The following is a 72,089-nucleotide window of genomic DNA, read 5'->3' as shown; positions in this document are numbered from 1 at the left end:
CCGACCAATTGGAGAACTACACCACCTCCCATATAAGACCTTATACGAATCCATCTGGATACTAGACTAGTAGTTGTTATTGTAGGCAAACTCCGCTAATGGTAGAAATTGGTCCCACTGACCTCCAAAATCAATAGAGCATGCCCTTAACATATCCTCCAAGATCTGAATGGTCCTCTCGGACTGTCCATCCGCCTGAGGATGAAATGCAGTACTCAACTCAACATGCGTGCCCAACTCACATTGAACCGCCCTCCAAAAGTGCAAAGTAAAATGAGTGTCGCGGTCTGAGATGATAGAAATAGGTACAACATGCAGGCGAACAATCTTCCTGATATAGATCCTAGCTAACTACTCCGAAGTGTAGGAAGTTATGACCGGAATGATATGCACCGACTTGGTCAATTGATCCACAATTACCCAAATGGCATGAAACTTCCTCAAGGTCCATGGTAACCCTACTACAAAGTCCATAGTAATGTGCTCCCACTTTTACTTTGGTATATCAATCTTCTGAAGTAAACCACCTGATTTCTAGTGCTCATACTTAACATGTTAGCAATTCAAACACCTAGAAACATGTCCAACAATGTCCTTCTTAATCTTCCTACACCAATAATGTCGTTTCAAGTCACGATACATCTTTGTGGCACCTGGATGAATATAGTATCATGAACTATGAGCATCTTCAAGAATCAACTCTCTCAAACCATAGACATTTGGAACACACACTCAACCGTGAAGCCGCAACATACCATTATCACCAATAGTCACCTCCTTAGCATCATTGTGCATCATCGTGTCCTTAAGGACAAGCTAGTGGGGATCATCATACTGACGAGTCTTAATGCAATCAAACAAGGACGACCTAGATACACATAAGCAAGGACTCTACTTGGCTCCAAAACATCCAATCTTACCATCCTATTGGCTAATTCTTGAACATCCATAGCTAAAGGCCTCTCCCCAGTTGGAATAAATTCTAAACTCCCAATGCTCTCTGCCTTCCTACTCAAGGCGTTTGTCATTACATTGGCCTTCCCCAGATGATAAAGAATAGTGATATCATAATCCTTCAACAACTCCAACCACCTACACTACCTCAAATCTATATCTTTCTATTTAAACAAATGTTGGAGACTCCGATGATTTGTATATACCTCACAACACATGCCATATAAGTAATGCCTCCAAATCTTAAGTGCGTGTACAATAGTTGCTAACTCCAAATCATGCATCAAATAGTTCTTCTCATGGGGATTCAACTGAAGTGAAGCATAAGTAATCACCCTAACATCCTTCATCAACACACACCTGAGACCAATACGTGAATCATCACAATAAACTATATATGATCCCGATCCCGAAGGCAAAACCAAATTCGGAGCTATGGACAAAGCAGCCTTGAGCTTCTGAAAGCTCTCCTCACACTCGTCAAATCACCTGAATGGAGCACCCTTCTGAGTCAACTTAGTCAATGGATCTACAATAGAGGAGAAACCCTCAACGAAGCGACGGTAGTAACAAGCCAATCCCAGAAAACTCCTAATCTCTTTGGTTGTAGAAGGTTTGGGCTAACTCTGAACTGCCTCAATCTTGTTCAGATCCATCTTAATTTCCTCACTGGACACCACGTGGCCAAAAACTTCCACCGAAGCCAACTAGAACTCACACTTAGAGAACATGGCATACAACTAATTCTCCCTCAGAATCTAAGCACAACCCTCAAATGTTGCTCATGCTCCTCCCTACTACATGAATACACTAGGATATCATCAATGAATACAATGACAAAAGAGTCCAAATAAGGCTAGAACACACTGTTCATCAAATGCATGAAAGTTGTTGGGGAATTTGTCAAATGAAAAGACATCACCAAGAACTTATAATACCCATAACGGGTCCTGAAATCCGTCTTAGGAATGTATGAAGCCTTGATCTTCAGCTGATGGTACCTCGATCTCAAGTCAATCTTGGAGAACACCTTAGTACCCTGATGCTGATAAAAAAAATACCATTACGCAAAAATGGATACTTATTCTTGATGGTGACCTTGTTCAATTGCCTATAGTCAATGCACATCCTCATGGAACCGTCGTTCTTCTTCACAAATAGAACTGGCGCACCCCAAGGTGACACACTCGGCTTGATTAAATCTTTATTTAACAATTCTTGCAACTCTTCTTTTAATACCTTCAACTCTGTTAGAGCCATACGATACGGTGGAAACAATATGATCTGAGTGCCCGGTGCCATGCCTAATAAGTCTACAAGGAACATATCTAGAAACTCCTGTACTACGTGGACTAGATTAACTGTAGGACGATCAACACTAACATCTCTAACAAAGGCTAGTATGCCAAATACCTCTTCCCAACATTCGTTGAGCCTTCAAAAAAGAAACCACTCTACTAGGAATATGACCCAAAGAACCTCTGTATTCCAACCTTGGCAACCTCAGCATAGCACAACGTCACGGTCTTAGCGTGATGATCAAGAATATCATGGTACGGAGATAATCAATTCATACTTAAAATCACATCTAATCCACCATATTAAGCAATAGAAGATCAACCCTAGTCTCATAGCCCCCAATAAAAATCACACAAGAACGATAGACACGATCTGCCATGATAGAATCCTCAATGGGTGTAGACACATAAACAAGGGTATCAAGATAATCACGAGACATATCCAAATAGGAACCAAAGTAGGATGACATCAATGGATAAGTCAAACCCCGATCAAATAAAACTTAAGCATCTCTATGACAGATCAGAACAATACGTGTAATGACTGTGTCTGATGAGACTGCCTCAGTCCTACTAGGGAAAGCATAACAACGAGCCTGGCCTCCCCTTCTAGGACAACCTCTACAGGCCTTTCCCCTACCTCTAGATAGACGTGCAAGTGTTGTAGCATCTAGAGAGGAAATCATATCCTGAGTACCCTACTGAGGTACACTAGTCCAAAGGCCGGGACAATCTCTCACCATGTTCCTAGTATCACAATACTCAAAATAACCTTTGTGCTGGAGTGGCTGCTGGAACTAAGTCTGTCCCGAACAACTGGAATAACCGATGTAGGAACTCCATGCAGGAGGTGTACAGAAGGATGACTGCTCGGTGCAAGTAATCTGTAATCCATGGCTAGTTGGAGCACTACGTGAAAACTGAAGTGCAAAATGAACTGGTCGACAGACAAAGCCTCTACCATGTCGAGCGTTGGCCGCAGAGTAGAAGCTACTAAATCCTCCTAAACCACAAGGCTTCTTAGCCTCCCTATCCTGTCAGTGGATACGCTCTAATCTCCTAGCAATCTCCACAACTTGATGAAATGTAGTAGCGGTCTCCCTCTCTGGTGCCATCCTAAACCTAAGGCTGTAGGTGAGTCCCTCAACAAATCTACAAACCCTCTCCCTTTTAGTAAAAACCAAAGAGCTGCCTGGTGGGATAACTCTATAAACCTTATAGCATACTAGGACACAGTCATACCCCCTGGCGCAAATTTTCAAACTCACTACCTAACTAATCCATGTAAGTGGTGATGCGCCAGCTGGCCTACTCACCTCATAAGTCTATCACCACCTGTATGCCGACCCCATTAACTGAAAAGTAGGAAAGTCGAGCTCGCTTGACTCCACCAAACCCTAAGTACGCAAAATGCGACGACATTAATCCAAGAAACCCTATTTATCCTCTAAAGCCCCTCCTCTAAACTGGGGAGGATGAAGTCTCTACACCTCTCTAACCTCTTCTACTCCTCAGCAGACACGACTGGCCCTACCTCAGGCTAAACTATAAGCTGGCTACACCAGCATAACACCCAGTGTCTAATAAATATGAGCCAGTTGCTCTAGTGTACGGTCGGCCGGAGTCAATACTCTACCCCCAGCTTGTGAAGTAGCTTGTGTGACTGGAATAAACCCTACCTGGGCCAAGCTCTCGGACATACTCATAAAATGGGCCATGGTATCCTGAAGTCCAGGGGTAGCAATAAGCCCCTCAGGTGTCCGAGCACTTGCTTATCATGATTAGGTTCCTACTCCTTAATTGGAGCTACTAGTAGCTCTACCACTGCTTCTCTAGTAGGGTCTCTAGCTGCGACGGATGCCCCACCTCAGCCTCTACCTTGGGCCCAGCCTCTCGTGGCTCTAACAGGGGTATTGGTGCCTACTCAGGTTATCCAGCTGAACGTGTTTGCGCCATTTGTGAGAGAATAGAAGAGTAATGATTTAGACTTTAGAATAAGAAAATACACATAATAAAGAATGAAATAAAGTGAAGTTTTCTAATAGCCCGGTAGCCTCTCGAAGATAAGTATATACATCTACAAGATCCTACTAGACTTGCTCATCACTCGTAGAGCCTATGAACCTAGGGCTTTAATGCCAACTTATCATGACCCAAATCCCACCATAGGGGTCGTGATGGCACTTAGCATCTTAGACTAGGTAAGCCAATCACACAATGATACAAAGAATTGAAATAAAATATAATAACCTCTGAAATTCTAGTATGAATTGCGGAATAAAGCTTCAATAAAGCCAAAATATGGGTACATAAGTCTAACTTCCCAAAATTCAGTACTACTTAGTCATGAGCTATAAATATAATACATGATGATTCTCAATAAGTACAATACTCTCTAAAAGCAATACAACAATATAAAAATAAGGGAAGCGGACTCCAAGAGTCTGCGGTGTCCGTGTAGCACTACCTTGAATCCTCTTGAAGATATCACGAGCTCACTCACGAGGTCCGCTACCTCCAGCAACCGCATCTGTACAAAAATATACAAAAATATAGTATGCGTACACCATGATCGATATATAGTAAGTATCAAGACTAACCTCTGTGAAGTAATGACGAGGTTCAAGTCATGTGATACTTACTAGTCAAGAACCTGTGCACTATAACAATAACGAGCAACAAGGATATATAACAGAGTACAACACCAAAAATCTCCCTAAGGTATGTGATAACAACTCAACATAAAAAAAATCCATTTTTGACAACAAATCATCAATAGAAACAGAAGCATATGATAGCATGTTAAGTACGATTTTAAAACTTGCTGAAATACACGACGAGTTTTTAAAAATACATGAGCATGATCATAAGTTCCACCCTTATGTTCCACATTTAATCACAAATAAAATATCAACCCTTATGCTCATATCCCGACACAATAATGGTATCCACCCTTATGCTCCATACCCCCAACACAATAACAATATCCATATTTATGCTTTATACCTCAACAAAATAATCATATAAATCACAATCGGACAGAAAAACCTCGTGCCAACACCTGATCAATCCGTTCTACGTGTCTACATGTTCCATAATTATCACAATGCAATATGTCAAATTACTATCAAGGACACAAGCTCATAATTTTCCAACAAGGTTGATAGCATCCTAGGAAGCTCAACTCTATTCAAGTACAATGATGAAGCTTTGGAATCTCAAAGAGGGCCTTTAACAAGATCTCAAGCTAAAGAGTTGCAAAACAAGGTCATTGGACTTCAAGACTGAATAAAGAATTTGTTAGTTGGGAGGAAGAGCTCACGGATAAAGGATATGATTTGTCTAGGTGTTATAGTTATTTTATACCCCAAATTCATATCCAAGAAGAGGTGGATTAGATCCCAAGAGATATCCTCTGAAGAAGGTGCAAATCAGTCCACTTTTGGACCCATTTGGCACCTAAAATTTATCCAAACTTTTAGCCCAATAAGTACTACATGAAGCCACATTTTTATAACATAAAAAAGACTTACTTGCTTCCCTAGAAGGTTTCAATAGGAGTGCTAGAAGTTGAGTAAAAGTTGGTGCCAAGTTGCCTTCAAGATTTCCAAGATTCTACCCAAGATTGTTTGGGACTTTCAAGATTCTATCCTAGATTAGTTTTAACTTTTATATTTTGGTACTAGATTTATTACTTTGCTAGGTAGTTAAGGTTATGTTTTCCTTTTACTAAGATTGTTGGAATTACTTTCCTAGAATGACTCGGTTTTTGTTTTAACGTTATGTTTTTTTTTTCTAAGATTGTTGGAATTACTTTCCAAGAATGACTTGATTTTTGTTTCCTAATATTTTTTCTTTTCTTAAGGTAGTTAGACTTATTGTCCAAAGTAGTTTAGGACTTTATTTTCTTATTTTTTAGCCTTAATTTTGTGACCCCCTCTTACCTATATAAAGGGGTGTCTTCATTGTTTTTAGACTTAGATTATTGCAGACTATTATCAATAAAAATCATGAGAATTTGCTTGCACTCTTGTGTGTGGCTACTCTTGAATTTATTCTTCAACCTTCAAGACTCAACTTAAAGTGGTAATATTAAACCCTATTCGAAATCTTAGATCACTTCTAGATATTAAAGAAAGGTGATAAGTTTAGGCTTATTGTTGTTCTTGTTGTTCTAAAGGATCAATCTATCTCTTATTTTTAATTCTCTATTAAAGAAAATTAGTTCTTTGTTATCTAATTGTTGTTGTTAGGATTAAACTTCAAGAATAGGCTTCTTGAATTTAAGAAACTCTTTCTTGACTTCAATCTATCTTTAATTTCTTTCGTTTTCTTATTTTCTTTTAGCTTCCGCACTTGAGTTTTTTTTCTTTAGTAATTCTTGAAACCCCTATAGTGTTGTTATCAAAGGTGAACTAGGACAAGATAATAATAAAAATGCGAATGTGTGTTCAACATATAAAGCATTACTACAGCTAAATCATTTGAAGCAATCCAAGTTCATGTAGTCACAAAGTGATTAAGCATATTTCATATAGAGCATATCATAAAAATAAGGCATATTAGAAGCCTAAGGTCTAATCCAGTCATATGCCACACATAGCTCTCGTCTACACGCTCGTCACCTTGCGTACGTGTTTCTTTTCACATAATACAATCATGCGTATAAGGACAAATCCTAAGGGGGTATTCCCCTCCTCCCCCCCCCCCACAAACTAGGCAAGATATTTATCTCAATAAGTCCAAATTAATCCTCTAAAATAGCCTTTCCTTTAACAATCACCTTCGTCTGACTCAAATTTAACGTAAAATAACTTAATAAAATCAAATAATGTTATAAGAATCCATTCCAAACCATAAAGTCCTGATCTTTATCCAATTCCCCCAAAAGTCAAACAAAAGCCAACCCTAGGACTCTACGGTCAAAACCCAAGTCAAGGGGTCGATCCCGACTACCCATGATGCCATGAATCCAAATATGTAATTAGATTCCAAAACCAAGTCCAAATCGACTCTCAAATACCCAATTTTTATTTTTCAAAATATAGTCAAATACCCCCAAAAATTCCCTTTCAAACTCTATGATTTAGGTGTAAAAATCCATGGGAACTCAAGATAAAATGTCAAAATCAAGTGAAAATTACTTACCCACTTGCCATGCATGAAAATCCTATTCAAAAATCACCCATCTCCAAGCCTAGGGTTGAAAATATAAGAAAATGGGTCTAAGTCCCGAATGGCTTTAATAATATCATTTACGGATGTCGCACTTGCAACTAGAGATTCGCAAATGCGAAGAAGGGCTCATAAATGCGAACATGCCCCCCTGAGTTGCAATCTTCGCAAAGGTGATTAGGGATCTCGCAAATGCGACCAAGCGTCAAAAATGTGATGTCCCCTTGGCAAATATGGATATCGCAGTTGTGACACCTGCTTTAAAATGCGAAGCTGGCCTTCTGAGAAATTCATCGCAAATGCAGACCTACACAAATGCGGGAAGACCATTGCAAATGCAAGATCTGCAGCACCATAAAAATTGAAACTCTCCAAAATCATTCCAAACTCATCCGAGCCCCTCGGGCCCCACACCAAACATCCACACAAGTATATAAACTCCTTATGAACTTGCTCGCAATCTCAAAACACCAAAATAACTTTCATATCCATAAAGCGAACACCAAATCACATCATGCAAACCTTAAAAATCAAGAACTTTAATATTCACAACAAAGTGTCTAATTCCTACCAAACCAACTCGGAATGAGACCAAACTTTGCACACAAGTTTCAAATGACAAAAGAAGACCTATTCCAAGTCTTGGAACAACAATACGAACTTGATATCCTCAAAGTCAACCCATGGTCAAACTTATAAAATTTCTAAAACCTTCATATAGCCAACATTCGAAAAATAACTCCGAAACACCCTAGGAACCTGTAAGTCACAATTTGAACATACACCTAAGTCCAAAATCACCATACTAACCTATTAAAATCATCGAATCACAAATCCAAGATTGTTTATACAAAAGTCAAACCTTGTTCAACTCTTATAACTTAAGCTTCCAATAATAGAACTAAATGTTTCAATTTACTCCAAACCTTTTCGGAGTCAAACCAACCATCCCCGCAAATTATAAAATAACAGCCACATATATAAGAAGCATCAAATGGGAAAATATGGATCAAATACGCGAAATGACTGACCTAATCGTTACAAATTCATAGGTTAAAAAACTAGGTGCTTTAACACACAAAAATCAAGAGTGATACAATTCACTCCCTTGTTGTGTCTTGGTGTGTCCAAAAATAACAATTGATATCAGAGTAGGTTATTTCAAGTAAGGCTAACACCTTGAAAAGATTCGAGATAGTTGCACCTCTAGACGCTCAAGAAAGACAATCAACCATAAGGCCACTATTGTTCAATGAAAAATACTATGGATGGGGGAAGGAAAGAATGCATAATTTCATAAAGGAAAGGATCTTGAATTCTAGGACATCGTTCAGAAAGATCCTAAGGTTCCAATGGCAAAAGAAATCAAGGGTGAATTAATTGGCCCCAAAACCCGAGAGTAGTACATGAATGAAAACTTCAAGGCTATCCAGAAGATTGCCAAAACCAAAATTTTTTAATCTGCAACATTAGACCGACGAGTATAGTTAAATCTCAAGATGCACTAACTCTAAGTACATATAGGATGTGTTGCAGACTGCACATAGATACAAAGCATCTTAAACAGTATAAGATTGATATGCTCAAAGGCAGTATGAACTCCTTAAGATGAAGGAGGAGGGAACCATCAAAGACATGAATACCAGGTTCACAAAGATTACTAATGAATTAATATTTCTTTGAGAAGTCATCCTTATAAACAAAATCGAAAGGAACATTCTAAATATATTGGTGCCTCCTGGAAAAGTAAGGTTAATTCAATCACTGAAGTTGAGAATCTTGAGACAAGGACCATTAATGATCTCATTGGAAATTCAAAAACCTATAAACTAACAAAGTATCAAAATTTTAAGATAGTAGAGTTCTACAAGGATAAGAAACTAGTTTTCGAAGCCATTGAAAATCTAGAAACTGATGATGATGATATGGAACTACTGACTCGTAGGTTCCAAAGGATGATAAAAAAAAGGTGGATTCAAGAAGAAGAGTAGCAGCTCAAAATTTAAGGATCCAGAAAAGAGTAACAATGATGAGTGCTACAAGTGTGACAGTCATGATCACTTCGTCAAGAATTATCTAATGTGTGAGATTGAGTGAAAGAAAAATAATTCAACTAAAGTAAAAGAGCTAAAAACGAATTGGGTTCCTGAAAAAAAAAAGCTTACAAAGAAGAAAGCAGATAAGATCGTGAAAAGAGCTCTAGCTGCTATGGGAAACACCTCTGATGATGATTCTAATAAGGACAATGATAACGAAGTTTGTCATACGCTGAACTTGGGGAGCGGGACTGGCGCTCAACCGAGCTACCCCAGTCAAGCAAGCCTACTTAGTGACTACTAACCATCCTTGACCATGTATAAATTGCAAATAAATAACAAAAGGTAAACAATGAGCGGATAAAATGTAAAACATCATATTTCATTACTTAAAGGAGCTCCACTGATAATTACCAAAAGATTACAAGTTCATAATTTTGAAGTGAAAACATCCAACAACTATAACAATATTTTTAATTTGTTTTTCCTCATCCCAAAACACATCGCACAGCATGTCGGAGCCTATAAATGAAACAGAAGAGTAGTATGAAAATGCCGGTAATAAAGCCCCAACTATACCTCAAAAGTAATGTACAGGAAAGCAATACAACATATGGGACCCTGTTGTGGTACCCCCTGAAACAGAAGAGTAGGGCTCACCAAAATCCGTTGAGTGGAGTGTATGATAAATTCAAGGATCAATGCCTGCCTACTGAGGTACCACCTGCATCCATTAAAGATACAACGTCCCCGACAAAAGGGACGTTAGTACATATGGAATATTACTAGTATGTAAAGCCAAATACCTTCACATGGAATGGAATACCAACTCAAGAAGAGAGAAACATTGAAGCAGTAAGAAGGATCAATAATATTTAAATTCCAAGTTAAAACATAATCAATTTACAAACAAGCATTAGCGGTTTTGGTTATGAGATTATTAGTTACCGACACACCCTCATGTATATGGGTTGACATAAAAGTACAAAGCCACTGCCATGTACACGGCATAGCGTCCGATCTCTGCCTGATCGGCTAGGCCGTCTCACCATAATATCATGTGGGTCGACATGGTCTTTTCTAGCTATCAAATCACCCTAATCAAGGGGAATAATCTTAACATAATATAATAGAGATTCATCCTTCAATCAACTCCTACATTGGCACATGTAGTTTTAGGCTTGGGAATTTATAACCTAGCCTTCCTCGGTGACTTAACAATACTACCAAAAACACTTTTTATATAAACGAAATATATTCATCAATAGCCTTCCATTAAATCTTTCATTTCATTGGCATTCTTGGCCATACATTATATTCTTCATTCTTGACACGATGGCCGCATTTTAAATTTCATACTTTCATTCCTTTACTTGCTATGGATCACCATTAACATTTAGACATTTAAAACATTGAAAAAATACAGCTCCAACTCATAAGTACATTAGAGCTCAAAACGCATTGAAAATATTTACAAAGGGATAGCATAGTGATTTCAGTGGAATCATGGATTGAGTTTATAAGTGGTTGATAAATCAATCATACTTGAAGTATTTCTAAACGGAGAATATGGTATAATGAGAGCAATTAAAATACGACTTAGGTAAATAAACATTTGATACATCAATATTTGAGGCAGTTTGATACAATATGAACAGAAACTTGGACAAACCATACTTGGAATTTATACGAAGATCATGGAATCCAATTCTACAGTGGGGGTTTAGCCAACATACCTTAATTATGCTTCCTTAGGATTACTACAACATTTCACTACTCCTAGCAACTTCAATCTATAAAAACATAATAAAATTGAACCATTATTAGAAAGTTGTTCATAGTCTAGGTCACATAAGAATTTCATCAAACATATTATGTGCATATTCGACTACATATCCCTACAATGAGATTTCTTCACCCCACAATCAAACTCCAAGTCAACATTTCACCAACAATACTTCAACAACCTCGATACCACCTTCATGGGCCCATGCATGCCCAATGACTAACTCCTAATTCAAGAATCTCATCTCAAGGATTCTTCATATACACCCCAAATTCGAAAGTAAGGGCTCATGGCTTCCAATCACTATCACATAAGCCCACGAGTCTATATATGTGTTATGTTTCAAAATTCGAGTTCAAATCTACTCTCAAAACTCAAATTCTTATTTTTCAAAATATAGACAAAATTTCTCAAAATTTCCCTCTGATTCTCACAAATTTGATGTTAAATCTCATATATAATCATGTAAAATAGTTACAAATTGATCAAAATCACTTACCCAATGATTGTACATGAAAATCCCTCTTCACAATCGCCTCCTATCGAGTCTAGGATTTCAAGATATGAAAAATGAGGCTAAAAACCCGTCTTCAAGCTTTTATGTACAGGGGCAGGTGTCGCAAATGCGATCTGGCGTTCGAAAATGCTAACCCGTAAATGTGAAGAATGATCGCAAAAGCGACACTTATTACACCCCTGCTAATGTCGCAATTGCATCATAAAGTTCGCAAATGCGAACAAAGGACTCATTGCAAAAGCGACTTTGTGATCGCAAATGTTGAACTCCCCCAGCCCAGGCTCCATCGCAAATGCAAACACTGAGTTCACAAATGCGAACCTGACATTTTCCAGATACCTTCGCAAATGCGGCTCCCTCCTCGCAAATGCGGAGGTCGCAAATGCAAACAAAATCTCACAGTTGTGTGATTCACAGCACCTGCTCAAAACCAACAAAAATTAAAACTCTTCAAACACTTCGAAATGCGTCTGAAACTTGCTCGAGCCCTTGGGGCTCCAAACCAAACATCAACACAAGTCCAAAAACATAACTCAAACTCACTCATGCAATCAAATCATTAAAATAACATCCGAAACCATGAATCAGACCTCCAAAACACATGAATTTTATATGAAACTCAAGAATTTCTAAAAAACACAATCGCGCGTCCGATTCCTGTCAAATAAACTCAGAATGACGCCAAACTTTGCAAACAAGTTTCAAATAACAAAACGGACTTATTCAAAGTACCAAAACCAAAATCCAAACATGATAGCCATAATGTCAACCAACGGTTAAACTTATCAAAATTTTAAACCTTTAAATTGCCAACTTTAGGCAAATCAAGTCTAATCCGAATATGATTTCGAGTATATGCCCAAGTCCAAAATCACGATACAAACCTACCGGAGTCATCAAAACACCGTTCCGGGGTCGTTCTCACAAAAGTTAAAGTTTGGTCAACACTTCTAACTTAGGCTTCTAAGCCAAGAATCAAGGCATCCAATTCAACTCAAAACCTTCTCGAAATGAAACTAATCAACCCCAAAAGTCATAAAACCATAAACATACATGTGTGAAGCATCAAAAGGAAAAATGAAGCGCAAATACACAAAATGACCGGCTGGGTCGTTACATTCTACCCCTCTTATAACAAATGTTCATCCTCTAATGTACCCACGTAAGTCCGATAACATCATCTTAACCAAAGATTATTCCTTCCACTCTTGCCGATAAGCCTTAGAACCAAATTTCAACACCTATCAAGGACTTGATTCTCACATAAACACATTGTATAATCCTAGTTGTAACAGCTCATGCATACATCCATAAGATACAACCACACGACATAACACATCACCCATATTCCCGTAGCAACAATTCTAACCATAATAGCTGCCCATTACCAAGTCCAGTACCGGCAAATAGCCTCATATCGGCTAGAACCTTGTTCCATACCTTCACAACATTGACAATGATGCAAGAAACATGTGAGACTCATAACTACTCACCCGATCAACAAGCCACATCAAACTCCATTCGGGAACATACATCACAATCCAAACCTAACAAGCATAACTCTAATACAACTGAATATGAAAAGAGGAACACATGTGAGAACTATCAAACAAGTCCAACAGGTACAACTTCCCATCGATACCGTACTACGGACCCATTCCACAAGGAAGAAGCAACGCACACGCAAAGACCACACGAATATTATCCTAACATAACCTCACTGCGGCACATAGCCCAATATAAACACACCTATCCACAGAGAACACTAGGTTCCCATCCTCCACTCGGGACCACAAATAAGATAAACATCTCAACCACTAAAACACTCTACTAACCCAATCTCGTAGAACCAAAATCATAACACATAACGGACTTCCCACACCTATAGAGCACCCAAATCACAAGTCGGGCCAAATCATCTAGAAATCATATCAAAATCTACCGTGTTAACTGATAGACAGTCCACCTAAGCCTCATGGCCCTCAATAGCAACTAAACCAGAATGATAGACACTGACTATCACAATAGAATTCCCCAAGTGGCATGAACACATGAACAAAGTACAAGAATAACAAAACACAACAATATCTGAAGCAAGGTAGGATGAATCTTACTAATAAATGAGACCATACCAAAATCATACTAATGTATCTCGATAACCAACTGAAATCATACGTATAATGACATCATTTGGTACATCAGCATCAGTCCAACCAGGAAAAACATAATAATGGGCCTGGCATCCCCCTCCAGAACGACCTCTACCCGCCTGACCTCTACCCCTAGTTGGCGATGCAGGCATAGCAACAACTGGAGTAAAACTCATAGCCTGAATACCTTGATGCGACAAATCTGTCCGGCGTCTCGGACAATCTCTCACCATGTGGCTGGTATCCCCACACTTAAAGCAGCCTCTCCACTAACATGGTTGTTGAAGTTGTCCGGTACTAGTATTCTGGGACCCATGGATATCTGAAACACTACGTGAAGCCTAAAGTGTAAACTGAACTGGCTGACCCATAAAGCCTCAACAATGACGTGCCCTGCCTCCAAAATAGAGATCAGTAGATCCTCCTGCTCCACGAGGCCTAAAACTCCTGTGCAAAACCAGTAAAAACTAAAACTCTTCAAATACACTGCAACGCATCTGAAACTCACCCGAGCCCTCGGGGCTCCAAACCAAATATCAATACAAGTCTAAAAATATTAACACAAACTTACTCACACAATCAAATCATCAAAATAACATCTGAAACCATGAATTGGACCTCCAAAACATATGAAATTTATATGAAACTCAAGAATTGCTAAAAAATACAACTGCGCATTCGATTCCTATCTAATCAACTCAAAATGATGCCAAACTTTATATATATGTTCCAAATAAAAAAGGGGGCCTATTCAAAGTCCCAAATCAAAATCCAAATCCGATATCCATAAATTCAACCAACGGTCGAACTTATCAAAATTCTAAACCTTTAAATTGCTAAATTTCAAAAAAAATAACTCAAATCAACCTAGGGACCTCCGATTTCAATTTCGGGCATATGCCCAAGTCCAAAATTATGACACAAACCTAACGAAGTCATCAAAATACCATTCTTGGATCGTTTTGACAAAATTCAAAGCTTGGTTAACATTTTTAACTTAGGTTTCTAAGCCAAGAATCAAGGGGTCTAATTCAACTCAAAACCTTCCTGGAACAAAACTAATCAACCACGTAAGTAATAAAACCATGAACACACATCTGTGAAGCATCAAAAAGGAAAGCGGGGCGTAAATACACAAAACGGCTGATCTGGTCGTTACAGGAATAATCAACGATTTGCAAAGCAACCTTGAAAAGGAACTGGAAGAGCTTAAGAATAGTCTATATGATGCTGATAACATGAATAAACACTACAAGAGAATCTTGAAAAGGCAAAGTATGAACTATCGATATTAAGAAAGTGTCATAGATCATATGATGCCTTGAAATGCTGAATGAAAATTGCAGCACAAATAAGTCAGGAATTGGTTACAGGAAAACTGTACCAAGATTTGATCCTAAGTATGTAGGAATATCTACTAATAAAATGTGCACTCACTATGGAAAATTTGGACATTTCAGAGATAGTTGTCCTACTTTAATTCATGTTCAGTTTAAGAACACTTTAGGCTTACCTAAGCATGTGGCAGTAAAAGAAAGAACAAATGTCACTTCCTTTGTTCAAATTAAATGGACTAAGGTTAATATGAAAGTGACATCCAATGTCCTTCCTTTCTGAGCAAAAAGAGACTTAATTCATCCTTTTTCCAATAAAAAGGGATCCAAGCTTATTGGGTTCTTAAAGCTAACTTGTGATTTTTGTTGCATGCTAAGAGGAAGCAATCGAGATTGGTATTTGGACAGTGGTTGCTCAAGATATGTGACCAGTGAAAAGAAGAATTTTCTCTCACTAACAGCCTTCCATGGAGGGAGTGTGTCCTTTGGAAATGGAAAGAAGGGACAAATAACTGGAATTGATAAAGTGGGTAAATCACTCTCTTATGCTATAGAAGATGTGTACTATGTGGTTGGACTCATGCATAATACCCTTAGCATCTTCCAAATGTGTGATAAAGGTAATGAGGTAAAGTTCAATTCAACAACATGCACTATCACAAAATTAGATACAAATGATAATGTTCTGAAAGGTAAGAGACATAACAATGTCTACACGATATCTATTATGTCTCTCGCTCAAAGTGAGAAGACATGTTTAAGTGTAGTGGAAGATAATCCACTATTGTGGCATAGAAAATAGGGACATGCCAGTTTGTCCAAACTCAATAAGTTGGTGGCAAAGGACCGGGTCCTTGGGTTAATAAAAGTTGAGTTTACCTCTGATAAAGTTTGTGATACATGTGTCAGAGGTAAGCATGTAAGATCCTCTTTTAAATCTAATCAAGTCGTCAGCACCTCAAGATCTCTTGAACATATTCACATGGACCTATGTGGACCCATGAGAGTAAAGAGCAGGGAAGGCAATAAGTATGTGTTTGTAATTGTTGATGACTTCTCTAGGTGCACATGGACCTTATTTCTGAATTCTAAGGATGAAACCGTTAATATATTTTATATATTTGTCGGAATGATTCATATAGAAACTAGGAAATCTTGTGTCAAGTTTTAGAACAGATCATGGAACTGAGTTCCTTGAATTTCGCAGCACTCATGGAATGAACATAACTTCTCTATACCTGGAACTCCATAAAAACGTGGTATTGTGGAAAGAAAGAATAGGTCTCTAGAAGATATGGGAAGGACTATGTTGATCACCAGTGGACTGCCTAAAAGCTTCTGGACTGAGGCAGTCAATACTGCTTGTTACCTGTCAAATAGATGCATGGTCAGACCATTCTTGAGAAAACTTCCTATGAGTTACTTCGAGGAAAAAATCCCAAAATCACCCACCTAAGAGCGTTTGGTTGTAAATATTTTATGCACAATAATGGTAAAGAAGCTCTAGGCAAATTTGATGATAGAAGTGATGAGGGAGTATTCTTGGGCTATTTACCACAAATAAAGCATATAAAGTGTTTAATAAAAGAACTATGTGTTTTGAAGAAAATATTCATGTGATCTTTGATGAATCTAACAATATGGATGAGAAAGGTTTGCAGGATGATTTCTATGATCTCGGGCTCACAAAGGAAAGGACTCTGGAGACTGAAGGAGAATCTGAGCAACCGTCTGAAGGATCATCAGGAAATCCAGAAGGAGATAAAAGTGATTAGGAAGTACATGAGGAAGGGGGAATAATTCTGACAGATACTTAGCAAGGTGAAGTTGTACCTACTGTCCCTGGTCTTTTGGGCAACTCCTCTGTTGAATCCTCTAAAGGTCTACAAGTTAGGCCATGGAAACACCAAAGCTCTCATCCTCTTGAAAATATCATCACTGATCGAACTACAAGACAAACTAGAACATCTTTGAGAAACTTGTGTGTACTCACTACCTTTTTGTCTCAAAATAGATCCAAAGAACATAAAGGAAGCCTTAAAGGATCAATACTAGATAATTTCCATGCATGATGAGCTAAAACAATTTGAGAGAAGTAAGGTTTGGCACCTAGTAAAATGACCTAAAAAAAGAACTGTTATAGGAACCAAATGGGTGTTCAGGTATAAACTACATGAGCAAGGAAACATCACAAGGAACAAGGTCAGACTGGTGGTTCAAGGATACAATAAAGAATAGGGTATTGACTATGATAAAATATTTGCTCCAGTAGCCCGAATGGAAGTCATCAGCATGTTTATAGCCTTTGTTACATATATGGAGTTTACACTATATCAGATGGATGCAAAGAGTACATTTTTGAATGGCTATTTGAAAGAGGAAGTATTTGTCAAATAACCTCCTCGATTTGAAAGTGAAGAAATTCCTGATCATATCTTCAAATTAGACAAGGCTCTGTATGGACTAAAGCATGCCCCGAAGATCTTGGTATGAGAGGTTGTCGAAATTCCTCCTAACTAATAATTTTCTAAGGGGAAAGGTAGACAACGCATTGTTTCTGAAAAACAAAGGAAAAATCTTCTAATTGTATAGGTGTGTGTGGATGATATCAGTTTTTGAGCCACTAAGGAGATACTATGTAAAGAATTTGCTGAAATAATGGGGAATGAATTTAAAATGAGCATGATGGGTTCTTTATTGGTTTACAGACCAAGAAGACACCTACTAGAACCATGATTCATCAGCAAAAGTACATCAAAGAACTCTTAAAGAAATTTAACAAGGGATCCTCAAAGTCAAATGATATTCCTATTGCCATTTCCACAAAGCTCGATCAAGATGAATAAGGGAAAATGTGGAGAAAAAACTATACATAGGAATTATTGGATCACTTATGTATCTCACTACAAGCAGACCTAACATTGTGTTCAGTGTAGGTCTGTGTGTAAGATTTCAGAAAAATCCCAAGGAATCCCATTTAAAGGCAGTCAAAATAATACTTAGATACTTGAAAGAAACTCTTGACTTGTGCTTGTGGTATCTAAGAGGATACAATTTTATTTTAGTTAGTTATGCTGATGTTGACTATGCAGGTTTTCATGTTGACGGAAAAAGTACTTCTGGAACAGCTCACTTTTTAGGTTCTTGCCTTATTTCCTGGGGAACAAAGAATCAGAACTCAGTGACCCCTCTCTACAGCTTAAGCAGAATATGTGGTAGCAGCATCATGTTGTGCATAACTGCTATGGATATAAAGCATATCAGGGACTATGGTATTTTTATTGATTGTGTTCCCATTTTCTGTGACAATACTAGTGCTATAAATATTGCTAAGAATCCATGTCAGTATAAGAGAACTAAATATATTGACATCAGACACCACTTTTTCAGAGATAATGTGGAAAAGGAAAACATCTCAATAATTTTTTGTAAAACTAAATATCAAATTGCTGACATTTTCACTAAGGCACTGAGTAGGGATAATTTTGAAAGAAACATGCTGGAATTAGGATTAATTAAGTCCTCTTACTAAGTTGAACCCCTATGATTGGCTATAAAAGGTAATAATTGTAGATGTGTGAGTAACTAATACTTGATTCAATCTCATACTTTGTTTTAAGTATACACTCTTACCTTGAAAATCTAACTGATGTTGATGTCTTATGATATTAACCTTATTGTGTTTGAAGCTTTACTATGGAAAGGACTAAGGAATTGCAAAGGAGTTGGTCCTTCAACTCAGGTACGTGCCATCTTGTAAAATACGTATTAAAACTTAATAACGTAAATATTGATGTAATCAGAATTCTTAAGCCAAGCAGGTCTCAATTTTATCAATTATAACAGTCAAAAATCAAAGGGAAATCTGTTCAGTTAAGAGTCTTGTTAATTCTAAATTCTAGTTGTCAAATATATCCGTTCTAGGAGTCCCGTTAGAACTCAAATCAATACCCTCTATCTCTCTCTCTTTCTCTCTTCTAATCAAATCAGGAATACTCCCCTTATAAATCATCTCTTCGCACCTTTTTCCAAATTCATTGATCTTCTTCAAACCCTAAGCAAAAAACGGATTCTCTCGTCTCGACTTCACCATGACAAAGACTAGCAAGACTCCTTCAAAACCAAATCATCCTCATAGCCTGTTTCTAAATCCAAAGGTGAGAAAGCTAAGCCAAGGAAGAATGTGAAATCCTCTATTTGTTCCACACCACCACCTGCTAGTTCTCAACCTTCATCCACTGGTATTTTAACACCACTACCCACAGTTACACTTTCACATCCATCCATTAATATCTCTGCACCACCACCCACTATTACTCTTCCACCTCCATCTTCTGTTACTTCTGCACCTCTATCCAATGTTTATTCACTACCTCCATCGCCAAAAATGACCACTCAATCTACTTTCTCTACACCAGATAGCCTTCAAACCTACAAAGGTCAAGGCCACATCAAGGAAGTCAGTGAAAAGTAAAAAACTAGTTGATAGTGCTACTACTAAGGGGGAACCTACAAAGAAGGATCTTATTACTCAGGAGGGAACTATGATTGACAAGGATTCTCAAGTAAAGCTTTCTCCATCAAAACTTGATATTCTGGCTTTTGCTATAGATGTATCACTCCTAGATATAGTTGAACCCTTGAGGGAAACAACATATCCAAGAATATATGTAGTTGAAAAATTAATTGTAGCACAACCTGTCAGTGAAGAAGTAGTTGCCGAACATTCTATGGTTCAGGGGGGAGGAGAGAAATAAAAAGGGGACAATGAGGGCTCTGATGAGAGTACGTATAACTGGACTGGTGATGAGGAGTATGAGGAAACCAACAAAGAGGGAGAAGTTGAAAGAGAGAAAGCACACAATTCAGAAGAGAAGAAAAGTGAGGATGAGGTTGCATCAGAAAGAGAAAAGGGAGAGCAAGAGGGAGATTTAAAAGAAGGAAAAGGAACCGAGGGAGGAGAGGACTTTGAGAGTGATGAAAATGATCATGAGGGAGTGGGAAATGATGAGAAAGACAATGAGATTGAGGACTCTGAATTTGAGAGTGAGGAAGAACATGAGAGTGAAGACTCTGAAGGTTCTATGACTATTGGAAATACAGTCATGCCCCATTTGGAAGATGTTAATATAGAGGAATCTTCGGAGGAACCAAGGCCTTCCATAGTACCTTTCCTAGGATATGAGAATATTGAAAATGATGAGGATGGCCTGCCACTATCTGAGGTGGGAAAGAAGAAGAAAGCCACAGCAAAACCTACTAAATTAGCTTCACATGGAATAAAAGATGTGACTCCTCCTACTAGAGTAAAATAAAGGTTGTGGATGCGCAACTAATTAAGGAAGCTAGAAGTAACAAAAGAACAAGGATATCAGTTGTAGTTGCTGAAACTGTTGTTGAACTGGATGAGGATGAAGAACATGTTTCTTCCCTTAAAGGTACGAAATCATCAGTTAAAAGGGTTGCTGTCAAACCTATCAAAGTAGCTGCCTCTACTTCTCAGAAGAAGATCAGAGGGAAAAATAAAATTGTTGAGTCAGAGGTAGTTAACAGGGCGACAGAGTTTAAAAGTCCAACACTGATGAAAAGGGAATGACGCAGTTGGTAGATAAGCTTTTGTATGCATGGGTGGACACGCATGTTTGTGAAACCTTTTCCCCTTGTGTGTATACCTGCAATGGTTGAGTTCTATGCTAACTTTTAGTTTGATGGAGAAGTGGTGAAGAGCTTTGTAAAAGACTTTGAGTTAGAGTTTGACGCTGAAGAACTTGGGTTATTGCTGAACATCCCTTCCCTAGGATTTGATAATTATTTGAAGAAAAAGTGGCCAATAATTGACAATGATGTGGATAAAGGGATTATAATCACCAAAAGATTTCCCCAAATATCTGAAATGGATGCCCCTCAAAAGGTGTATAAGACTGATATGATACCTTTTCATAAGTTGTTCCATTTTGTGAATTCCTGTGAAGGTCTGAGAGGAGGCACAAGGCCACTCTGCTTGACATGGCTATGATGGAATTGTTGGATACTAGCAAGGCCATCAATCTTCCTAGCATGATGATTTAACACATGGCAAGGGTTGCTGACACTTACAAACCTAAGCATGATTTGCCCTATGGTTTCATGCTGACTGAGCTATTTGACAATATCAACATCTCTTTGCCTGAGCTTAAGTTTGGCAATCACAATGATGTCGTGGATGTAGTTATACTCAAATAGTGTAACTTTAATTCTACTTGGAAGCAGTAGGGCTACAAGCTTTCTAAGAGGTTGGAGTTGGCCTAGGAGGAGAATGATAAAATCATGGAAGATAATGATGAACCGAGGAAGGAAACCAAGTAGCTCAAGAAAGAGCTAAGGAAGGACAGAGAACGTAACACCCCGAAAAATTCGAAGTACTTAAGCGCTATTAAGAAAGTTGATGTGCGCTAATTATATTATTTTTTGTGTAGACAAGGACTACTATATGAATGATATCAATTAATCATGATAATATATGTATTATGTGTATTAAGAATGGTTTATGGTCTAAGAAGAGCTCCAAGGCTAAGTCAAGTTAAAAATTTTATGATGGGATAAGTTTCAAGTGAGTTTTCATAAGATCTTATTTCAAATGCATTCTGCTACCAAACTATAGAAATAAAGCCCTTTGAGTCTAGTTTCCAACGCTTCAAACCGTTCGTTATTTGGACACTCCTACAAGAAGTTATGACAAATTACCAAAGGCTAGAAAAATGAGATTCTGCGACCAATTCTGCGATCGCAGAATAATTATGCGATCGCGAAAGTGCTTCTGCGATCGCAAACTGGTCGCAGAATGGACCAGTATAGCCCAGTTTATGGCACCAATTTTACGGTGCATTTTGCGACCCGCATAGCCATTCTACGGTCCATTATGCGACCGCAGACCTGCTTTCGGAGGGTTAATGTTTCTATTTTCATAACCCGACCTCATTTTGATAAATAGGCTTTGGGTTTTATTTTGGAAAAATTACCAGAGATTTTTTAGAGAGAAGTGAGAGTGTACTAGAGAGAGGAAGTAGATGAAGTGTGTTGTTCATCAAGATCTTGTCCAAGCTTTGAAGTCCAACAAGAAAATCCCACAAGTTCTTCATTTAAGAGGTAAGGTTCCATACAATAATTTTTAATTTCGAATTTGGGTAGAAGATGGTTGATTAGGAGTATGATTCTTGGGTATGAGAGTATTATTTATATATGTATGTACCAATAAGGTTTGTGGAAAGATTGTTGAGCTCAAATAAGTAAAGATTGGGTTGTAGAATGAAGGAAATCTTGTAGAAGAACCTTGTAGCCAAATTTGCACACCTAGTGTTTGATAAAATGATCAAATGAGCTGAAACCATGAATACCTTCCTAATTTGTGTTCAATTTTGTTATGCTTGAAAATAGATTGGAATTGCTAGAATTTACGGAAAGTTGTAGTAATTTAAGGAGAGCTCAAAGCAAGGTATGTTGGCTAAACTCTCTCTCTTAGAATTGAATTCCATGATATTCCCGTAAGTTCAAAGTATGGTTGTCTCAAGTTCCTTATTCTATGTTTCGAGTTGTTCCCAATAAATTCGATTGTTCCGAATAAGCAAAGTGATGAGAATTGTGCAATCAAAACTTGTTCCGAATGTTCCTATCACATTATGTTATCCTTTGGAAATGTGTTCAAGAATAAAATATATATTAAAATGCTATGTCTTTGAGTCGTGTTCCAAATGAAGGTTATGATGCCAAATTGTGTGAGAAAATCTCAATATTCTTAAGACTCTTAATTGCTCATATGTGTACCTAAAGTCTTGATTGGAAATGTCTTATTGTTGATAATCTATAAAGATGGTTGGAAGTGAAATAAGTGAATTGGGGATATAGAGTGTGGCCAACGTGCCAAGAATATAAGTTATAGTTGTGGCTAGTGGGTCCAATGAAATGAGAATCTGTGATAAAGATTATGAAATGAGCCTCGACTCAATTGTTTTAAAATGACTTCGAAAATAGAATTGCCTAAAAGTTTTTGTACTCAAGTCATGCCATATGTGGCTGTTTTAACAAATACTATGCTTTGTGAGTATTTTCAATGTATTTTGCGTTCTTACGTATTCGTGAGTGAAAATTGTGTGTTGCCCTTTTAGGGAAAAAGTATTTGAAGAATAAATGTTGTGTTACTTGTTGATAATTTTAACTTGCGCATCAATTGCCAATTATTTTACTCCATTTCTCGGAAAGAAATCTATTGTGCTTAAATTTTTCATTTCTAATGAACTTAAAGTTGTGATTTTCGGAATATTCTATATGTTGATATTTGATGGTGATCTTTGAAAAGAAAAGATATGAAAGTGTGAAATATGAAATACGACCATTGTGCCATGAAAGAAGAATCATATGTATGGCCAAGAGATCCACTGAAATATTAATATTGTAAGTGGTTGAAAGTACAGATAAAGTGATATAGGGTGTGAAATGTTATGAGATATACATATTTGTACTTTTGTTTCCAATGTGTTATACGTCCCTACGTTCTTGCGAGTAAAGACTATGATGTTCCTAAATGTTCTAAATGCTCTTAATGTTCTATGATCACCCATGGCAAGTACAAGTAAGTGATAGTATGAACATGAAATGTGATCGTTGCCTAAAATGAGAATTTTGAAGTGTTGTATATCCCAATGGTTTCAACTATAGTTGTATACTTCTGAAATAATATAGGTAAATGACGTCGATTGTTAAGTCCCCAAGAGTCATGAACCTAGATAATGACCTCAATAGGTTAAGGGAGTAAATAATGAGATGTCCTTTGTTAAATGATGATGAACCTTAAGAAAAGGAATTGGGCCCATATGCCATTGAAATCGACTTATTGATTTACCATGCATGCGCTAATGTAATAAGTCGTGTTTCTCCATGATGAGCATGGACATGAAGTATTCCAATGATAAAAGTAATTACGATGTTAAATGTAATGACAAACTATGTTGCTTTGAGTTTATATATGGTATTGTGATTGGGAATACACATCCACCCGCATATATTGGGGTGAGGCGGTAGGACCGCTTTGTGTATGGATTGTGGTATTGTGATACACCTCCACCTGCATATATTGGGGCGAGGCGGTAGGACCACTTTGTGTAGGGATTGTGATATTGTGGAATACATCTCCACCCGCATATATTAGGGTGAGGCGGTATGACCGCTTTGTGTAGGGATTGTGGTATTGTGGAATACACCTCCACCCGCATATATTGGGGTGAGGCGGCATGACCGCTTTGTGTTGGGATTATGGTATTGTGATACACCTCCACATGCATATATTGGGGTGAGGCGGCATGACTGCTTTGTGTTGGGATTGCGGTATTGTGATACACCTCCATCCGCATATACTGGGGTGAGGCGGCATGGCCGCTTTGTGTTGGAATTGTGGTATTATGATACACCTCCATCTGCATATATTGGGGTTAGGAGGCAGGGCTACTTTATGTTGGGATTATGGTATTATGATACACCTCCATATGCATATATTGGGGTGAGACAGCGGGGCCGCTTTGTGTAGGAATTTTGGTATTGTGGAATACATCTCCACTCGCATATATTGGGGTGAGGCGGTAGGACCTCTTTGTGTAGGGATTCTAATATTGTGGAAAACACCTCCACCCGCATATATTGGAGTGAGGCATGACCACTTTGTGTAGGGATTGTAGTATTGTGTAATACACCTCCACCCACATATATTGGGGGTGAGGCGGCATGACCGCTTTGTGTTGGGACTGTGGTGTGGTGATACACCTCCACCCGCATATATTGGGGTGAGGCGGCAGAGTCGCTTTGTGTAGAGGTTGTGGTATCGTGATACACCTCCACCTGCGTATATTGGGGTGAGGCGGCAGGGCCGCTTTGTATGAGGGTGGTTATAAAGGATCCCCGACTTAATATCGATAAATTTGAATGGAAGCTCTTAATAAATTTGCTTGACGTTAACGGCTATCTAAGCCCATGTATTGTTACCATGATTCATCATATTCATGTTGTATTTCCAAGCCCTTGAATAGGTATATTTGTATTGTGTAAGTGAACGTTGTGAACGGTCTATGAGACGCATAGGCGTATAATATGATATGTGAATACTAAGAACGATCTACGAAATGTGTATGTGTATAATAAGGAAGGAAGGTGCCACTTTCGTTGGTATTATTTGTACATGTTGATACAATTATATTATATTATGTATTCCACATATAGTTCATATGGCGAAGTTGATCCTAAAAGAAGGTTAGAAGGATGCAAGTATAATAAGACTTGAAATGTGATTTTATTGGATATTTCGTAGTTTCTTGATGTACTTTATTTGCCTCTTATTTGAGTTACCGTATTTTCATATATTGTTTTGACTGCCTTACATACAGGTACTATTCCACATGTACTCACGTCCCTTTTGCCGAGGGCGCTGCATCTTTTAATGGATGCAGATATACTTCTACAGGATGATATGGATCTTTGATAGGGATCTTCTTCACTACTTAGCTTATGGTGAGCCCGCTACAATTCTAGTGGGTGTTTGGGTCTAGTTCGTTTTATGTATATAGGTATCCATTGTCATAGAAGCTTCATGTATACTGTGGGTCATGTAATTAAAGATTTAAGTTTTGCCATGTATTGATATTCACAGTATTTAGAACTATTTATAGAGCTGTGTAACCACCACGAGAAAGAAAATATGGGTCATTGAGCCAAGTGTATTTAATATGAAAGTCAAGATCTTATTATGTTATGGTAAGTCATGCATGATTAATGATGAGAGGTTAATATAAATTAGGCTTGCTAGACTGGGACTACTTGGTTGAGCGCTGGTCACGCTTCTTGATTTCGGGGCATGACAGAGAAGCTCATGCTCAACAAATTGTAACTCTTGTGAAGGCCTTGACCCTTTCTACCTCTCACCCTAAGCTTCGTCTTTATCCCCCAGTCAAGTGTTTGAGTCTAATAATCCCAGTAGTGCCTTATACTTTCTTTTGTGTCTAGTTCTAATTAGTATGCAGGAATATCTAGATTATTTTGTTTTAATGCCTTTCTAATCAAGGCCTTTGGCTTAAATTGGCATTATCTAATGAATTCTCTTATATTATTTTACCGTTTCTCATATGGCTAATATCAACATCATCATTCATTTTATTTTGATTTATCTTATGCTTGTTGTGTATCCCCAGTGGCCATGAATCTTGTCTTTGTTTTTGGTTTGATAGTTCTTAGTTCTCACGTGGTTCTTAAGCACAAGGTTTGTCATTATCAAAAAGGGAAAATTTATTGAGTTATGTATTTTGATAATTGACAAGTGTGCGATGAACATGTGCTAAGAACCAGGTTCTCACAGTAATTGCTGAAGGTCCTTACAGGGCATTAACTTTTTCTACAAAAGTTACTACAGTCCGATATTGGTGGAAAGGACTCTTAATGTGATAAGGGATGCTGCCTAAGAATATTTACAGATAGGATTCACGAAGCTTGAAGAGTCCTCATGATCTCGGGATTTGTAAGTGAACGAGTGTTCAGCTGTGCTTAGGACTCCCAACGATCTTGAAGTTGTGAGGAGTTAAATACCTTGCCTATGGACTGTTGAAGAATATCTTTTTCACATACTTACTGAGGAAAAGAGCACAACATTTCCAGTTCAAAACGCATGTGAAGTTGCTGCCCAAGATTATTCGGAGAGATAATTTCTTTTCTACTTGAGTCAGTCTAGTTCATGTGTATTAGGAAATTGAGTTCTATTCATATTTACATTCAAACAATGTTAGTTGGATTATTATCTATGTTTGCAAGTTATAGTAACTTGTAATCTTCATACAATAAGTAAAAGTAGTTAAAGTGTGGAGGTATATTAGGTTACAAGAGCTTTAATCGGTAAATTTAGCTCATTTGTTCAAGTGAAGTTAAAGTTAAAATCCTACAGGGTAGGTCGTGGTTTTTGCACCTTTGAGCCAGGTGATTTTTCATGTAAAATTATTGTCTTTTACTTTTCTGTTAATTTTATTTAAAGCGTAAGGAGTAAGGTAAAAAACCAAATTCTTTATTAAATTAGGAGGGCATTCAAATTAACAATGTGCATGTATACTGATAAACGAACCAGTTCTCTATGTAATGAGATATTTTAAACATTGATCAGAAGTTGTATGATTGCAGAAAAAATACTGAACCACTATAGTTCTTATGACTCGCCATCTATAGATTTACAATTAATGGAAGGTGAATTCCTACAATAGACTTATGAGAGAACAAACATCTTGCAAAAAGCAATGTTGTTGATCAAGTTGGTTCTTATACTAATCAATCTGGTTCTGAAGCTGAAGACTACACATGGTTTGTTTGAAGTTTAAGTTGAATTGCACATGGGCTTGTCATCATTAAAAAGAGGACTTAAATTGATTTTGATAATTATCAAATGGTTGTCAAAGAACCAGGTCTCTTGAAGAAATTTACTATGTTGATATACTGAGTTGCAAATGTGTCATGCAGATATCGAAGAAATCCGGCCAGATATTAAAAGAACCAGATTACCTAAAAACGTTGATCATAAGTCGGGTGTTGATTCCTAATGCAAGTCGAATTTCTTGAAGGATTTATTTAGTAGGCTAGAAGTATGAAAATAATTGGAGAAAATTCATGGTCAATAAGGATTCATTAATTGTAGCAATACTTACATGGAAAGTGAAAGTGTATGAATGAGTCATTTAAGGCAAGAAAATAGAATCCTTTTAGGATTTATTTTCTTTAAGAGGTAATCGAATTATTTTAGGTCTTGGAACTAAATTGAAAAAGGATTCCACCACCTCACTCCTATATAAAGAGCCACATTGCTGCTACTGGATACTGCTGTTATTTTGCACAAATACTGAAATTTTACGAATAGAAACCATAGAGAAAAGGTGCTTGAAGAGATTCAAACTACTTAATGGAAGAACTAGGTCATGAAAATGAAGTTACTAAAGTTCTTTAGTTTTTAAGGTTTGAACCAATTATTTTTTAATTGTAACCTATTTTTTTTATTGAGAAGTGTAATTGTAGGTGATAAATTTCAAAGAGTTTGCTTAGCTTTCTGGGCTAGAGTTTATAGTCTAAAAAGGGATAGCTATAATTGGATTAGTTGCAGATGTTAAGGTACTAGTGTTAGTCCCTTTGGTGTGAGTTGTAACCTAAAATCGCTCTTTAAAAATAGTGAATTTTTGAGTAGGTCATGATTTTTACTCCATTGAGTAAGGAAGTTTTTCACGTAAAATTGTTGTGTTGTTTAGTTTTCGCACTTCATTTTCTGTTTTGTGTCTATAATTCTTAGGTTAAAAAATCGGATTTTTTAACACGTGATTAGGATGCAACAAGACATAAGAGCAGGGTGAATTGTGTCACTCTCGATTTTCGCGTGTTAAAAAATCAGGTTTTTTAACACATGAAAATCGAGAGTGACACAATTCACCCTGCTCTTATGTCTTGTTGCATCCTAAAATAACATCCATGTCTAGTCGAACTAAGATATATAAATTGAAACCAATTTCCCTATTAATGTCTTGACTTTTGAGTGTAAAGTTGATGGATGGAAGGAAGGGACAATGTAATTCAGAGTACTAGTTGTATAACTCATAAGCAAATTCTTATAATTGGTTCAGGACAATCTTACTCTGTTCAGAATTAAAATTGACCGTGTTGAATTAGTTGACTTTAGCCAAAGAATGTTTTGCCCCATTAACTCTAAGCTCATCAAAGTAACTTCCTCGTTTGTATTTTTCTTAAGGTTTAACTTCTGTATATTTGCGGTATACGATCTGATTAAGGTGACTTATAATCATAGTAACTGTCTATAGTGATCTTAGTTTAGTAACTTAATCAACTAAATAAGTTGCTATAACCAGTTAACATACACGAATATTGTAAAAATATATATATTATGGGAGTGTATATTAACTAAACCTTGTTCCTTATTACTCCCTCTCTTTCAATAATTTATGTGAACCTATTTGAGTGGGCACGGAATTTGAACTTGTGATGTAAAATTAGGCACATATATTTTGTGTGGTTATAATTCATTACATAAAAATAAATTGTTTCCAAATATAGAAAATGGTCATTCTTTTGACACGGATTAAAAATGAAACAGGTTTACTTATATGCTTTTTGTTCCTATTTATATGCTTGGTATCGGTTTCGGCTGTTATTAGTAGATACTATAAACAGTATTCTCGCAATTTGGCCACAAAAAAAAAATAGTGAATGTACAAAAAACATCTTTAAGCAATTGTCGGATATTTCAAGAAAATATGTATTGTACAGTGTTCTTGCATGAAAAAAAGTTCGTCCACTTACAGGAGTAGATGGATGTGATTACATTGTTTTTTACTTTTCCTGGTGTACTTTATTTTTAGGTCCCTTAGTCATGCTTATGCTAGTGTCCACTGGTAGTAAAATCTTCCAAGATTATCTATGTATGAAGATGGACTATCCAAAATCAACAGGAAACAGAGAGGATAATGCTCTTGCTCTTTGGTACTAACAGTAGGATGGCACTTTCTTTCAAACAACTGGATGGAAAAGAGAGCAAGCAAATATTTCAGAATGCACTAATTTTGGACACAGGAAGAAAACAATCATATGCATGGACACTTGTTCTCGGTGATAAGGTCAGGCAATTACGAATGGAAAATTCTAAAACAAATTTTTACCATCCTATACACTATTTTAAATCTTATTATCCTCTCCTACTTAAGTTTCAATTTAATTACATGATCATATATAATTTACCAATTATATACAAATAAGTTTTAAATTGATATCCCTTTATATTAGGAATTAAATAAGAAATATCAGTTATTTCCTTATCCCTTTATACTTGCTCTCTCTCTCTCTCTCTCTCTCTCTCTCTCTCTCTCTCTCTCTCTCTCTCTCTCTCTCTCCGTCTCTCTACTCCCCTTCTCTATTTTTTTCCCAATTTTTCTTCATTTAATGTTCTCTATTTTTTTATGCTTTCTTGTTGTATAGAGATTTAATGGAATTCATCAATGGATTTCAATCTTTTTAACTTAGCAATTTTCTTTCATGTTGCACAATTGGTATTCTAATTGAAATTGTCAATCAATAAATTTTGAAGGTGTTTGACTCTCCACCATTGACAGCCATTAAAAAGCTTTAAAGCTTTGAAATCGAATTTGGGTTTTCAAAAAACCATTATTTGTTTGGATTGAGTATTGTTGGAAACAATTGAGAATATTGTTTGGAGTTTATATTTCAATTTTGATGGTGTTTTGGTAAAGATTAGACTTGATTTTGGCTGAATTTCAGATTGAAACTCGAAGAAGAAGAAGAAGAAGAAGAAGAAGAAGAAGAAGAAGAAGAAGAAGAACAAGACATGACATACAATATACTTACAAAATTGTAGTAAAGTTGTAGTATAATTGTATGTAAATTGTATTCTGTTGTAGTTATATATTTTTTTTATTTGAATGTTGTATGAAAGTTAAACAATAGTTGTATAATGTATGAATCATTGTATAAAATTTGTATTTAAGTTATCAATACAATCTTTTTACATAAAATTGTTCATATGTATCAAAATTGTATTAAGAGAGTAAGTTTTGATTGGAATTTTAGAGAGGAAGAAGCACACACCACAGACAAAATATATACAAATCAGATACAAAATATATACAAAAGACATATTGTATAAAATTTATATAAAAATTATATTTTAAGTTGTATGATAATTGTAGTCGTATTTAACTAGGTAGAAATAATGTATGAAAGTTATAGATAAGTTGTAAATAAGTTGTATAATATATAATTAGTTGTATGAAATTTATTTTTACTATGTATGTTGTTGTAGATATTCAAATTTGCATTAAATTTGCCCCGATCCCCTATTTACTGCTTTTTCTGTATTTGTTTCTGCTTATGTGACTTTTCGGGAGGTCTTGTTTTTGATTTCGGAGTGTTTTGGGACACTTAGTCCCTAAAACGGAAGCTTAAGTTTTAGAATTTTGACTGTAGTTAAAATTGTGTGAAGACGACTCCGGAATAGAGTTCCGTAATTCTGTTAGCACCGTTGGGTGATTTTGGTCTTAGGAGCGTGTTCGGACTGTGAATTTGAGGTCTGTAGCTAATTTAGGCTTGAAATGGGAAATGTCAAATTTTTGAGAAGTTTGACCGGGGGGTTGACTTTTTGATATCGGGGTCGAATTCCGATTCCGAAAGTTGGAATAGGGTCCATAATGTTGAATCGGACATGGTTTGGTATGGTTCGGCATCATTTGTAGAATTTGGAGTTTCAAGTTCATTGAGTTTGGATTGAAGGGTGATTCATCTTTTTGTTGTTGTTTGGCGTGTTTTGAGGGCTCGACTAAGTTCGTATAGTGTTTTAGGACTTGTTAGTATATTTGGTTGAGGTCTTGGGGACCTCGGGTGTATTTCGGATGCTTAACGGTTTGAATTTGGACTTAGGCAAATTGGTGAAGCTTTGAAGCTTCTAGTATAATCGCACCTGTGGTGGGTGGCCGCAGGTGCAGGCACGCACGTGCGTTAGGCCAAGCGCAGAAGCGGGAATTGAGGAGATGGCCAGGGGTCGCAGGTGCAAGGGAATTTTCGCATCTGCGAGCCCGCAGATGCGTTTGAAGCTCGACAGATGTGGAGAGTGAGCTGGAGGGAAAGATCGCAGAAGCGGACCCTTGTTCGCAGGTGCGACCTCTAGTTCGCACATGCGGACCCAGTCCCTTAAGTCATTTTCACACTTGCGAGGGAAATTCCACAGGTGCGACAGTATGTCCGCAGATGCGGAAGAACTCGACAGAAAATGGGATTTCGAGGGTTTGGTTCTCATTTCGATTTTGGGACTTTGAGAGCTCGGTGTAAGGCGATTGTTCGAGGTTTCTTCGAGAAGATTGTTGGGGTAAGTGATTCTAACTCGGATTGGACTATATTTCATGAATCTATTACTATTTTCATCATCTAATTAGGGATTTGAATTATAAATTTGGAAAAAAATGGTAGAAACTCCATAGGCTAAAATTTAGAGTTTTGGAAGGTGATTTGAGATTAGATTCGAGTAAATCTTGTATGGTTGGACTCGTGAGTGGATGGGTATTTGTATTTTGTGACTTTTGTTGAGATGTGGGCCCGAGGGGCCGGTTTGAGTCTATTTCGGATTTTGGCTTATAACTTTGTGTGTTTTCTTGTCGAAATGATTCTTTTAGCCTATATTAATTATATCGTACTGCTTGTGGCTAGATTCGGGGTGTTTGGAAATTGATTCGAGGGGCAAAGGCATTGCGGAGTAGGATTTTACGCGGTTTGAGGTAAGTAACAGTTCTAAATCTGGTCCTAAGGGTATGAAACTCCGAATTATTGGATTATGTGAGTATTTTTGAGGTGATGCACATGCTAGGTGACAGGCGTGTGGGCGTGCACCGTAGCAATTAGGACTTGGTCCATTCCGTAAAACTGTAAAGTTGAATAACTCGTTGCTAGCTATATGCTCTCCCTGTGTTATAGAAATTTGACTGTAAATCATGTTAGAAATCATGCTTAGGCTATGTGATGGTACTGTTGGGACCCGCAGAGGTCGCGTACTTGTTGAATTACTTGCTAATTATTGTCTTATACTCAGTCATGATTTTACTTGCGTATCATATCTCAGCCTCTTCTTGATTCTTGTTGATACACTATGTTATCTTTGTTTGGGCCGATCTTTGTGATTTCCGAGAGCCCGAGAGACTAGAGAGGTTGATGACTGAGTGAGGGCGAGCGCCTGTCTATGAGGTATTGTTACTATGGCACGTGAGTTGTCCATTCGGATCTACATATTGATACTATAGCACGTTAGTTGTCCATGCAGCACGTGAGTTATCCGTGCGGATATAGCGCTTGGGCTGAAATGAGCCCCTCCGGAGTCTGCGCACTCCCAGTGAGCGCAGGTCCCTATTAAGTGTGAGTACTGAGGGCTGAGAGCCGAATGATTTGAGCTATTGTGACGAGTTGAGTGACTATTGCCCTAAGAGGATGTACTTGATTTTTCATTTGTTGATGCACTTAGTTGCTATCTGTCATTGTTGTGAAATTCCTAAAAGATTCTATATCTGGATTACCTGAACTTTAACTGTATAAAATTGATTTGACTTAAACTGCCGGATGTGAATGCATGTCTATTCTTTGCTGGAATTATTGAAAATGAACTGTAATTGTATAGCTCGTCAATACCTTCTCAGTTCCTTATTTATTTTTGTTACTTACTGAGTTGGTTGTACTCACGCTACACCCTGCACTTCGTGTGCAGATCCATGTGTTCCCGGTCGTAACGGGTGTTGATATTTGAGCAGTTGATTCCAGAGACCATCGAGGTAGCTGCATGGCGTTTGCAGGCCTTGGCTCTCCTTCATTATCTTATTCTCATTTCGGTTCTTATTCCTTAGATGTTGTATTAGACTGCTCCTGGTATAGATGCTCATGTACTCAGTGGCACCCCGATGTCAGGCTATTTTTTCACACTTATGCTTTGGGTTTTACCCCGTTTTTATGAAAGACTCCGGTTATTTTAAATATATTATTCATTTCTGTTAAATGTTGAAAGTGTTTTGGAGATGTCGGCTTGCTTAGTATCACGATAGGCGCCATCACGACGGGTTAGGTTTTGGTCGTGACATGTATGTTGTTGTAAATATTCAAATTTGCATTAAATTTGTACGAAATTTATTTTTAATTTGTATGTTGATGTACCATACAAATTTATCACTGTCGAATTTCTATTGATAATGTTGCCGGTGCTACATCGACGGAGGTGGAGGCATTGAACATTTTACTTAATTTCGACTCACGTGTTCAGCAACAAAAATTAGCCACTTGTTTTTTAATGAACCGGGCTACTGTTTTATTGATTGTGTAAAGGCAACAAAAGTGGATGGGGGGCATGTTACCTTACCCTCCAGTGATTTGTGAGAGATTAGTACTCCAATCTCTAATCTGTTACTTCTTTCTAATCGCCAAGTAAAGCCAAGGAAGCTTTTCACACGAGCTAATTGCAATTCTTTTCTCACGGAGGTTCACAACTAATCTCTAATGCTTTCAGTTGTCGAATCCGGAAGGATGCCATCTCCCATCTGTCCAGCTGCATAAATCATCTAACCTGTCTAGCTAGGTAAACCCAGCAACATAATCGACAAATCCCACACTTTTACACCTAAAACCAAGCCGCAAAAATCTGCTCGAAAACAGTCCAAAGAGCTTACAAAAATTAAACCATGGAAAACCAGTTGAAATTAACTAAAAAACGCAGCTGAAAAACAACATAGGGAAAGAGGAATTTTTCTAATATTTTTCCACTTTAATAAAAAAGAAAAATGTTATAACTAAATCTCCTAATTTAATTGTGTGTGTGTGTGTGTGTGTATATATATATATATATATATATATATATATATATATATATATATATATATATATATATATATATATATAGAGAGAGAGAGAGAGAGAGAGAGAGAGAGAGAGAGAGAGATGAGAAAAAAAAACTAAATCCCCTAATTTAAAGCACTAATAATGGAATGTATATAATTTGTAAGTAATTATTGTTTAGGGCGGGTAATATATAAAATTAGGACAAGTTTAGTAAATAAATTTCAAATATTGTATAGGAAGAAAAAAATCCCAATTCTCAAACCATATCGCAATATAGGGTATTCGGGGAGAACACAATAATGTAGTCTAACAGTTAATAAAGTGGGTGAAAATTAAAATAGCAGACACCGCCTTTTTATTAATAATAGAAAAAGATATATGGTATTCAGGGACATTAGTATGTTCATTTTGTGAAAAATCACTAGACATCAGCCGCCCTCAGAGCAAAGTGAGTAAAAGAGCAAGCACTTCTGACGTAACAAATTGAAATGCCGCAGCCTCATTAATGCAATAAGATTAATAGAATATGGTTTGAAAAATATCATTCATATAATTAAAAGTTAGCACAAAGAACAAAAATGTAATCATCACAAAAATGATTTTTGATGTGATCTGCTAATGACCTTTTAACAAATACTCAAAGAAGTGGTTGTTCAACATATGTGTAGCCAAAATTGCAGCCACTTAAAATTATAACACTGGTGCAAATTAAATGTAAATAGTCAATGTTTTCGAGTACTAGCTGCATTGTGATTTGCTGCCAGGAAAAATTGGTGAACCAGAGAGAGAACTGGTGCCCTTGTTAATGTATTATTATCACTAATAAGTATGAGCATCTTCAATATGTCTGCTAAATAATGATATTCCATAATGTGATTCACTTGAAGCAACATGATATGAAGTGACTGTTAGTTGAGTAAACCTTGGAAGTCCATAACCTGTAAAAATAAGCTATACCTTAATCAGGACATTAAAACATTGGAAGTAATTAAATGAGATAATGCTACAGAAAATTAATTTTGGTTGTCATAGTATTCTCTGTAGTAAATGTATGCCTTTCAACGGGTAGGATCTACACCAGCAACGTTGGCAACTAAGCACCGACCAAGGCCCCCTACTGATTTGCTGTTGGACTACTACTCAAATCCTAACTCATCAAGACCTTATTGCCCACCCCATTTGCCTGGCCCATGAGAGATCATAAATCTTTAATAAGTCCAATCAAATTCAAGTCATAAGAGTAATTGTCCAATAGTATATGTTTTGTATATCAAGTATAAATATACTTATAATATACATAATCAATGTATATATTTGTATATTTGGGCTAGCATCCATAATTAATTTCGGCCGACCGGTCAAAAATTAAAAAAGCCCATAAATATATTACTCAATTAACCAATTAAATTAGGGCAGGTTGTGTTGCCTTTTGCTGATTTGCTGTTATACATTTGTCGGTTCTAGTATTTTAGAGGGTGGCCAACCGTGCACTTCCCTATTATTTTGCAGGGCGGCCCATTGGGCCTCGCAACAGATAAGCTTGGACTACTAACCTAACCCAAAGCAGCCCAAGGACATAATCCTAGTCAGTCTCTCCCTCACTCCTTCCCAGGCTCTGTCCCCACTCTTGTCACAGCTTTTTTCGAGTCTCAAACTTCGATTTCTTCTTTCTTAAAAAAAAATGGATCGACATGTGTTGCAAAAGAAAAAAAGAAAATGTGTTGTGAGAACTTGTCTTCGTCGAACAATTTCTCTTGTTTACAAGGAATTACACAAATTTGTCCTTGTAAAAAAGCTTAGCATTTGATTGTCAAAGCAGAATCAGAATTTTGGAATTTCCAACGTTTGATCCCCTTTCTCATTGGGCAGGACTAGACGAAATTCTATGTTTGTGTTTTGCTACTTATGAGAAACCACGAGGCGTTAAGGTTCCCACCTTGTAGAAATAAATGGGATCGACATATATTGCGAAAAAACGAAAATCTGTTGCAAGGACTTCTTTTCATTGGACAATTTCTCTCAATTACAAGGAATTACACAGATTTATCCCTTTCAAAATGCTTAGCGCTTGATTATAGAATATTCAAATTTTTTGAATTTCTAAATTTTCGTTCTCCTTTCTCATTGGGTAGGACTTGAGGAAATCCTAGCATAATAGATTGATATGAATATCATAAATTATTCCGCAATAAAATCATGTTGATACCTTCTTCGTGGTTCCTTCTTCCATAACCCGAGCTCGGAGAAGATAGAGGTAAGAGGGCCCTATGAAGAATGTGCTCAGAAATCCATAATAGAGTCAATGACTAAATAGATTATCTTCATGCATAAGGATACTAGATTACCAATAAGTTTAAAATTGATTCTTCCTAGGTCAATTCCCGAGCAGTTAATTGGGACAGATTGTAACTTCAGTGCAATATGTCTATGCTGGTTCAAATCTAGCTTGGCCCGATAATGCGCCAATCCACCATGAGATGATATAGCTCGCCTCATACTGAACGACGTGATCTTGCACAGGAAGGAGCCTGAAACTAACTGTTGTTTGTGATTTATTATGCGTTTTGCTACTTATGGGTTGGACTTGTGATAATTAGCTACTTATAAGATACCAACTTGTATAGCTATAACTACATATAGTAGGCCTTGTGTGTAAATGGGTCAAAATGGAATTTGGGCTCATATCAAAAGTAAATGACTATGGGGTTGGGGCACGTGACTAGGTCATATTTAAGCTCACATCCTATTTGAATGTGTCCTTACTAGATTGAGTTTGGTCAAGATACACCAAATTGACAGACCAAACTGAACGTAAAACTGAACTAGTGAAAAAAAACCTGTGTCAGGCGAGGTGTTTTCACCACTTTGACACAGATCTAGTTATGGCTTTTTAGGGAGGCATTTATTCTATTTCGAAAAAGTCCAAGGAGTAATAGCCACCCAAAAAAAGGTAGTGTATGTAGCTAAAAATCCGGCCTTAATTCAAGAGCACTTATGCCTTTTCCTAATAGTTCAATCAAAACACCACTTAGATATTTCTCTCTACCTAGCTTCCTACCCAACCTATTGACACAGGCATCTCCATAAGGTCTATTTGCATTCATCTTAGCGCCTTACATGCTTAATCGTCCTTCCTCAATAAAATACATCGCATGTATAGTATGAGATAATCATTTACGTAAGAGTTGTCAAGAAGGTCGAGTTAGCGGCCCTTATTTCACTAAAGCAAGAAGAGAAAGTTGACTTTGAGAAAGAAAAACTTCTTACATTAGTTTCTTAGTAAAAGATAACTAAGGGCATAGCAGTTGCATGTTATCCATTACGAAGTAGCTGGTGCAACCGGAATCAACCGCGCCTGAGCCAATGTACCAAACATGCTAAGGAACTGTGCTAAAGTCTCCTGGAGTCCGGGGGTAACAACAGGCGCCTCCGGTACCTGTCCCCCAATCGGAGCTATTGTCGGCTCCTCAACTGCTGCTTTGGTAGGTGCCCTAGCTGCGGCACATGCTCCTCTTCGGCCTCTGCCTCTTCCCCTAGCGACACCTGCTCTGAGGGCAGCGTCATCAGTAGCTGCAGCTCGTGTCCTCACCATTTGTGAGAGAATAGAATGATAAAAGCTCAAACTCCAGGATCAATAAACTCGCACGATAGGAAATGAAGAAGTGAAACTGTCCTAATAGTTCCGTAGCCTCTCGAAGATAAGTACAGACGTCTACGTACTGATCTGCAAGACTCTACTAAACTGTTTATAACTCGTAGCACCTATAAACCTAGAGCTCTGATACCAACTTGTCACGATCCCAGTTTTCTTCCATAGGATGTCGTGACGACACCTAATCTCTAAGACTAGGTAAACCTAATACTTACTGGATTAAATAGAGAAATCAACCATCAACGAAGAATATGGGATAAAAACTCTACTAAACTGTTTATGACTCGTAGCACCTATAAACCTAGAGCTCTGATACCAACTTGTCACGATCCCAGTTTTCTTTCATAGGATGTCGTGATGACACCTAATCTCTAAGACTAGGTAAACCTAATACTTACTGGATTAAATAGAGAAATCAACCATCAACGAAGAATATGGGATAAAAATCTTATACACAATTACAATTCTCAAAATCGGTAGTACAAGTCATAAGCTCTACTGAGTTTGCTACAAAAACCTCTAAATACAACTATTTCAAAATAGAGATAAAACAGTGTAAGTACAATAATAGAAGGTGACTCTGAGGCCTGTGAATGCAGCAGCAGGTTTACCTTGAGTCTCCACAACAAGGTCCGTACAGCTAGCTAGCGATTGACTGACTCCGAATTTACCTGGATCTGCACAAAACTATGCAGAAATATAGTATGAGTACACCACAACGGTACCTAGTAAGTATCAAGACTAACTTGAGTGGAGTAGTGACGAGGGACAGTCAAGACACCTACTGGACTAGATAACCAGAACAAGTATATGTATAAAATTAAGAGAGTATGATATCTCTCTACAGAACTACGCATAATGACAACAATAATACGGTGCTTGCAATAGGAAATAGAAGCAACAATTAGCAGCGGGACACCGCAAGTAATAAAACAGTAGAGTAAGCTGGACGCAGTTTAAATCCGGTGAAAATCAAATAAAGGAAAGACAAGTAGCAACTCGGTAAGAATAACCGCTTTCACACCCGGTTTATCCATTAATCCCCATGAGGTACCAAGCCTAAAAAATATTCACAATTCACGGGTCCCAATTCGTGAACCCTAATCACTTGGCATCTTGTGCCCTCCTTGTAACTGGTAACTGTACGGGCGACGCACGTGCCAATAAAATAATTCTCACATAGAAGGCAAGTAGACGGGGGTATGTATGAATAATTAATAACATCAGGATCCACCTTCTTAAACCGATAGGGGTGATTAATTATATGTATGCTTGTGCAAGTGTTCTATCACAGTTCAAACCAAAGAGTAAGAGAAGAGGAAATGCACGGCACATAAGAAATGATTCCCACAATTTGCACAAGGTAAAACTCACAAAAGTTAGGCACGCCACTACACAAATATCAACAACAACAATGTCCCCAGGCCATCCCAAGTCATCACAAATCAATCTCCGACATAGCATACCTTGTCTCGCCACGTGCGCGATAAATAAGTAAATGTCCGCCTTGTCTCGCCGCATGCACATATAAATGTTCCCACCTTATCTTGCCACATGCGCAAACACACAGATATAGCCCGCCTTGTCACGCCACATATGCATCATCAATAATAACAATAGCATGGCAGAAATTTCATACGAACACCCGAACAAAACCTCCCAATAATATCACTCCAAAAGCATAACATCACAATAGAATGACTTTCACAACATGTGCATATACTCCACAATATTTCCTCTAAACAGTGTCAATACCATGACCGCGCATAGCCCTCGACTCAACAAATTGAGTACAATAAAAACAACAACAACAATAACACGAGAATACGACAAGTAAATCAACTCAAGAGCTTTGGATCACAAAGAAGCGGTAGAACGAGCTCACAAAGAATAAACACAATAGGGAATACTAGTCTCAATAAGAATTGCTCAACAAGGGAGAAATAATATGTATCAAATAATTCCACAAAATTAAAATTCGACAACAAGGGAGATAACATGAGTCAATAATTCCAAATAAGAATGAGTCAACTACGATAAAGAATAACTAAACTTCATTTAGGGTTGAGCAATTACGAAGATGTAACGACCAGACTTGTCATTTTAAGAAAATACGCCACGTCCAATAACTTAAGGTCTCGAGAAACTTCACAATATGTATTATGACACGCGTGTGTGATCGATTTTGATTTTCGGAAGATTCGAAATTTAATTTAAAGCATAATTCCCATTTTGAAGCTTAAATGGAAAGAGTTGACAGGGAAGTTGACTTTTGAGCAAACGACCCCAGAATAGAATTTCGATGATGGAAATAGCTTCGTATGATGATTTAAGACTTAGGTGTATGTTCGGATTTGGATTTGGAAGTCCGTAGGACAATTCGGCACATTTTGGCGAAAGTTAGAAAATATAAGATTTTGGAAAAGTCCGACCGAAGGGTGAATTTTTGATAACGAGGACGAATTTCGATTCCGGAAATGGGAATAGCTCCCTTACGTCAAATATGACTTGTGTACAAAAATTTAAAGTCATTCCGGATTGATTTGATACGTTTCAGCGCAAAATATAGAAGTTGAAAGATTTGAAAACTTATAATTCGATTCGATGCGAGATACGTAATTTCGGCATTGTTTGATGTGGTTCGAAATCTCGACTAAGTTCGTATTGTATTTTGGGACATGTTTGTATAATTGGTTAAGGTCTTAGGGGCCTCGGGTGGATTTCGTAAGGTTAACGGAGTAATTCAGACTTGGAAGAAGCTGCTGGAAAATGGCAGCACCTGTTAGATTCGCACCTGCGAAATTTTGGGCACAGGTGCGACCTCGCAGAAGCGAGGATTTCGTCGCATAAGCGAAGATGGAAGGGCATGGCAGTGGTCGAAGGTGCAAAGAAAATCCCGCACCTACGGAAGCGCAGAAGCAGAGGGGCATCGCAGGTGCGCGTGAGGCATCGCAGAAGCGATTCCTGCAGAAGCGGAAAAGCTTCCGCAAATGCGATGGTCAACTGGCAGTGGCCTTCACAGAAGCAAGATTTTTGCTCGCAAAAGTGAGCACGCAGGTGCGAAAATTCGTCCGCAGATGCGAAACTGGGCAGAATGTTAAGGACCAAAAATGGTCATTTCGCCATTTTTCGATTGAGATTTTGGAGGAGTTCTTCAAGACTGATTTAGGTAAGTGTTCTATATCCTAAAGTGATTATATTTCATGAATCTATGATTATATTCATCATTTCGTTCGGATTTTAATGGAGGAAATCAAGATTTTTGTAAAATCTTCCAAAACCAAAAAAATTAAAATTTGGAAGTCGAGTTTTTATTGGAATTCAATAAAATTGGTATGGTTGAACTCATATCGGAATGGGTATTCGTATTTCATGAAAATTATGTCGGATTCCGAGAGGCGGGTCCCGCGTTGACCTTTGTTGACTTTTTAGAATAAACTTTTAAGTCGACGTATTATTATTCGGAATTATTTTCGATGAATTTTAATGAAGTTATACAATTAATTTGAATAGATTTGAGCTGTTCGGAGGCCAATTCAAGAAAGAAGGCTATTTTGGAATATCGGCCTAACTTCAAAATGGTAAGTATCTTGCCTAACCTCGAGTGGGGAAATTACCCTTTAGGCATTGAGTCTTATATGCAATTTGTGTAATTGAAAACCATGTACGCGAGGTGACGAGTACGTACTTGGGTTATATGTGCAAATTACATTGGTTAAAGAAATCTTTAGACGCCCTTAAGTATTAAATGGGAAATTATTGGCACTTATTAAATTCTCTATTTGTCATGCCTAGATCCTTGTTTTTTGAAATTATTTTTACATGATGATTTGATGTGATTATCACCTTGATTTTTATGTGAAATATTATTTTGTTGAGTTGTTCATTTCCGAATATTTTTGTTAAGATTTTTGTGCATATTATCGTCGAGCCATGGGCTCCTTATTGTGGAAAAAAAAGGTATTATTTTTTTTTTGGCAAGTTGTGATATTTGAGCTCTTGATGTGTAATCTGTGATAATTGTAATATTTGAGCTTTTGATGTGTAATTTTTGTGGAAAGTTGTAATAATTGAGGACTGAGGTGCATTTTATGAGATGTGATATTGGCACATTATATTGTGGGAGTTATGTTCGGGTGTTTGCATGAGGTTTCTGACGTGCTATTATTACTATTGATATTTTCACATGCGGCGTGACAAGGCGGGATATATATATGTGTGTGGGTTGCGCATGTGGGGAGATAAGGTGGGAACATTATTGTGCATGTGTGGAGAGACAAGGCGGGAATTCACTTTACTATTGCACACGTGGCGAGACAAGGTGGGCTATGTCGGGGATTGATTTGTGATGGCCTTGGGGCATTGTTGATGTTGCATATTTACTTTTGAGACTACGAGGCGGTACCTCGGAAGTGCCCTTTTTGTTGATATTTTCTATGGTTGCACTTGCCTTTGGTTATTTTTTTTTTTCGTGATATGTAAATTCTTGTGTTCTTCCGCGATGTATTAATTGATTTTATTGTGTGTTTGTATTCCTTGTTGTAATGTGTTGGCTTTGGCCCTTGTATGAGACTCTGAGGATTTGTGTTTCCAGCTTTTACTAATTTTTAAGGTTAAGTTGTTTTGAATAAAAGAAATTGTTGTATGCTTTAGTTCTTATAAGTTTCACATCCAAATCAGCAACTATGAGGTGTTTCATTTTATTTTTTTTTGAAATATTATTTTTTTCACCCAAATGATTTCTAAAATAAATTCATTCTTTTGTTGATTTCCTACTTGATTTAAATATTTTAAACTTACCTTATTGGGAATAAATTGATCATGTGGATCTTATATACATTGATATTATTGGCACGTGAGTAGTCCGTGCAGTTGTGATAGAAACATGGGCACGAGGTGCCATGAAAATATAAAGGTGGGTTGAGACACGTATTTGATGATTATGAAATGAGGTGTCACAGGGTGACTTTTAAATTGAAGAATTTTATTTTAAAGCTATTTATTTGAAAGAGTTTTATATTCGAAGGATACATATTCGAAGGAAATATATATTTGGAAGGTATTTTATTTGAAAGGTTCTTATGTAAAAGACTTGTTTAATTGGTTGTACCTGTGTTCTTTCTTACTTCTCGGAGTAATAATTGTGGTGTTCTTGCTGCCTTACTGTTTATATCACTGCTATTTGTTCTCGATTATTCTAGTATAACACAGGTTATTTGACTAGTGAGTGTCCTGATTGTACCTCGTCACTACTCTACTGAGGTTAGTCTTGATACTTACTGGGCACCGTTGTGGTGTGCTCATTCTACACTTCTGCACATTTGTTTTTGTGCAGATCCAGGTATGTTTCGTTAGTAGCTGTGTGGGTCGTTGCTGTGGAGACTCAAGGTAAACCTGTTGCTGCGTTCGCAGGCTTCGGAGTCACCTTTAAGTTTTCATTTTGCACTGTTTATTCTTAGTTCTGGACAGTTGTATTTAGAAGCTTTCTAGCAAACACTCTGTAGAGCTTATGAATTATACTGTCGGGTTTTGGGAAATATAAAACTTCAAGAGATTTCTATTTTAAATTGTTAGATGTTGTTTAAACAATATTGTTGTTTCAATTAATGATTAGGCTTACCTAGTCTTTAAGACTAGGTTCCATCACGATACCCAAACGGAGGGAATTTTGGGTTGTGACAAGTTGGTATCAAAGCTCTAGGTTCATAGGTGCTACAAGTCATAAGCGAGTTTAGTAGAGTCTTGCGGATCGGTACGGAGACGTCTGTAGTTATCTTCGAGAAACTACAGAACTATTAGGATAATCTCACTTCTTTCATTCCATCGTGCGAGTTCATTGATCTCGAAGTTCAAACTTTTATCATCCCATTCTCTCACAGATGGTGAGGACACGAGTTGCAGTTGCTAATAACATTACCCCAGAGTGGATGTCGCTAGGGGTAGAGGCCGATGAGGAGCACGTGTCACAGCCAGAGTAACTCCAGAGCAGCAGGTTCATATTGGTCAAGTTTCGGGTATAGTACCGGTACAACCTGTTATTTCAGTTCGGCCTGAAGTCAGACCAGAGGCATCGGAAGAAGAACAAAAGAGACTTGAAAGGTTTAAGAGGTATAGTCCACCTACTTTCAGTGGCACAACTACAGAGAATGCCCAAGAATTTCTAGAAGATTGTCACCGTATTATGCGCACCATGGGTATTGTGGAGGTGAGCGGAGTTGCCTTTACTACATTTCAACTGTGAGGCGCAGCGTGTCAGTGGTGGCAAATCTATGAAGAAGGTAGAGCAACCGATGCAACGCCACCAACTTGGGCTCAATTTTCAGAAATGTTCTTGAAAGAGTTTGTTCCCCAGACTCTCCGAGATGTGTGGTGCATAGAGTTTGAACGGTTGCGTCAGGGCATTATGACAGTGTTACAATATGTTGTCAGGTTCAGTGAGTTAGCCGTCATGCACCTATATTAGTTCTTACAATCGGAGAACGAGCCCGTAGATTCATTGAGGGGCTCGATTATGATATTAAAATATGCATGGCTAGAGAGTTGCAAACTGATACTCTATTTCAACAAGTAGTGGAAATTGCAAGGGATATTGAGGGTGTTTTAGGCGAGGAAAGAGAGTCTAAGGAGGCCAAAAGGTCTCGAAGATTTGGAGGGTTCAGTGAATTTTACTCTTCAGCTAGGATCCATTATAGCGGAGGCTCGAACAGTCGGCCAGCTCAGTCCGCACATCATATTACTCGGGGTGCTCCAGTAAATTCTTGCAATGCACCACCGACACGAGATTCTTACAGTAGTTATTCCAATTATCCGGCACAGACTCAGTACGAGCAGCCGCAACCTCTGAGGGGTTGTTATCAGTGTGATTGTACCACACGCATCAAGAGGAATGTCCCAGACTTGGAAGAGACAGATTTCATCAGAATATTTAGACTACAAGCTTTATTCCAGTTAATACTCCACGTGCACAGTCAGCTAGAGGTGGAGGACAGACGGGTAGTGGGCACCTAAGAGGTGGAGACCCGGCCCGTTGATATAATTGCTATGATTTGGCTGAGGCCAATACACCAGATGGTGACGTTACAGGTACGATCATGATTTTTGTGATAAAAGGATATTTTTCCCTCAATTTGATTCGGTTTTGAATATTGAGGTGGGTCCTTCTATTATGCTCCACTTATGGGTGAGCTTCATAAATGGTGTCCCACTTATATGTTTATCTCTGTTGGGAGATTTAAATATGTGAACCTGTATCTGTCATTTTATTTTTGTACACCATTGAGGGTTATAAGCCTAAAAGGTAATTTTTATTATACATTACAACGAGTTTAATGTGTTTCGGAATAATTGATTCCAATTTTTATGAATTATATGCCCTACCAGTATGAGGGTTCATTATATGTTGTGAAAATTATTTATGAAATATATTGAAAAGAAGAAAGAAAGGAAATTGAAAATTTCAGTTGGCACAATGTGCAACATACTTGTGATTCGGAGTTAAGGATGAGATCCTCGCGTTTTTACATGATATGAAATATTTAAACTGGGCTGCAAGCCGCGGTGGAAGTTATGTAAGGACGAGGTCCTTGTGGTGAAATAATTATGAGTTTAAAAATTCTCCCTTTGTGAAATTAATTTGTACAATAATATTAATAGGGAGTTATGCCTGTTAGGCTTATTTGATAACTCTTGTATATTTTTCTGTTCATATACAACCATTTTTCGTGTTGTAAACATTGAGTTTTAACCTATGAGAAGAGTGCCCAGGTGGTGTTAAATGTGACTCATTAATCCGAGTAAGCAATCATGAGGTCTTCATGCCTCACATTCTGTTATCAATGTTGTGAAAATTCGAAATGAGGTGGTGGTTAATATGAGATTAATGTTATTGATATATACCTTGTGGTATTTTGTTGGGTGGGTGGATATGTTGTTAGGAGTTATTTGGGTGTTACTCTGGCAGGTGGATAGGCCCAGTTATAGGGGAGACTCTGCCAAAATTTCTGAAAGATTTGGGAGTTAGTATAATTTGGGGGATTGAGATTTGCAAAGGAAGAGATAAATTATGTTAGGTATTTGAGGGTGAATGATCCTAAGCGGGGAATAATATAGAACCCCAGAGAAAGTTTTGAATTATTTCAACACTATTGAGAAAATTGATATGTGCATAGGCATGAGTTTCTATAGCCAGTTGAGACTAATATTGTGCGTTGTTGTGAGAAATCAGGCCTTTTGAAAATATTGGAGCGTAAGAAAAAGGCCTTAAAGTTTTCAAGTTTGGATAAAAGAAATAAACTCAAATGAGATGGTGTTGTCACGCTTATCTTAAATGAGGTAGCGTGGAATCAACCGTGAGTATATTTGTAAAAGTAAAATCATTGATTTGGTAACCTCAGAATAATTCTTAGAACGTTCGAGGATGAACGTTTGTTTAAGAGGTGGAGAATGTAACGACCCGACTTGTCGTTTTAAGAAAATACGTCCCGTCCAGTGACTTAAGGTCTTGAGAAGCTTCACAATATGTATTCTGACCCGCGTGTGTGGTCGAGTTTGGTTTTCGGAAGATTCGAAATTTAATTTAAAGAAAAATTCTCATTTTGAAACTTAAATGGAAAGAGTTGACCGGGGAGTTGCCTTTTGAGCAAACGACCCCGGAATGGAATTTCTATGATGGCAATAGCTTCGTATGATGATTTTGGACTTAAGAATATGTTCAGATTTGGATTTGGAAGTCCGTAGGACTATTTGGCACATTTTGGCGAAAGTTGGAAAATATAAGATTTTGGAAAAGTCCGACCGAAGGGTGAATTTTTGAAAACGAGGACGGATTTTGATTTTGGAAATGGGAATAGATCCCTTACATCAATTATGACTTGTGTGCAAAAATTTGAAGTCATTCCGGATTGATTTGATACGTTTCGGCGCAAAATATAAAAGTTGAAAGATTTAAAAACTTATAATCTGATTCGATGCGCGATACGTAATTCTGGAATTGTTTGATGTGGTTTGAAGCCTCGACTAAGTTCGTATTATATTTTGGGAGATGTTGGTATAATTGGTTGAGGTCTCGGGTGGATTTCGGAAGGTTAACTGAGCAATTCGGACTTGGAAGAAGCTGCTGGAAAATGGCAGCAATTGTTGGATTCGCACATGTGGAATATTGGGCGCAGGTGCGACCTCGCAGAAGCGAGGATTTCATCGCAGAAGCGAAGATGGAAGGGCCTGGCAGTGGTCGCAGGTGCGAAGAAAATCCCGCACCTGCGGAAGCGCAGAAGCGGGCAGAAAGGCACAAAAGTGGAGGGGCATCGCAGGTGCGCATGAGGCATCGCAGAAGCGATTCCCGCAGAAGCGGAAAAGCTTCCGCAAATGCGATGGTCGATTGGCAGTGGCCTTCGCATAAGCGATATTTTTGCTTGCAAAAGCGAGCACGCAGGTGCGAATCTGGGCATAATGTTAAGGGCCAAAAATTGTCATTTCGTCATTTTTCGATTGAGATTTTGGAGCTCGAGTTTTGGGCGATTTTGGAGGAGTTCTTCAAGACTTTGACTTGGGTAAGTGTATTTAGTTCGGATTTTAATGGTGGAAATCAAGATTTTTGTAAAATCTTCCAAAAATGAAATATTTAAGATTTGGAAGACGAGTTGTTATTGGAATTCAATTAAATTGGTATGGTTAAACTCGTATCGGAATGGATGTTCGGATTTCATAAAAATTATGTCAAGTTTCGAGAGGCGTGTCCCGCGTTGACTTTTGTTGACTTTTTGGAATAAAATTTTAAGTCGACGTATTATTATCCGGAATTATTTTCGATGAATATTAATGAAGTTATACAATTAATTTGGATAGATTTGAGCTGTCCGGAGATCAATTCAAGCAAGAAGGCTATTTTGGAATATCGGCCTAACTTCAAAAAGGTAAGTATTTTGCCTAACCTCGAGTGGGGAAATTACCCCTTAGGTATTGAGTCTTATGTGCAATTTGTGTAATTGAAAATCATGTACGCGAGGTGACGAGTACGTACTTGGGTTATATGTGAAAATTACATTGGTTAAAGAAATCTTTAGACGTCCTTAAGTATTAAATGGAAAATTATTGGCACTTATTAAATTCTCTATTTGTCATGCCTAGATCCTTGTTTGTTGAAATTATTTTTACATGACGATTTGGTGTGATTGTCACCTTGATTTTTATGTGAAGTATTATTTGGTTGTGTTGTTCATTTCCGGATATTTTTGTTAAGCTTTTTGTGTATATTATGGTCAAGCCATGGGCTCCTTATTGTGAAAAAAAAGGTATTGTTGATTTTTGTGGCAAGTTGTGATATTTGAGCTCTTGATGTGTAATCTGTGATAATTGTAATATTTGAGCATTTAATGTGTAATTTTTGTGGAAAGTTGTAATAATTGAGGACTGAGGTACATTTTATGAGATGTGATATTGGCACATTATATTGTGGGAGTTATATATATATATATATATATATATATATATATATATATATATATATATATATATATATATATATATATATATATATATATATATATATATATATATATATATATATATATATATATATATATATATATATATATATATATATATATATATATATATATATATGTGTGTGTGTGTGTGTGTGTGTGTGTGTGTGTGTGAGTTGTGTATGTGGCAAGACAAGGCGGGAATATTATTGTGCACGCGTGCCGAGACAAGGCGGACATTCACTTTACTATTGCACACATGGCGAGACAAGGTGGGCTATGTCGGGGATTGATTTGTGATGGCCTTGGGGCTATGTTGATATTGCATATTTACTTTTGGGACTACGAGGCGGTACCTCGGGAGTGCCCTTTTTGTTGATATTTTTTATAGTTGCACTTGCCTTTGGTTATTTTATTTTTCCGTGATATGTAAATCCGTGTGTTCTTCCGCGATGTATTAATTGATTTTATTGTGTGTTTGTGTTCTTTGTTGTAATGTGTTGGCTTTGTCCCTTGTATGAGACGTTGAGGATTTGTGTTTCCATCTTTTACTAAGTTTAAGGTTAAGTTATTTTGAATAAAAGAAATTGTTATATCCTTTAGTTCTTATAAGTTTCACATCCAAATCAGGAACTATCAGGTATTTTTTTTTTATTAAAATATTATTTTCTCCACCCAAATGATTTCTAAAATAAATCCATTCTTTTTTTGATTTCTTACTTGATTTAAATATTTTAAACTTACATTATTGGGAATAAATTGATCATGTGGATCCTATATACATTGATATTATTGGCACGTGAGTAGTCCGTGCAGTTGTTATAGAAACATGGGCACGAGGTGCCGTGAAAATATAAAGGTGGGTTGAGACACGTATTTAATGATTATGAAATGAGGTGTCATAGAGTGAGTTTTAAATTGAAGAATTTTATTTTAAAGATATTTATTTGAAAGAGTTTTATATTCGAAGGATACATATTCGAAGGAAATATATATTTGGAAGGTATTTTATTTGAAGGGTTCTTATGTGAAAGACTTATTTAATTGGTTATACTTGTGTTCTTTCTTACTTGTCGGAGTAATAATTGTGGTGTTCTTGCTGCCTTACTGTTTATATCACTGCTATTTGTTCTCGATTATTCTAGTATGACACAGGTTATTTGACTAGTGAGTGTCCTGACTGTACCTCGTCACTACTTTACTGAGGTTAATCTTGATACTTACTGGGCACCGCAGTGGTGTGCTCATTCTACACTTATGCACATTTATTTTTGTGCAGATCCAGGTATATTTCGTTAGTAGCTGTGCGGGTCATTGCTGTGGATACTCAAGGTAAACTTGTTGCTGCGTTTGCAGGCTTCGGAGTCACATTCAAGTTTTTATTTTGCACTATTTATTCTTAGTTCTTGACAGTTGTATTTAGAAGTTTTCTAGCAAACACTCTGTAGAGCCTATGACTTGTACTGCCGGGTTTTGGAAATTGTAAAACTTCAAGAGATTTCTATTTCAAATTGTTAGATGTTGTTTAAACAATATTGTTGTTTCAATTAATGATTAGGCTTACCTAGTCTTTAATAAAAAAGGTCAACTTGTCAGAAAAAATTAAAGCATTTTGTTCATTTCAGTAAAGATCCTATTAATTCATCATTCATCCATCACAAATGAAGGAAAAGTGAGAATAATTTTAATAACAACCACAGGAACTTGAAAAACAGTAACTTCGTAAAAAATTTAAAACCACACCCGCACCCGCAAAAAAATAAATTTCTTTTATTTTAACTCGTCCCGCACCGCACCCGCATAAGTATAAACCCGCACTGCCCCATATATGTCTAAACCCGACCCACCCCGCATCCGCACCGCCCCATTACCATCCCTGCCTTCTAAATCAAAATAGCCGAAAACTAGACACTGAATGCTCACAGACAGTTGGACAAACAAAACTGTATCAGATACATATCTAAGGCATGACTGGTTTGTTTAATTTAGGATCAGCGCCGCCAATTACAGCACATCTGCTACAATCCTTTCTTTCTAACTCTAATGAACTTCAACTACATGCGCTTAAGACAGTAGATGCCATATCTCATCACTTTCTTTTCTAAACTCACTATTTAGTGTCAAAAATTAATTTTAGAATTAAAAACTTGTTGGCTTTTAAGCACGTTTCTAGTTTTTGTGGTGTTTCACAATGATAAGAAGTATTTAAAAGCACTTACTGCATGAAAAGTACAAAAATGAACCAAAAGCCAAAAGTTGGGTATTATCAATTTATGACTTTTGGCTTTTAGTTTATAATATACTTTTTAAAAGCCAATTCAAACGTTATCTCAATAAGAGCAATAAAATTCCAAAACTTAGTGCCAAGACGAATAACGATAGCACAAATAGGACCTTCGAATTGCCAAAAATGTAAGCGTTGTACACCTAGGAGACCTTTTCTTAACGTTTAGACTATGCGAGACAAGTTTATTCGGCCGTATCTTAAAGCAGAAAAGACGAATCTTCTCACTTTTCTTTCCTTCCTTTTAGCTTGTCTTTCTTCCTCATGTCTTCTTCTTTCTTCTCTGGCGAAACAATATCACTGCAAACCTAGTCTCCTACCGCAAAGATCATTATTTGCAATTGTTAAAAGAAGTGAAAATGTTAAAAATATCTCGCTATGGCCATAAAGGTTTTTGAATTAATTTGGTTCTCTTTGCAAGGTTTTTTTGTGCATAAATAAACACCTGATTATCAAACTAAAAATGTTTGATTCCTTAATTGAAATCAAAGAAAAAAATATTTAACATTAACTAGATAAAAAGGAGAAAATAATATCCAAAGCAAAGGAATTAAGAAAAAGAAAAGAAAATGGAAAGAGGGAACAAACAAGTCGTTAAAGAGGAAAAAGCAAAGTTTAGCTTCTGCTAATATGAGAAAGTGGGTATCAATCTTGGGCCTAGAACTTGGTAGGAGGGACTTTAACCATGCCACCTACAATCACTTTCTGATTAGGGGTGCCATTTTCTTTTCTCCTTTTCGTAACTTTTTTTTTTTTTTCGTGATGCATCCGTACCTACATGAAATTTTATTCAAGCGACCGGATGACATATCATCCCAATTTCTCTACATAGATCCGCTCCTGATTATCAGTAATGCGGCTTCACAAGTTTACAACATGTTCAAGTTGTCCAATTGGCTGAACGGAAAATCGACATGAGAAGTCGATATTTTTCCCATGTAGATTTCATAATTGTTTTGTTAGGCATTGGCATGAGCAATAAAGCAACCAAGAGGAAATAAGAAGAACGAAAATTCTGGTGAATCTGCGAAGGTATAGGGATTAGCACACATTCATTACTCATTTTAATTAAAGAATATTAGAAACTGAAAGGATAGCAGATTAATTGGAGAAACTTAATTACATGCAAAAATTAGCACGATAAATTGGGAGTAATAATTATTTAACAGTTATAGATAGGGGAAATCAAGCAACATTAATGCAGAGGAAAAGCAATTAATAAATTAAACGACAAAACAGCACAGGGTAATAGGAAAATATACAATTGACAAATTGGATTGAAAGAAAGTGAGAGAAAGAATTCAGAAAAAGAAAAGGAGAAAATATGGCAATTAGTCCACTTCTCACAAAAAGAAGTTACTAATAAGAATAATCTTATCTAAAAACATTCGGTGAATTGAGTTCACCGTCCATAAACCACCTATCATGTAAGCTTTCTTGATTGAAAGGTTCACACCTCTAAGAGCTTGAACTGTTTCCAAAAGAATCCCATATTTTCTTCTACTATCAATTTGAACACTATCACAAGATCAAAACCAAAGAGGTTAGTGTGTACGGTCAAAACCGATTAAGTCAGTCGTACGGACTGGTCGAGATGATAATACTTCAATCAAAGGGTATCTGTGTGACGACGGGTCGAGGTCCGAAGTAAGGGCATCGAGCATCGAGCTTCGAGCTCTAAGACCAATCAACGACAAGCTCGGTATCATTATCGAGCTCATATCCAAATCGAACTACGAGACAAAGCGGAGATTATCGAAGATGCATGGACCGACCAACACTCACCCTGAATATCGAGACTCCGAGTCAGAGTCGAGCTCGAACCAAGGCCGAGGGCTCGATCCAATACCGAGCTCGAGCCGGTATCGAGCTCACAGAGAAGAGCTGTTACAAACGCACTAGGGGAGAGAATCTTGGCAGGAATCGAGGAAAAGATAATTAATCATGGGTTCTCCACTATATGTTTTTTATATTGATAAAGTAGGATCCCTATAATATAAAGGGGGGGGGGGGGAATTCTTGTAAGCATAAGGGGCCATTTATAAAAAAGACAACTTTAGAGAGATTAACACTTTTTGGCTCATTTACTTTGCCTTGTTCATCAACATTTCCTTTTTCTCTACCTTATATTTTATTCCATCTGTCAAAGAATATATATATATTTCTTTTTCACTCTACAATTTGTACCAAGTTATATCAAGTATCCTTAGAACCATATACAAATTTTACTCTATCCGATTTTTCGGGTAAACAGTTTGGCGCCCACCGTGGGGCTAAGGATAACAGTGGTTATTTGATACGAATCTGCAAAAACACACTGTTGTGTTTTGCGCTTGCTTCCGAAAATATCTTGGATTTCGGATTAGCAACGACTAACTACCAATCAAATGGCCACGCCGATTGACAACGAAGCCGGTCTTCAAGATGAGAACAATAACTTGACACCCAGCACTGAAAGACCACTTATCAATGCTGTTGGAGCCCGAATCGGAGCACCGATAGATATCAATTCGCATGTGGCTATTGAGGCGAACCTACATTCTGAACCCGAAAATAACATTCATGGAGGTACTCGATCTGTAGCTCGAGATACTCATAACGTCGAGGAAAACGATATCAGCTTGCATATGATTTTCGAAATGTTGCAAGCTCAACAGGCGGCGATAGCTCAGTTGCAGAGCCAAACTCAGCTACAAAGCATACCGGAGCCCAATCCATCTCGAGAAATCACCCATAGAACGGAGCCAGCCATAGTGAAGTCAAATGAGCAAGAATCGGGGACTGCTCCCGAAATTGTTAGGAACTCACAAAGCGAGTCGAAGCCAACGATAAAAAAGTAGAAACATATAACTCCAGGGTCGATCAGATCCCGGAAGCTCCACCAATGATAAAAGGGCTGGATTCAAAACAATTCGTGCAAAAGCCTTCCCCCCCAAGCGCGGCTCCTAAACCGATCCCAAAGAAGTTTCGCATGCCCGATATTCCTAAATATAATGTAACGATCGATCACAACGAACATGTCACCTCTTACACATGTGCCATCAAAGGGAACGATCTAGAGAACAATGAGATCAAATCTGTATTATTGAAATAATTCGGTGAAACCGTGACAAAGGGAGCAATGATATGGTATCATAATTTACCGTCTAACTCTATCGATTCTTTTGCTTTACTTGCAGATTCTTTCGTAAAAGCACATGCTGGGGCCATAAAGGTCGAGACCAGGAAGTCGGACCTATTCAAGGTAAGACAAAAGGATAACGAGATGCTAAGAGATTTTGTATCTCGTTTCCAAATGGAACGAATGGATCTACCTCCAGTCACATACGATTGGGTTGTTCAAGCTTTCACTCAAGGACTAAACGAACGAAGCTCGACGGCTTCACGACGGCTGAAGCATAACCTGATCGAGTACCCAGCTATTACTTGGGCCGATACGCATAATCGGTATCAATCCAAAATAAAAATTGAAGACGATCAGCTGGGTTCTGGGTCCGTTATTAAAAGGGTTGCCAGCCGAGAACAGAGACTGATAAAAAATCGATACCATCCCTATAATTGAAATCCTACGAGCTCGGTGTGATAAACAGCTAAAATGATACTACTACTAAGGTACGAATCCCCCCCCCCCGGTTCAATTATATTTCAAAACTAACCAATGCAGGTGTTCGACCAAAGACGAGGATTAATGAACTCGATCAGGAACAAAGATGGATTATTCAACACGAAGCCTTAGGTCTGAAAGCACGCATTGCACTCTTTTTTCCTTAGACCGGTTTTATCCCAAATGGGTTTTTCGGTAAGAGTTTTTAATGAGGCAACCATTGATCGTGCTAACTCGGAACAATTCAACAGTATTTGAGGCCTCCTTACAATCAACCTCGAATATTGGGGGGCATACCACCGTCATCAAACATATCAACGACAATTATCAAGTACGATGCAAAGAAAGTTACTTCGTCATTTCATGACAAACAATGTCTCGACAGGAAATATTGTAAGAGCCAAATGGTCAAAACGAACCATGCTCATGTAATTGACCCGAGCCCTGACGTAAAACATGAACACATGTATAATGACTTACAAAGAAAGCTCTCTTCTTTACCGATATCTTATATCCAAAATTTACTATGCAAACAGGATCGAGTTCGAGTAAGCACTCACTCGACCATTACGCCTACGGGCTACATTACTTCGAGTTCGAATCATTCACTCGACTACTAAGCCTACGGGCTACTTTTATTTCGAGCTCGAGAAAGCACTCACTCGACCATTACGCCTACAGGCTACGTTACTTTGAGTTCGAATCATTCACTCGACTACTAAGCCTATAGGCTACTTTTATTTTGAGTTCGAGCAAGCAATCACTCGACCATTATGCCTACGGGCTACATTCTTCGAGATCAAATCATTCACTCGACTACTAAGCCTACGGGCTTTATTTCTAGTTCAAGCAAGCACTCACTCGACCATTACGCCTACGGGCTACATTACTTCGAGTTCGAATCATTCACTCTACTACTAAGCCTACTGGCTACTTTTATTTTGAGCTCGAGCAAGCACTCACTCGACCATTATGCCTACGGGCTATATTACTTCGAGTTCGAGCAAGCACTCACTCGACCATTACACCTACATGCCACATTACTTCGAGTTCGAATCATTCACTCGACTACTAAACCTATGGGCTACTTTTATTTCGAGTTCGAGCAAGCACTCACTCGACCATTACGCCTACAGGCTACATTACTCATCACTTCGAGTTCAAATGAACACTTGACTATTTAAGGCTGAAGGCTGTTCGATCCCGATAAAGCAAAGGGGACTACCCACAAGGCAACAGAGATTAAAATTCAAACTATCTATTTAGCTTAAAAGGCTATTTTGTTTCAAAAGGAAGAAAGATTTATGTTTACAATTTTTTGTACAAAGGCGGCAACTCAGCCAAAAGGAAGTTCTTTATACAAAATCGAAAGCGGTATCAAAAGAACACAGCAAATGACCTAAGGCCCTAAATGATTCAATCTTCATCAGAGGCCATGTTCTCGGCATCTTTCTCATCTTCAAACTCCCCCGAGCCATCGGAATCCTCCTTAGGAAAGGCCAACCTTTGGCTTTGTTCTCTTCCGCCCTGGCGACTTCAATCTCGGCCCCAATATCAAAGCCCTGAGCTTTGACTTCCTCGTGAGCTTCTCTCCGAGCTTGCCATTTTGCATGTTCGACCATGCTTCTAACTTTGGCTTGATTAACCTCAACATCGATCCTTAACTGAGCCACTTTTGCATTAGCTCTTTTATTGGCCCCGGTCACCTCAGATATGGCCACTTCAAGTTCTTTAGCCAAATCTACTTTATCTGAAGTAGCCAAATCCAATCGATGTTGAAGCTCTTTCATCTTTTTGATCAGCCCCGAAGCATTTTCTTTTGCAGATCGAAGTTGGGCATCAGACAGCTCCAACTAAGCTTGAACGACTTCCTTTTTTGAGGCAAGGATATCCATACTATTTTTAAATTCTTCTGCCTCATCCAATAGCGCATCTACCTATGAGTTAAGCCGTCCAATCTGCTCGATCCTCTACCAAACCTGCAGAATCGGATCATTAGTGGTTATCTCTTTTTCATCTTTACTATCATGGAACATTAGGAATACCTGCTCAACCATCTCTTCATGCTCCTCCCGAGCCGCTGTCAAATCTGCTCGAAGTTTTTCACTAAGAAGCTTGTACAAGTCACTCTTCTCAGTGAGGCTCCAAACCTCGGCGTCATGCTCCTCCCGGATTCGAAGAAAGGCCTCGTGAAACAAAAGGAGAAACATTAGAATTACCTACAATTCTAAGTATAAAAGAAGTGGCAAAAACGCCATCAGAGTTACCCGATTCAAAGCATGTTTGAATCTCATTGAAGAGACAGGTGGGCCCCACCGCATTCATCACTGATTTATCTTCTTCAGTCACCAAGGACCGAAGGTAACTGGCAATCCCCACAGGGGGCGAAAAAATTTGGGTATTCTCAGGTACGGAGAGCACTATCTTCCGCCTTCGGTCGGGATCGATACTCGGGGCTGGGAATCGGTCCACCAGTTTGTAAATCGATGAAGGCTCGGTAGAACCCGACCATGATGCTTTTTTGGGTACCGACATTCTACCAACACCGGTAACCTCCTCTGAGGCACCTGACTCAAGCCCCTCCAGAAAACTGTGGATATCGGCCGACTCCTGAATACCCTCATAGGACCGATCCTCCAACATGCTGGCCTCTCGAATCATGGCATCCAAAATCTGAGGGGATCCGCTAATGTCAACTATCCCGAACTCATCCCTTGAAATATCTTCTACTGCCCGAGAAGATCCACCCTCGGTATCCCAGAGGCGGCCTGGGCAAAAATTAGGACCTAAAAAAAAAAGAACTCACCCCTCTGAACTACGTTATGACTTGATCCTCTTCATCGAGGTACGTAGGCAGCTTAAAGTTTCATTCTAAGTTCAGTCGCATGAGTTTTTAAAAAATAAAACTTTGGCATCATCGGATCATCAAATAAATTCTTCAAGTGTAGAGGCACATATCTATGAGTAAAAGAAGACGATTTGCGTTGAAGTACAAATGATGTTTTATTGCTTCAATTGTACAAAATTTAATACATCCAAAAATATAGAGACAAAAGGAACTAGACATTTTTCTATACAAAAGCCTAAATCACGAGGATGATCGTAAACTAGGCTTTGTTGCTGACGCATCTTAAATGTTTTTCCAAGTCTGTATGACGTCTCCACATTTAATGTCATTCTTGATGTATGTCTCTCGCGTTTAGTAGTTTTGATGATCTCTTGACCACATATCTTGTTAGGCCTCGAGCATGATAATTTGCTTCTCTTGTGCAAGTGTTGGTTGAAGGTCCCATATATAAGAAGTCATCTCTCCTGATAAAAATCTTCAATCACCATGGGAGCCTCCATTGATGAACTTCAATACTATCAACAAATCAAGTGCAACAGTTGATGAAGGGGTGGCTCCGCATCTTGTATGACACCTCAGTCTGATATCTCGGCCCTTTGAGCTTCTTTGCGAGTCTGCAAAAGAAAACGAAGAGATAAGATTTGTGAAGCATGATAGTCAAAGTTACTACATGCAAGATAGTAAAGTCAACTTCAAGAAGAAAAAAAAACACTCTCAAGACAACTCAGAGAGCATAGAGATGGAAAGCGAGCTCAACAGATGACGAGATCAACTTTGAAAAACTACCGTGGTCCATCTGGAAGATGTTATGCCCCTAATATTTTTTTATGTTGTAGATTCAGATGTATGGTTTCCAACATATAAACCGTTTGCAATTTGGAGACTCCTAGCTCAAGATACAATTTTTTTTGCCGGAATTACACGAATCTGAAAGTTTACTGCAGATAGGTCGAATTTGAGAATTTTTTGTTTCCATCCCAAAAGTATTTCTACCATGAAATTCATATGTGATTCAGCTCTATGCGTTTGCTTTTATAATGGCACAAATGGATCGCAATTTGGAGAATCCTAGTTTGATACATGAATTTTGCGCCTGGAGCGCGCAAAGCTGAAAAGCAGCAAGGCAGACGTCTAGATTAATTTCAAGAAATTGTTGTGGCCAATCTGGAAGGAATACTTCTGCGATATTTTGAGGATTTTCTTATCTCTGGGCGTTCTTTCTAGTTGTGCAAACGGCTTGTGATTTCAATGTTCCTAGCCTAATACATAACTTTATTTTATTTAGAGTGCACAAATCTGTAAATCAAGTGCGGCGGATGTCTATAGCAAGTTAAAAATATTATGGCGGACGTTCTAAAAGGATTTTTGCTGTGATATTTACAGATATTGTGAGTTTTGGAGTTTCTTTCCAAGAGTACATATGGATCGCAATTCCGACACCCGAAGCTCGAGGTATGAATTTTTCATTGAGAGCATGAAATGCTATGAAGTCAAAACAGTAGAGATGCGCCAAGTGCTTGCTTGCCAAAGTTGGAAAGGCCTACTCCAGTTGTCTTCATCGCCTGCCTACAACGATGCGATATGGTACATATTGCGCTCTCCAATGATGATATAGGGTCTCTCCGAGCCTCCAAGAATAGGGATTTTGTCACCAATGTTGAAAGGACACTTCATATGTGTCTCTCACCAACCGCAACAAAGAGATGAGTGGTTCGCTCGCAATGCATAATCCTAGGGACATCAAGATCTCTGGAACTCTCTCAAAATCCTTCAAAAGAAAATATTTTGGGAGTCATCCGTTCCAATAGCACGACGCTTCAGCAACACGATACTTCAATTTCACAATATCGATGCAGACGACAGGAAGCTTTTGATTTCACATGATTAATTGATGTCGATGGTGCAAAGCTCAGTTCAGAAACCAATGCTTCATGGGCTATAGCTGATTTCGTTTAGTGGTTTTGCTGCTTCATGAATACTTCTCCACAGCCCCACGTTCTAAGGAAAAAGAGAAGAAAAAGGTTAGCATGAGTAACAAAAAGTTTGATTAAAACTAATCAGCATGGAAAGGAAAGTTAAAATTTGGGAGCCTCATTAATCTCTAGCCTCGACCAAGAGTTAGGTCGTTGAGTATCCGAAACCAGAAGTTCCACCAGCCACACGCAAGCAATAAAGACAACGGCACAGAGCTTTTACTCAGCAACAAGAACCGGTGTCAATGACACGACACTTCAATACAGATGGTGAGCATTGTGACTTGCACTTCTCCATCAAATCTCGAGGGATCGTATGCTTCATGAACCTCTTCCCTAAAACAAAGGAGTGGTGATCATCCACTTCTTCTCATGATGCGGATTGGAGAACTCGCCATGTATATTTTCTCCAAGCCTGCAGCAAAAAAGAAAAAGAAAAAAAAAGAAGTATGTTGTAGCCGCAAACCGCTCGTGATTTCGACGTTGCTACACCAAGATATGAAGTGTTTCGTGAAGACGCGCAAAGCCGAAATATCAAACGCGACAAAACTTGGAACCAAGTTTAAGAAGTTCACATGGGACAGTACAAAGAGAATTTAGCCTCAGTTTTTGAACGTGTCTTGCCTTTAGTGTCGACTTTTTGGAGGATCAAACGGATTGAGTTTTGGACACTCCTATGATAAGATGTGAATTGATTTCTGTAAGTGCGCCAAGCTGTCGGACTACGGGAGCCGCTCAACTTAACTAAAGCATAAGAAAAGATAAATGCCAGTTGCTGCCTGTTGGTTATTAATACAATGAGGTTGGAGGTATGACCACGTCTGAAAATAAGTTATGTTAAGCATGACCTCTTATATAGATTCTCAAAGGCGGTGCCCTTGATACGTTTTCAACAGAAACAACCATAACTTGTTGAACAAGGATTTCAAACATGGAAACAAATTCCAACACTTTTGGTAAAAAAAAGATTCCAAATCCTTGTTTAATGTCGAAGTGCTGGAGAATTCTTACCAAATTTTCTAAGTCTTTACTTGGTCCTATGTAAAATGGGTTTGACTTATTTATTTAAAGTCCATACATGTTCTTTCCATAGAAGGAATGATGACCAAGTGTTTCATGGAACAAAAAAATATTTAGCCGAAACAAAGGAAAGAAATGATGAGCTCGCTCCAATGAAAATACAAGAACATCATGATAACGGAAAAGTTGTCACATGTTGTGCAACAATTTCCTTCACAGATGATGACTTACTGCTGGGGTGTAGGCCACATAACAGACCTTTGTTTGTTGTAGGGGCCATTCGGGAACAACATCTCAATCACATACTTGTTGATGATGGTTCGGCTATCAACATCATGCCAAAGATAGTGCTAAAAAATCTTGGTATCTCTATCGATGAGCTATCCAAAAGTAACCTAACAATCCAAGGTTTCAACTAAGGAGGACAACGAGCCATAGGTATGATCCGGGTGGAATTATATATTGGTGAGATGAAGTCAAACACCCTTATTCACGTCATAGATGCTAAAACATCATACAACCTACTGCTCGAACGTCCTTGGATTCATGAAAATGGAGTAGTATCGTTTACTTTGCATCAATGTCTGAAGTACATAAGGGATGGAGAGATAGTCAAAATTGATGCATACATCAATCCTTTCACTAAGATGGAGTCATACTTTACATATGCAAAATTCTACCTAAATTCTTGTGAGCCGAGTGTGGAGAAACCATCATAAGTCGACGAAGCTGATGTCAAGTAAGAAGAAAAAAATGAGGCTCAATGGACTACCACCAAGTTGCCTAAGAAGAGAACTGAAGAAGAATCCATTGAGGTATCATCATCTGAAGGTGACATACAAACAAAGAGTGATAAGGAGCATCTAGTTTTTCGTTATGTTCCACGTAAGCGTCGAATGAAAGGGCAACCTTTGCTACAGGAATGTACTCCAAATAAGCAAATGAGGCACAAAGATATCTAACATTTGAAGAAGCATATGACTATCCCAGTTGCACAAATCCCATACGTGACTTGTGAGTCTAATAAAGGCAATCTCCAAGATGATAAAATAAAAGGGCACTATGATCCTAAGGCCTTCATACTGCTTGAAAATTCTGGTTATGACTTCTCCAATCCGTCAAGACTAGGAGAACTCAAAGACGAAGTCATTGGTGAAAAGATACATGGGCTCAATGAGTCCCAAATGAAGTTGAGAAAGCAAGGGCACTACGTCGCCACTCCTAAGTTTTTTTTGGGATTCAGTTTGACAGAGCCTCTTCGAATATCATCTAAGAGAAGCAAAGAGATAGCTTTATCACAACACACCTCGGTAGAGGAGATAAAGGAAGTTAAGGGCAAGAAAATAAAACAATGAGTTTCAGTGTTTGATCGCATTGGAGGCTCAACCCCTCCGGTCTAGGTGTTTGAAAGGCTAATTGATCATGCCCATCTATGACTTATTAAAATGACTAGCGGTCATCGCAAATATATCCCGGCTAATAAGTTCGGAGTCGAATCCCACAGGGAATTAACCTATCAACCACAACTGCTAGACTAGCACAAATTCACGCAATCAATCTTCAAAAATATTTAAATAACACTTTGGATGTTTATTAACTAAATATTACGTAATAAAAATTCAATAATAAATAACTAACTACGAACGGTTTATAAACAAGAATTGGAATGATCTAAGGTTGTGATTTCCCCTATTGTCGGAATCTTTTCCGCTACGTTTTCTATAAATTCGCCTAAGTCTTCTCTATCAATCATGAGCACTATGACTATGGTAACTCCCTCCTGAGTAATTACGATAATTTACTAGACATATTCTCTCGAATTACGCTAGTTGGAATTAAGTACGACTCACTCAGATCGCACCAAGATTTTGTTATCCCTAATCCCACCTTTAAACCCTTTGTATTGATCCCTCATATACGTTAGGAGTGATGTTGTTCAACAACTACCTAATTATTCACTCTCTCCCAAGTAATACATACTAAATAGGTATAACTAATTGAGGGCCCTTCAATCAACCACATAGATAATATAGTTGAACAAATAGAGAAAATACTACGGCAAATTTATATTAACGTAACAAGAAAATCATCCTTCAATAGGTTCTATCAAAACCCTAGATTAGGAGTTTAGCTACTCATACTCAAAGTAACAATATCCCAAATATTTTGCATAATCCAATTGCAAAGTAAAGATGAAAGGATGTAGAAATCGATGATTCTAACTCCCAACGAGTGATTCCACAAGATATTCTTGCCTCCGGTTGCAAAAGTCCTCAAACCGTGGTACTTTTTTAGGTCTATTTATATGTGTAAAAAAAGACCTAAACGTGTAGGCAAAGTCCTAGTCAAACCCGGAGACGAAATACGTCTTCAAAACTCGGACTGTGCATGCCCAGACCTGGCCTCGTGGGACCTAACACTTGGTGGACCTCGCCCCAGGCCTGGCGTCGCCAGGTATAAGGCCTGGTCAAGCTCGCCTTCTGCCCCGCCTCATCAGGTCTCTCGCCAGCTACAAGCCTGGCGTCGCTAGTACAAGGCCTGCTCTAGGCTTGGCTTCGGCAGGTATAATGCCTGATGTAGGCCTGACTTTGCCAGCTTCTCCTTTTCAACTGCTCTCGAGCACGCTTTTGACTTTTAAGTATCCCTTTTGCTCTACTTTCATCTCCAATTCACCTACACATAAGATGGACTTCATTACGAGCAAATAAAGTGTAATTTATCATTAAAGCATATAAATGCAAGGCGAATAATGTGCTAAACCATGAATTATAGCCACACATCAATACCCACACTTAAACATTGCTTGTCCTCAAGCAATCAAACTACACTTATAGACACAACCTATTAAGAAATTCCCTTAACTCATTATACCAAGAATCTTTAAAATAGTTTAAGCACAAAGGTGTGACATCCTCGCCTCGAGATTTGACTCACAAGTACTATGCATTATTCACAATTCACTTACTTACTCTAACATAGAGATCAACGACATTACCTTTCCTTTATAAATCAAAGAGCTTAGTTCCACACACAATGAATTTTTTAGAACATAGGAACTCAAGATAGACAAAATTCACTCGCTCTCAGAAATAACATTCATATGCCACAAATGATGCACCATAGGCTTGCCCGTAGTGTAATACTCTTCTAATCGAGTTCATTCAGTCTAAGATCAAGTAGGACTTCCATTGGTTGTAATGTAGGATTCAGGTCGGATAGGATACATTTGGATATGAGTGACTACACCTCCCTTAAGTACTTTAATACAAATACTTTAATACACAACCCATACTAATGTCAAACCAAACATTCCACCTTCACTTCAATTTATATTACCCCATATTTCTTTAAGCACAAGTATATCACTAGCCATCATCATCAAGACTTATTTTTCATACAATACACTATTCTCATTTTTTTTCACTCTTTTTTCTTCTTCAAGTGGTTTTTATTGACCATTTTTTTTTCAAAACAATGCACCTTTCTCCTTATTTTAATTGTTCCACTCAAAAGCCAACTCACCACCCCACACTTTAACTTTTTCATAATTTATCACAATACGTGCTCATGAGAGGTGACAAGGTTTAATTATATGGTCTATTAAAATAAAGGGGTACGGCTTGTAATGTGGTTACCAAAGAAACAGGATTAGCGGTTCAACGAGGTTAACTATGATACATAGCATTTAGGTGGGTAAACGTTATATATCTGGCATAACAAAGAAACGCCCATATCACTTCCTAGACTGAACAATACTACTATTTCGCTTCGCACACACACGGGGCATGTTCTAGACATCAAATGCAATGCATAGAATATATACAAAACCTCCCACAGACATGGCACATAACTCACTCAGGATTGGTTTCATCGCGACACTCTAGTCAAAGCAGTTAAGCAAAATTAGGAATCTACGATTTAAGGGAGTTATGCTAGAGTCAAAAACCGAGCCTAAGCGTCACAACCATAGTACTAACTATTCTCAAGGCATAACAAAGCTCATGATATTTCTACAACTAAATGCATAGCCCCTTGGTTCCTACTCCTAAGAATTAAAACTAACTACACCCGGTTCAACTAAAACCTCTTGGAAAAGAACCGCGGCCCAAAGAAAAACCAAGGAGAAATTGCTATACCACCTAAAAAGAAAATCTTTTTTTTTTAGACTTACTTCCCTCAATCTCTCTCTCTCTCTCTCTCTCTCTCTCTCTCTCTCTCTCTCTCTCTATATATATATATATATATATATATATATATATATATATATATATATATATATATATACTAACTACAACAAATAACAAATTAAATCACTAAAACCAAATCACTAAAACAAATTCTTAAAAAAAATAACTAAAACAATTATCTAACGAAAATGTCACTTACTAAAACAACAAAAACAAGCAATTACAAGTAATTTCTGCAAGTTCCCACCCCACACTTAGATCATGCATTGTCCTCAGTGCATGCACTAATTGACAAAATAAGAAAAATGAGTAGGGTGCAAGGAAACTCCCTGATCAAACTGCGTCCTTATCCTCTGAGGTTCTCCACTCTTCATCCTGTGCTTCTTCCTCATCATCATCAATGTCCTCATCATCGTACTGCTCCGGCTCGGCCTCAGACTGCTCAACTGTGTTGATATCCTCATCATCAGGGAGTCTGTATCCATCACCTATCCCAACCAGCTGTTGGGCATGAGCATTGAGCGGGTACTACTTCTCCAATAAGGTCCTCTCCTCAGATGTAGCCGGCCGACCCCCTATCCTCAGCTGCAAATCAATCATCTCATAGAGATGGGCCATAAAACTATCATCACGAGCGTTACGCTCGGAACCTGTCAAAGATGTCATGGTAGTCTCTTCTTTCAACCATAGACTAGTGATGTCCGTTTGTCGTAGGGGCTGATCAATGGTGTGGTCAAACTCTGGCTCCTCCGCAACCTCCTCATTTTTTAAGAACTGAGTTAAAAAATTGGCAAATGGCATTCAATCGACCTTCTTACTCATTCTGATTAAAGACATCTGGTAGCGAATCAGATGACTCACATTTACCCTTTGACCCGTCATGAGAAAGTAGAGCACACATGTCCTCTCACGGCTAATGAACGTGTCATGATTGCATGGTAGGAGACGTGCATTTATCAGTTTAAGCCACACTTGAGCTTCCGCCCTCATCTTCTTCTTGGGGAACCTCTTGTGCCTATTTGTTTTCGTATCCCGGACCCATGCTGCCGTAGAATCGACACCACAAAATGTGTGTCTCAGCTCTCTATATGTAGGCTGGCAAATGAAGTGGTCCAATGTCTCCACAGGAACATTCGGGGCACCTAAAAAGTTACATATGGCCATGGCTAAAAAATCTATCAATCGTCCACGAATCGGCACCAGCTGTTCAGTATCCTGTGGATTAAACCCTGCATAGAATTTTCGGACTAGATTGAGATTAATATCCCCTGTATTATTAAATACATAACTTAAACCCAAATCCTGGATGCCCCTTCAAGCTGCGTTCATGGATAGCTGCTTCCGGGTGTACATGTTTAGGCCTTCAATTCCTGTACCAATCCTTAGTATAAGGGGGTTTGCTGTTGATGCCAAACTCCCGTTGGCCTTGGGGTTGTGGACGCATGGCTGCTACAACTGCCACAGCTTGTGCTCCACTCAGACTGGAGGTAACTTCTCCTCCTTTTCTCTTCTTTGGGGGAGGTGCGGAGGTCGCCTTTGCTTTAGCCGGAGCAGTGGAAGTAGCCTTTCCTTTGCCTGTGTCTTTTCTCGAAGGCATCTTCGTTCCTACACAAGTAAACATTAATCAGTTAAAATTGTATTACACATTACAGACATAGTCTTTCCCAGCTTTCCGAGGTTACTCAGAATTTACCTCGTATTTTCTTAACATTAGAGTCAAACAAGAACACATGGGCTACCCGTGAGCCATCCCACACTTAAGATTTTAACGTGGTGCATGACTACATAACACTATTTTATTAATCTCGGAGACTCGGGCTCCAATGGGGACAAGGAATGCAATTGAGACATTATAGCAAACACTTAGCATGCAACTAGTGCCATAAGAGTGCTTATAGGTATGAGGGATTGCCTCACCCTCCCAAATCAGCATGGGGGTTCCGTACTACCACATGTTCATACAATCGCAGCACCATTCCTATGGGGTTCATGGGGTTGGGACACACGAATACAATACTACAATGAAGAACAACCACCAAATTTTTGTGTCTAATTGCATACCTTTACCCAACTGAAAATTGCAAGGGAAAGAGAGAAAAATCATACCTTAGAAGCTTTTGAAGGGAAGGAGTTGCCTGAAAATTGCTGGGGAGACAAGGGGAGATTTGTGCAGTGTTGTGCAGTGGTGAGAGCAAAACTGGTGAAGGGCATTTGAGACTTTTTTTCTTTTGTTGTGTGTTTGGTGTAGGTTAGGTTATTTTTTTGTTTTTGTATTTTGTTCAGTGTTTTGGGCGTGTAAGTGAGGAGGTTCGAATAAAATAAGGGGAGAAATATTAAAAGAGGCCGAAAAACAAAACTTACCTGGCGTCGCCTAGTGCATAACCTTGCAGAATACCTCGCCTCGCCAGCTCAAACGCGAGCCTAGAGGATTGTTGCGCGAGGCCTGACGCGCGAAGTACCTGGCCTCACCTCTCGCGGCGCGAGCTCAAACGCCAACTCTACCTGGCCTTACCCCTCGCGGCACGAGCTACGTCGCCTGGTTTCCTTCATGTGACGCATAAAGCTCTGCTCGTCTCGCCCAAAATCCCCTACAAACTTGTTAGTGCCTAAAAACGAAAAGAAAAATTCCAACTACACTAAAAATTAACTACGAATTGGGTTGTCTCCCAACGAGTGCCTCAGTTAACATCGCGGCACGACGAATACAACATTACAACATTATAATGGTTTGCCTCTCATGAAGCGCCTGATTTAACATCGCGGTACGACACCAATAATTGCACTTAAGGCTCACTTAACTTTGGTGGCTCGAGCAAATGAGTCACCAACACTACTTTCGCATCTTCCATGCCCAAATAATATTTTAACTTGTGCCCATTGACTCTAAACGTGCGAGAGTCATTTGCTACAGCAATCTCTACGGCTTCGGTCGGGTGAATCTCTACCACACTAAATGGTCCTGACCATCTTGACTTTAATTTACCCGGAAATAACCTCAATCTTGAATTATATAGCAATACCATATCTCCGGGTTTAAAACTCCGCTCAAAAATATTTTTATCATGCATCATCTTCATTCTCTCCTTGTATAGTCTTGTGCTCTCAAAAGCATGGTAGCGAAACTCATCAAGCTCGTGGAACTCTGTGACTCTACTTGTACCCGCAACTTCTATATCGAGATTTAGCTGCCTCAATGCCCAAAAAGCTCTATGCTCCAACTCCACTGGTAAGTGACACGCCTTCCCAAACACCAATTTATACGGCGACATGCCAATCGGAGTTTTGAAAGAGGTACGATAGGCCCATAGTGCATCATCTAACTTTCTCGCCCAATACGTTCTTGTAGCATTCACAGTCTTTGTTAAAACGCTCTTTATCTCTCTGTTCGAAACTTCCACTTGTCCACTCATTTGTGGATGATATGGGGTGGCGACCTTGTGGCATACATCATACTTTCTAACAATTTGCGAGGGCTCGATTATAGAAGTGATTGCCTCCGTCACTGATTATTGCCATTGGAGTGCCAAATCAGGTGAATATATTCTTTCTCAAAAAACTAATTACCCCCTTTGCATCATTTGTAGAGAGCATTGCAGCCTCCACCCATTTGGACACGTAGTCCACAGCTACGAGTATGTATTTGTTGCCATATGAGCTGACGACAAGTGCAGCTTGTTGCTGAAGCATTTCACAAATCTGATTATTAAAGTACATTTTGATGATGAATTATCATTTAGTTGTTGCTTATTAAAGTGCAGTTTGAAAATTCTGTTGTGTAGTTTTGTTAAAGTATTGAAACTTTCTGTTTTGGTCTTATATTTGTCCTGTTTTGCTGTAGTTTTGATCTATACTTTGTTGCAGTTTTGTTCTAGTTTTGTTGCATTTTTCCTTTATTGTTGCAGTTTCTGCAGTTTTTTGTCCAGCTTTTGCTGCAATTTTGTTCTTATTTTCATGTATAGTTTTTTATCTAGTTTTTGTGGCAGTTTTAGTCTTATTTGGTGCAGTTTTGTGACCATTTTTGCTGTAGTTTTAATCTTTGATCACAATCATCGCTCTATACGGCAACTCTTTGTCACGCCATATAATAGCCGCATAAACTAATCTAAAAAATATTAAAATATATAAAAAATAATCAGCCATTATTTTTACTAAGCTCAAGTATGACTTCAAAAAAGTTCCTGTAAATTGGTACCTATGAATCCCAGCAAATCGGTACCTAAAAAAAAAAACGCAAACGCATCTTCAAGCAACTCGGATGTTATATGAATTCACAAATCCTTCATACACGGTCACAAAAAACAGTGGAAGAGGTTTTTTTATGAAATAGGTCTTGAACATATGATAATTTATTAAAAAGTAGAAACCATCGATTAAAGGAGGGCGTTTTACATCTTGGACAGCTACACCGTCGATTATATTATATTCAAATAGGTGTAGTATTTAATGTGGAGGGTCATTAGTAGTAAGGATTAATGTAATAAAAAAATTAGAGGGTAGGGGTATAACTGCTATCAAAATTTAATGAAGGATAAAAATTGCTTATTTAGGGTAGTTTAAGGACAATTTTGGCCCTTTTCTATAAAAAGAGTAATTTTGCGGAAGAGCTTATTTGCAAAGTGCCATTTAAGGAGAAATCACTTATTAAAAGCTTTGCATCCATATGCATTAAGAGTTTTCACCATTAAAATCACCGTTATTGCATGCTTAAAAAAGTAGATCTTAAATTTCAAATATGAAAGTGAGTTTAAATCAAGTAATTGTTGTGGGTGTCGTTGAAAAAGCTTATTTTCTTCTTCTAACAGCTCTTATACACAAGATTTTATTCAGTATATAAAATTACCATCTAAAAATCACTATTATTGCAAGCTTGAAGAAGTGAGTCTTGAATTTCAAATATAAAAAAATGAGTTTAAATCACGTGGATGTTATTGAAAAAGCTTGAAAATATTGGAAGGATAAAGTCTGTCTATATAAATGGCTCCCAGTTTGGCCATATTATTAATATCTTTGATATGCACTAGAGGAATAAGGATACTTGAGAGACATGAGATGTCTGAACTTCATATGCATAAATGTCTCAAGTTCAGTTGTGTATGCTTGATGATCGAGCATAAATGTCTAAAGTTCAATCACATATGCTTTATTTCCATGCATAAATGCCTCAAGTTCAGTCATATTCCAACTTGTCTTTCTCCTCCAAGTTTTCTTGCCAATAGTCCTGCAAATTCAGACAGAGAATGTCCAAAGTTTGGTAGTGGCAAGCAAAACTACAAACGCGTATATCAGAAGGTTTCTTAAAAAATTAATATGCCAAACTTCAGGCAAAATTTATTAGTTCAAACACAGAATTTTACAACTTCAATCATGTATGTTTGAAGTTATTTTAAAGTGGCTAGACTTATAAAAATTTACTTAGTTAGACCATGGCTTAAACAACAACAACAACAACCCAGTATAATCTCACTAGTGGGGTCTGCGGAGGGTAGTGTGTACGCAGACCCTACCCCTACCGTGAGGTAGAGAGGCTGTTTCCGATAGACCCTCGGCTCCCTCCTTCCAAGAACTCCCCACATTGCTCTTGGGGTGACTCGAACTCACAACCTTTTGGTTGGAAGTGAAGGGTGCTTACCACTATCTGGCTTAAATAGAGTCCGAAAATTGACTATCTGTGCACTTGTCCTGTTTTAAACTACACCAACCGGCACAAAAAAAGGAATTTTATCCAGTTTGGCAGCTCAAAGAGAATATTTAGCCATTTTGGCCCAACTCTCAACTTGTTACTCGAGATAGCCCAATTTGTATATATAGAGATTTTTTTATCTACTAATACAATAAAGAAGCCACTGGGACATCCTCCTTTACTCTTTTTCTTTTTTCTTTCTCTAATTTTCAAAGTAGTTGCCTAATATAGTGGCGGAGCTATATTACCAAAAAAGTAGTAAGTCGAATACTCTTTTATTAAAAAACTATATTTTGGTCTCGACAATTTAGTCAGGCAGTCCAGCGGTGAACGTGGTTAAAAATGCCTTTATTGTCGCAGGTTCGATACTTGAGCTAAACATTTTTGTCATAACTCAAAATTTCAACAAGGTCGTGAAGCAACAGAGTCTAAACAAAGATAATATGATATCATTCTAAAGTGGATGATAAAGTGCGAAAATAGGAACTAGTGTGACCATATCATGGGCTATTAAAACTAGATCAAATACAACTATCTATGACATAATACATAACTATCCTAATGAGTGAAGAACAATAACACACACCTAAATAGACTCATGGGTTCAGAACCTTTTCAAAAATATGCAGTGCTTGCAAGCGCACACACACCTAAATAGACTCATGGGTTCAGAACCTTTTCAAAAATATGCAGAAGTATAGTCTGAGTACAACCGACCCTATATATTTAGTAAGCACCTTGATCAACCTTAACGAAGTAGTAGCAAGGATTTGATAAAAAAAGGTATGCATTTTATAACATGTATAATTCATATACATAGTAGAGATGGAGAAAAAGCAAATAGACAACATCGTAAGATATGCACAATAGAACATATGATGTAAAATATCAAATCTCGACTAAACAAGTCTCATGTGTAAAGAGTGCATTAAATCAACATATATAAATGTCACAACTCAATTCCACTTGATCGGCATTCGGCACATTACCCTACCTAAATGAACCAACCCATATGATGCACTCTACCACATGAATGAATACCAATTAACGCGGAAGCCATTTGAGAATCATATACATTTTCAATTCGAAATATGTAATATTTTTCATATCTAAAACCATACATGAAACATTTCACAAAAGTAATGAATCCAATTAAATAATTATTATTTAATGTATATCCTTCGTAACCTCATTATTATATCCAAACGCAATTGTATATGGATCCTCTATACCAAAGAATAAAAACAAATACTTGGACAAGTTCCCACTAAAACAAAATAGAAAATAACATGAAAGCTATTGTGAAATAGAAGTGGTGCACCATATACATTGGAAAGAGAGTCATCCTAGTCATGTTCACACACCACGTGTCACACCTCGTCCTAAAACATATAAGTAAATGAAATCCTAAAGAGGTACAACATCACGTACTAAATAAGTATCATAAACTCTCTCTAATTCAAGTTGTTAAGACAAGACTTTATAAATAATGCAACTAATATTTAATATAAAGCAGTAAATAGTTATATTAATCATGCTTTTTATTATTTTGAATGAAAGGATAAGTAAATTAAAAACCATAAAAACTCTTCTGATCATGCTTCTCCCCTACCATGTAAGCAATATCATGAACCTTCTGATTGGCGTAACTTTTCTGTCTAGACTGCGTCGTGCGAAGCCGATCC

Source organism: Nicotiana tabacum, chromosome 4 (assembly GCF_000715075.1).
Source record: "Nicotiana tabacum cultivar K326 chromosome 4, ASM71507v2, whole genome shotgun sequence".
In the NCBI taxonomy this organism is placed as follows: domain Eukaryota; kingdom Viridiplantae; phylum Streptophyta; class Magnoliopsida; order Solanales; family Solanaceae; genus Nicotiana; species Nicotiana tabacum.
The sequence above is the reverse complement of the archived record's forward strand: the minus strand, read 5'-3'. Positions refer to the sequence as shown.